Below are 69,644 nucleotides of genomic sequence, written 5' to 3'. Positions count from 1 at the left end.
ATAATTAACCCTGTGTAGGATCTCCTGGTGCCAAGAGGAGCAACTCAAAGCTTTTCCTCTTGCTTAGGTCTATGCAAGTAAAAATAAGTGGTGATTCTAAGCAATGCATTTATCAAACACAAGGTCAAGAATCCCAGTTTGTCCATGTCACTAAGGCCGCATCAAGAAGCTCCCCACATCCCAAACTGTCTCCCCTCTGACACTGACGGCAATTTCGACATTAGAGCCAGAGAACCCCGAGGAGAAGAAGCAATTTAGGAGCACAGCATCTTAGAGTAAATGCTCTATCCAGGTCAGCTGAGGGAGGGGTGAGTCACAGCAGGGAATGGGAGGGAAACCCACAGGCAAATTTTTGGATGCTGCCATGGTAGCTGACACTTCTGCAGCTGCTAAAGGCTGTGTGCTCACACGCTCATGCTCGTGTATGCACGCGCACACACACACACACACACACACACACGCACAGCGGTAATCGCTTTACCCCAGCTGTAGGGGCTTAAGCCTCTATCTAGGCTAGCCCCACCCCCGCCCCCAGCTGCACCAGCCCCCTCTGTCCCAAGGCAGGATCCCCAGAGGCTCAGCAAGGGATCCCTGCAGGGCTGGAAGCCGAAAGCTAGCAGGTACCAATGGTGACACACAACTCACACACACACACACACACACACGTCCACACACTCATGAGCTCACAGGCACAGACAACACGCTAGACACAGGCACACACTGAAGTGTCCTCCCAAAGGCGTGACAAACCCAGAGAGACATACACAGAATTGTCCTGGAGAAAGCCACAGAAACCCAGGAGATGCACGCTGCAGCGCTCACACGCAGACTCCAGTCCCCTTGATCTCTCTGCCTGGCTCCCCCATTCCTGCCCCCAGCTGGGCGTCTGCCCCAGAAGCTCCAGCTCCCCTCCTCCACAGGAACCCCAGGTCTTCTCCCCAGGGAGCCAAGCCCGGTGAGCGTTCCCGCTCCTCCCCTACTCCCTTCCCAGGTCCTCAGGCGCCCCGGAATGTTTTCACCCTTCCATACTCCCTCCATCCGCCCCATCCTAGCCGGAACGGTGAGAACACAGGCACAAGGGCAGTCTGCCATTTTCAGCGCCCTCCCCAGCCCCCCCCAGGGGCGGCAAACCTCCCCACCCCCCGCCTTGGCTTACTCCCGCCTCTCCCCCTCCCCAGAAGCTGGCGCCTCTTCTCATTTCCCAGCGAGTGCGTGAAAACACAGATTAGCGCAATTAGGGAAAAGTAATCGGAGGGCAAGGCAGAGCCACCACCGCACCTAATCACCAGCCCCAGCAAGGCCGGGCAGAGGCCACACTCGCTGATTACGATTCCCACAGACGCCAGAGCAGGGTGGGGGCAGCAGCAGGGGCAGCCAACTTCATTCTAGATTCCCTTGTGTTGTTTGCTCTCTGCCGTGTGCAGCTCACTTTCCACCCCTGCTCCCCAGAGAGGCAGGTGGGGTGGAAATGGTTTCAGTCCCACTTTACAGAAGGGGAAAATGGGGCCAGGGGACAGTTGCAGAAGGCCCAGCCCACCCAGACCTGTCTTCCCTGCTGGAGGTGGGGATCAAGTGGCCCATTCCCCAGGAGAGGCCCCTGTGGGCCTGTGACCCTGCTCTCTGCCCCTCTCCTCTCACGGGACAGAGCTGGCAGAGTTGGGTTAGAGGGCAGGGGCAGGGGCAGGGTCCGGTCACGGGCGCACTGTCTGGTGCTTCCAGCAGGCGTGGCATTTGCAAGTGGGGTAGACTTGCCCTTCACCAAGTGGCAGGATTATTTAATTGATGGCTGCTGTCCCCAGCTCATGTGTGTAGAGTGCGGTAAAGAGGCATGCTGTGTGCTTTTCTTCTGTGTGGGATTTCCTGAGAATCTGAGTGCAAGTGGCCCACTCTCCTGCCCCTTTATCCCCTAAGGCCCCTCCCAAGCCTGGCCTGGTCCCCCCAACAGCACCCCAGGTGTCCTAACCTTGCAGTGAGGCCCACCAGGCCCTGGCCCTGGCCTGGGTGAGAAGCCAGCGGTGAGGCATGAGTGCCCCCTGCTGGTGATGTCCCACACTGCCCACCTGGACTTCAGCCCCAGGCCAGGTAGCAGCACCCCCCCACACACACACCTCCAGGACGGCCTGGCTGGGTGAGGGGAAGGGTGGGCACCTGTGGAAGGAGCGCAGAGCCCTGAGAAGGAGCTTCAAGGGGGCCTGAGGAAGTTGGGGCGAGCTCCATTCTTGTTTTAGCAGCAGGGAGTGTGGCTGTGGGTGGCAGGTGGACACCGGGCATGATCAAGTAAGAGGGCAGGGGCGGCGCCCAGCATTGTGTGAAAGCCACCAGAGGGGCTCAGGAAGTGCGGGATGGATGACGAGAGGAATGCATGAAGGAAGCAGTGAAGGAATTCATTATACCCTAAAAGGTCGTGTGAATAACACTAGTAATAGCAGGGTGATTTTTAGATGATAGTGATGAACTTGTTTATTTTAAGAGTTGTGGGGCCAGGCACAGTGGCTCACACCTGTAATCCTAGCACTCTGGGAGGCCAAGGTGGGAGAGTCACTTGAGCTCAGGAGTTCGAGACCAGGCTGAGCAAGAGCAAGATCCCATCTCTACTAAAAACAGAAAAAATTAACAGGGCACAGTGGTGCACCTGTAGTCTCAGCTACCCAGGAGGCTGAGGCAGGAGGATCCCTTGAGCCCAGGAGTTTGAGGCTGCAGTGAGCTATGATGATGCCACTGCACTCTCCTTGGGGCAACAGAGCGAGACTCTATCTCAAAAAAAAAAGAGTTATGTATTTATTTTGTGAATCAGAGATAATGTATCTGTATCCCATCACATCTAAGGTCTAAAACAAATGTCTTTAGGTCCAAAAAGGTCAGTGCAAAGGAAAACATTAGGTAAATAGTGTGTGTGTCCTCAGCACCTGGCATAGGTATTCATTAAATGCTAGTAGCGAATGAGTGAATAAACACAGCAGTGAAGAGGCGACAAGGCAGATTATGATGATCTCCACAGAGCAGTGTGTCCCACACCTGGCTGCACACGGCAATCACCTGGTGAGCGTTAAAAACTACCTGTGGGTGACTCATGTCTCTCAGGGGGCTGAGGAGGAAGCGGCCACGTCCTGGACGGCCCTCAGAGGAGGGGGAGACCACCTGCACCCAATTTGGGCACCAAATAAGGAGCAGCTCGGCCTCACTCCTCTTGAGATAGTGAAACTGCCGTTGTTGGAAGAGGCAAGCTGTGTTTAGACAATCTGGGATTCCTCTGCTGGCTGAGAGGTCGGACTAGGTGAGCTCTAAGTTTCACGCAAGGAGAAGGGAGTGAGCTGACATTTGTGTAAACCAGCTCCCAGACTGACAGCGAGCGGAAAGCTAACATGTATTTACTAAGGCTTCACTATCTACTGCTTACGTATGTCTCATTTGCTCACCCACACAGCATGTTTTATTTGGCATCTGTCTTTGTTATTAGTCAATATAAATATTACATTAGTTGCTGTGCAGAGCATATAGAATTTGCTGTCCTGACTTTTAGTTACAAGTCAGTTGTTCATTTATGAGACTTTTCTCCCCTTAAAAAAATCCCCCTTCTTGAAAACTATAACTGGTTAATTATGAACATATATTAATATAATGTTGTTAATGTGGTTATAATCTGTTTATCTCTTAATTGGGTCCTGATTTGCTCATCACAATTTTCAGTTATTTTCTTGATTAAAGTTGGAGGAGTGTGTGGTTCGGTGCGGGCTTTGGAAAGGGCTGCTGTTGGCGTCCTAACCCCACATGTAGTATACCACGTGCAGGTTGAGTTAATGTTTGATGGGTGAGCTGTTCCCTTATCTTGTTAGATACTCTTGATAAGAGAAAAGAATTTCCAGTCGTGAATTTCCATGGCTGTACCTCTGGGAAGGAACTGAGAAAAATAAATTTTGTACTATTTGGAAAGATGGACAGACACATTGCAATTGAGTCTGATTTTTGATATCAATTTAATGGTATTCAAATGGCAGCTTTTTTTTTAGCTTTGAGGGGATTTTTAAAACATAAAGCATAAATAGATTTGTCATAGTACAGGGTCAAAATTCGTTCTGGTGATGACAAGTTATTCGATATTAATTCTGTTTTATGAACAAATGCAAATAAGTTGCAAATCCCTTGACAGAGGGCAATGTTAGGCCAATGTTTTAACAGGTATTAGAAAATGTTGGATTAGCAACCCCCCAAGGAAGACAAAATCTTTGGCACAATGCTGAAAACATATGTGTTAGTTTTAAAGCTGTGCCTTGCTTTCTTACATGGCTGTTGGGAATAAACCTTGGTATATCCACTCTCAGGGGCAATTGGACAGTATCTACCTAAATGCTAAACACACCATCTCTTTAATTCACCACTCTGCTAGGAATGTATCTTCCAATAGACTCACATGTGCACGTAATAACATGTGTACAGGACAATGCCATGTAGCATTGTCTGAACAGCACATCGTTGGAAACAGCCTGAATAGCCATCAACAGAAGCCTGGGTAATTGACAACCGTGTAAGTCTTATTTGGAATACTACACGGCTGCAAAAATGAATGAAGACTTAACAACAACTAAACAACCTGATTAAAAACCGGACAAAGGATTTGGATAGACATTTCTCCAAAGAAGAAATACAAATGCCCAATAGTACGTGAAAGGCTGCTCAACATCACTAATCGTGAGGGAAATGCAAATCAAAGGCACAATGAGATACCACCTCGCACCCATTACAATGGCTACTATATAAAAAAAGAAAACAAAACAGAAAATAAGTGTTAGCAAGGATGTGGAGAAATTAGAACCGGGGTGCAGCTGCTGTGGAAAACAGTGTAGCATCTCCTCAAAATAATTCAACATAGAATTACAATGTGACCCGGCAACTCCGCTTCTGGATGTATAACCCCGAAAAGGAAAGCAGGAACTCACACAGATGCTCGTACTCCCGTGTTCATAGCAGCAGATTCATAATAGCCAAAAGGTGGAGGCATCCACATGCCCATCGACAGAGGATGGACAGACAAAATGCGACATATACATGCGACAGAATAGTATTGTCTTACCAATGAATGGGGTTCTGATATGTGCTACAACATGGACAACCCTTGAAAACATTGTGCCTAAACATCATGGAAAAGGTGTGGTAATAGTTGCACAACATTGGGAATGAGATTAATGCCACCGAATTGTACACTTAAAAATGGTTAAAATGTCTGTCTCATTGTGACACTGAAAGAAAAAAATGGTTAAAATGGCAAATGTTATGTCATATATTAGTTTAACACAATTTTTTTAAATTAATGTTTTAATTTTTAAAGCAGAGGAAGTCTAAATCCTCTCCCTTTGAACACAGGCCGGCTTCGGTTGCTGGCTTCCAGGGGTGTGATACCACCTGACTTCCTAGACCAGCTCACGAGAGGCGATCCAGCTTCCACCCGGTTCTCTTAGCTGGGACCCGGAGCAACACACAAGGTGCCAGCCACCCTGCAACCTGGCACTGGGGCCCTCACAGGGATAGGGCACGATGCCCTCCTGAGAGGACCCACTGCTCCAGCCCCAGCTATGGAAGTCTTCCCCACCCACGCATCAGGCAGGGAGAACCTCTAGACAACCTGGGAGCCATGCCTGCGGCCCCCCCAGCCAACACCGAGTGCAGCCGAGGTGAGCTGTCCAGTGAGCCTGCCAAACTGCAGCTGCATGAGCAAAGTAAGTGTTGGTGCTGCTTTAAGCCACTAAGTTTTGGGGTAGTTTGTTATGCAGCAATAGATAAATGGAACGGTAAACACATTACTTATGTATTAGAATTTATTTCAATTTAATTTAAAAATAATCAGATTTAAATAAAACGGATTTAGACTACATAAATGTCTCTTGCAAACTAATTGGTAAATTCGGTGGTTTTCACACTCACGATCTGTATCCTGCCTCTGCAAAGGCATTAGAGGGGCGAAGATGCATTCACCTGAACGCTGAACGAAGCTGGGGGAGTCCGGGGCTGGAGAGACGGGGGCTGTCGTTCTATCTGGAGGGCTCTGCACCCAGCAGGCAAGGCTCTGGGTGGGAGAGGAAGGTGGCTGGGGCTACGCGGCATGAAGGGGCAGGTTTCCAACCCAGGGAATTAAAGACAAACCTGGTCAGGAGGTCCTTGAAATATTATCCCCAATGGGAGGACTTGAGTAATCTCACATGAGACGGGATCTCAAGAGGCCTGAGAAGGACATTATGTGGCCAAAGCGAGCGAACTTCGGACCAGGACCACTGAGGGGCTGTAAGTTCATTAGTTAAGCTTAGAAGAACTTAAATCCAGAGTGTGTCTTCTCCAGAGACCCTCTACTGTCCTCTTCCTGTCTACCTCTTTCATCACTCCATTGCTCCCTGGCACTCCTGCTTGTCTACCTGTTTGCTTTGTGTTGGTCAGGTAGGCCGGGTGCTGCAGCAACAGACACCTAACAACCCAGGGGCTCGCGCCGGGTGCGGTGGCTCACACCTGTAATCCTGGCACTCTGGGAGGCCGAGGCAGGAGGATCACTTGAGCTCTGGAGTTCAAGACCAGCCTGAGCAAGAGCAAGACCCCGTCTCTACTAAAAATAGAAAAAAAATTAGCTGGACAACTAAAACTAGAAAAAAATTAGCCAGGTATGGTGGCGCATCCCTATAGTACCAGCTACTCGGGAGGCTGAGGCAGGAGGATCACCTGAGCCCAGGAGTTTGAGGTTGCTGTGAGCTAGGCTGACACCATGGCACTCTAGCCCAAGCAACAGAGCAAGACTCTGTCTCAAAAAAACAAAACAAACCAGGGGCTCCATTCAACACAAGTGTGTCACTGGTGCTTGTAACAGTTCAGCACCGCTGTTTGGTGGACAAACTTCTGGGTGCTCATTTTAGGACAGGGGCCTCTCCCATCTCCAGGCACCACCTTCCTCTCACCCAGAGTCCTCTCCATCCAGCCAGGGATGAGGACGGGCGAGTTCATCTCACGGGGGAGTGTTTTATGGGCCAGGCATGCAAGTGGGGCACATCCATCAGGCAGAATTGTCACATGGCCGCCCTCACTGCAAGGGAGGCTGGAAACGTAGTCTGGCTAGGGGCACAGGAAGAAGAGAGGAAGAACCATGCCTGCCTCACTCCCAGGCAGTATCTGACCAGTATCAGATCCCAGGGTGCCAGCTCTTGTCCACCTTATTCTCCAGACCCGGTACCAGGCCCAGCATGTAGTGGACCCTCAGGAAATATGGAGTCTGTGAGTGAATGGACAGTGCTCTGGCTGGGTCCTGGGCACCAGGCTGGGTGGGCACTTTCCTCCCACATGCCCTGGGGGGTGGGGGGTGACAGAAGGAGGGATGTCGTCACTCCCATTTCTCAGATTAGGAAACCGAGGCTCTGAGAGCTAAACAGCTGCACAAGGCCACAGCTTGTCAGTGCTGGTTCTCAAAGTCAAGAAGCCTCTGCCCTGGGATGCCTGTTCTCTCCACTCCCCTGGCCACCTCTCTGCCAGGCTCACTGGGTGGCTCGGGGTCTGGTTATCTTCAAGGCTGCTCTCCTTTCGAACAATCAATGAACCATGTTTGACAAGCTGTGGGTTGCTTGGGGCAGCAGCAATATCTCTCTCATCCCACATGGCCCTAGGCTACCACCACAGCCCTTGAACACAGTAGGTGCTCAAACCATGTTTGGGGGATTAATTTGTTCACACAGGCTCAGCCTTCATGCTTTGCTGCTTGCACAGTATGAGGGTCGCTTACAACTTATAAAAGAAATCGAGGGGATATTTATTATACAACTCCTCCCTGCACAGCGTCAGAGCTCTCTGCAGCAGGACTAGTGCCCTCCTGAAACTTGCTTCTGAAGCATGGACGAGGGCTAAGTCACATGGGGGTCAAGACCACAGATGTCACCTGGCCCCCAACAGGGCTGGACTATGGACCCTTACCACGTACACACATGGACTGACCTTGCCCTCAGCTAGTCCCAGGACGGAGAATAGATGGAGGCAGCTCCATGGCTCTGTCCGTGGTGCTGAATTCATCTGCCTCGCTTCCCATCTCCTCCAACCCAGCAGCAATTTAGAACCTCCTGGGGAGCCAGATAAAAATACAGATTCCCTGGCCCCTTCTTTGTCAGTTTGGGTTCTGAGGGTCTAATATAGAGGCCTGGAATCTGTCATTACCAAATACCCAATCACCTGTGCTTCTATCCAGCCAGCTTGGTACTGGCCTGAGTTTGAACACTGACCTCAATAACCAGTTGTTCTTCGTGGAGTGCCTGCTATGTGCCCCGCACTGCGCTGGATCCTGTGAGGCACAGAACCACACTGAGCAGGGTCTCTGCTCTGCGGGTAATTTATGAAGTCATTCAGGAGATGTAGAGAGAGAAGGAGGGAGAATACATACCCCTTCTGTTGCGTGTGAACACAGTGCCAAGTGCACACCTTTGCCTTTATCCTGCAAGATAAGTATGCATGTGAAAATCGTCGTAATCAAAACCACAACTAATATTTGTGTCTCTTCTTGGGGTCTCCACTGCCCTATCTGCAAGGCAGGGCGTGATGCCTTCTGCCCCTTCAGATCTCCTCCTGGCCTAAGACCCAGGTCCAATGCATCAGGGGTTCCTGACTCCTGCTGCCCTACACACCTCCAGAATGTGGTCCTCCCTCCCTGTGCCCTACAGTTGCATTTTATTATTGTGTACGTGATATGCCTATTTCCAGTAATGTCCCAGCTGGGATTTGAGCTCCCTATTGAGGGCAGGGCTTGCACCTGGTTGCCCTGTTTAGCATCCAACACAGGGACGCCCCGCCCCAGGAGGTGAGCAGTAAATTCTTACTGGAGGACAAGCGGGGACAGTGGGGAGGAGGGAGGAGGAATGTGCCCAGGGAAAGTGCTACTGGGTTACAAAGCAGCTGGGACCAAGTGCTCAGAACCAAAAGAAATCAGGGTGGGCCTCAGGGAAACCAGGCAACAGGCCAAATGCAAACCAGGCAGGGCAGCATCCAGTCAAGGTCTGCCTCTCCTTTCTCCGGGTGTTTGGGGACAACAGGAAGTGGAGCCAGGACAGCTGTGCCCGATGAAAACAGATGTTCTCTGGGCCTAAATGTGGGGCATGGAGGACGGGACAGGGGAGGGAAGGGGAGGGCCACAGCCAGTGAAGTGGAATAGCACAGACCCTCTTTTATTTATTTAATCTCACTTTTTATTATGGGAAGTTTCAAATGCCCACGGTAGTAGAGGGAAGAGCAGTAGGGACCCCCTTGCGCCATCACCCAGCCTCGACAACCACCCGCACCTGGCCCTTCTCACATCACTCCTCCCCGCAAGCTCCTTTTTAACAAAAATGCCAGACATCAGATCATTTTGCCCATAAATATTTCAGAATGTATCACTCACATATTAGAACATTTCTAAAAATAAGCTCAATATTATTATCACACCTAATAAAATGAACAACTCTTTAATATCATGTAACATGCAGTCCATGTTGAAATTTCCTCATTTTCCTCAAAAATGTCTTGCTAGGGTTCGTGTATTTGAATCAGGATCTAAACAAGGCCCACGCACTGCACTGTGGTGCTGTCTCTATCAGTCCGTTCTCCCTTCCCTTTTTATGCCATTTTACTTGTTGGAGAAACCAGCTCCTTGGTGCTGTAGAGTGTTCCTCATTGTTGACCGCCTCATATGGCGGATTGAGCCCTCATGATGTCATTTAACAGGTCGCACTGTCCTCCTGTTTCCAGGAAACTGGTCTTTAGGTCCGAGGGTTGATCTGATGTAGGGCCAGTGATTTTTGGCAAACAGGCTTCCTGGGCGATGCTGTGTCCTTCCTACTGCATCGTATCCAGAGCACCTAAGGTCAGGGTTTCCCTTTTTGAGTGATACTAAGAATGATCCATGGGTTCTGGTGCCACCAGCCTGATCCCTCCATTATAAAGCCCTATCCCCAGGCCCCCAGTGGTTTTAGCACCTTTCATAGCCTCTTAAAATGCTGCCAGAGCTGGAAGAGCTCTGAGAAATCCATTCACTCATTTTTCTATTCATCCCTCAAAATCTTTACTGAGCACCTACTATGCCAGGTCACGAGCTGCAGTGAACAAAAGCAACAGCATCCCAGGATCATGGAGCCAATAGCCAGGTGGGGACAGCAACAAGACGTACCTGAGAGACGTGTCTGCGAGGGTGAGGGTCGTACAGAGATTTCCTGCAAGGAGCGGTGATTGACGGCCACCAGGTGACTGCTGTGTGGTATGGGGTGAGGGAGCTCCATAAGAGGGGACATTGGAGCTTGACTAGAACAAGCCAGCCGTGCAGGGATGGGGGGATGCACTCCAGGGAGAGGGAAGAGCTGGTGCCGGTGGAGAATCTGGCACCTGGCAAGGGAAGGAAGGAGGCCATTGTGCCCGAGCCAGAGAGCAGGGGTGGGGGGCTGCTGTGATACCAGATCTGAGGGGGCAGTGGAGGGGATGGCCAGCCCAGCACTCCTGCTGCCCCCTCTTCAGCCGAGAACTGGAGCTCAGAGAGGGCAGGGAGATGGTATTTATCGAACAACTACCCCACCTCAGGAGCTTTCTGTGTAGCATTTCAAAGCCTCACACCATGCTACATAGGAGTCATTGTGCCCATTTTACAGATGAGGCCAGTAAACAGTGAAGTCACCTGCTTAAGGGCACAGTGGGCAGAAGGGTGGAGCCCAGGCCTGGTGAAGCTCTCTGACACTTCAAGGTCATCCCACAGTGAGGTGACCACTGCAGAGCCAGGCAGCCTCAAACCTGGCTCTGGCACCTAGAAGGCCTGTGACATGGACGAGGGGCTTTCTCCCTCTCTGTGCCTCAGTTTCCTAATCTGTAATATGGGAATAATAATAGTACCGACTTCAGCTAGGTGAGGATGAAATAAGCTAATTATGTAAAGCACTTAGAACAGTGCCCGACTCCCAGCGTGTACTTGATGTACATTTATGTTTGTATTAATATTTCTCTTGACATACATACCTACAGCAGGGCAAAGCTGGGATGATAGGTCACCAGCCTCGCAGCGTGGAGTCCCTCCTGCCCATTGCCTGCACGAGGCCTGGCTCACAGAAGATGCAGGCGCGTCAGTTCAGTGTTGCTGGGAGGAGAGGAGGTTCACCTTGGGCCCCTGTCCACTCCTTGTTGGGGGGGGGGGGCCGGTTGGAGGAGACACCCCTGTAGAACATCTCCAGGCTCCTTCTAAGGCCTGCCCCAGGGCAGGGCTCCCACTCTGCAGTCACTCTTTGTCCCCTTTATCATGGGGGCCCACCCTCAGTTGTCCAGCCCAAGGGTCAATGGCCAACCATAGCCCTCAACTTATCCACAAGCACCCTAAGCTCGGCGGCCAGGGCTCACCAGCCCCAGGCTAAAGGTGAGGAGGCTGAGGGGCAGCTCCATGCTCAGGGGCACAGCAAGGCCAAGACAAGGTGGTCCAGCCTTGCCCCCGTCCCACTCCCAGCCCCTGCCTCTGGGGCCCAGATGGGTCGCCTCTGCACAAGGCACAGGGAGCTCCAAAACCTCCCGAATAGACACACAAACAGTTAAACCCAGACTCCCTCCTTCCTCCATCCCAATTCTGATCCTTGCTGACTCTGCTCCCCCTCCCTTACCCCCAGCTATTCTGGGACAATGGAGGCAGCAGATGGCCCGAGTCCTGTTCCCTCCGCCCGACCCTCAGGATCTGGGAACAACCCGAAAATCTGCTGCTGCTTCTAAAAGCAGGGCTACCAGCAGCCTTCCTGGGGCGGGTGGGGCAGACAGCGGCTGCGATGGCCCCATTCCATCCCCACCGGGCTGCGGGGCAGGGGCCACCCTCACTCGGCTCGCAGCCCACAACCCCGGCATTAGGTCAGCCCAGAGAGAAAAAAGGCCTGGAAGAGCCCGAGCAGCTGGGCTTGCGCACCTGACTCACCGTGTGACCATGGGCACACGCAGTCCCTCTCTGGACCTCTCCTCCGAAAACAGGGGCCGGGGTTCAGGTGCTCAGCAGACAGCCCAGACACAGATGTGGCCGGAACAAGGTTTCTGGTCTGTCCAGGGTGGAGGACGTGCTCCAAAGGGCCCCTGACCGTGGCTGCCCGGGTCAAGGACCCTCTGGCCCTCGGGATCTCTCCTCCTTGGCCAGCCCAGAGCCCCACCTTGACCCCATCTCCCAGCATCACTGCACACAATATACAGTGGAGAGAAGAGACCCCCTCATCCCTAACCCCCACCTATGTGCCACCATGCCCGAAATTTCACCACGTTCACTTTCATTCATTCCTCCAACCTCCTTAGGATCCAAAATTCTGAGGGCACTTGCATTTATTCAGTGCCCGCCTTGGCTGTCAACTTGCCCCTAGGCACCTTGATCTGACACCTGAGGCTGAATCCCTCAGCCCTAAGTCTCCATTCTGCCTTCCCTGACTCTCTGACCATCCCCACCCCAGGCCCTGAGGGCACAAGGAGAAACCATTCCCAGCACCAGCACCTCACGGCACACACACGTTTACATGTATACATCATGCACACATATGTGCAACACAGCCACAAATACATGCATGCACCACACATATATCCTCATGCACAGGCATGTGTAGAAGGATACATGCTCACACACACACACACATACACCCACGCACACCCTCACACACCACAACACACTAATAGCAGTCACCATTCACTGAGCCCTTCCTTTCTCTGTGCCAGGCTCCATGCTGTGCCCTTTACAAACATTACATCATGCCACCAAAAGAGACCACCATCACCACTGTGAGAGAGATCAAAAGCCTTACCCCAACCAGGAACACTTTGGCTATAACAGAAAACTGGACCAAGAGAGACTTAAACAAATAAAGGTTTAATTTTCTTACAGAACCAGATGCCGGAGGGGATAGCTATAGATGATTGTCTTGGCTTTTCTTCACAGCAGCAAGGTGGCTGCCCCAGATCCAGCCATCACACCCACATTCACAGCAGGAAGATGGGGTATAGAGCTGTAAAACCCTCCCACAAACTGCTCTATGGGCTTTGCTTAGTTCCTTCTGGCCATCCCTGGCCCACCTGGTCCCAGGGGCCTGGGATGCCTTCAGTGCCAGCTACCACCCAGATCCTGGGCTCGCCACCCAGAGGCCCTGCGGGGTCTGCCTACCACAGGGCACTTTCCAGGGGCCCTCAGTGCTGCCTGAGGAGGTGGGTGACAGTCAGAAGCCTCGGCCCAACATTGGCCTAGCAGTTCAGGGTTCATCGGGCCGCCAGCTGTGGACACCAGGGTGTGTCTGGGTAGAGAACACAATGGAGGGAGCGAAACCTGCAGAGAGACCAGAAGCAGACAGGACAGTCACCCCCACTCCCTGCTGCCCCCACAGGCTCCTGGGGGTGCATGTCACAGAGATGGTTTGGAGCAGGGTTTCTGCACCTCAGCACTACCAACATTTAGGGCCAGATAATCCTTCGTCATGGGGCTGCCCTTGTAGGACACTTAGCATCCCTAAGCTCTACCCACCAGATGCCAGAAGCAGCCCCCTGAATCGTAATAATCGAAAATGTCTCCAGACATTGCCAAATGTCTCCTAGGGGACAAATTGCCCCCATGTGAGAACCACTGGTCTAGAGAAAGTTCAAAACCAGAGAAGCCATGAAGAGACCTCGGCCGAGGCCGGACCAGCCAACCACACGCATCTGCGTCTCTCGTTGGGTCCACCTCCCTTGGGCAGCAGCCTATGAATTCTAGAATCCTCAGCTTCAGAGGAAATTTAACATCAATTCTTAAACCTCTTTGCAATTTCGCTACAGCTTACACACTTCCACTGATGGGGAGCTCATCCCATTAGAAGACAGCTTCTTTCATCCTGGAATTTTTTTATTATTTTTTCCTACATTGAGCCAAACTCTGTCTCTTTGTAATGTCCAACTCATTCAACACAGCCTTGGCCTCTCAGGTCCCTCTGCCTCAGGACAGGCAGCTCTGCAGAGCCTCAGGGCCAGGAGCCCTGGCTCCCCCAAGGGTCATACAACTCAGATAAACCCCAAGTCCAGACAGAGCCTACAAAGGCTCCAGGGAGGTCCCCTGCCACCTCCTCACCTGAATTTGACACCACTCTCTCCTCTCCTCCACATTCTGGCTACACGGTTTCCCTTCCTTCCTGAGCAGATCAAGACCTCTCCTGCCACCAGCCTTTGCACATGCTGTTCCCTGTGCCTGGAACACTCTGCCATCTGTTCTTCTAGTTAACTCCTGCTAACCCTTCAGGTCCTACGTGTTGTCCTAATGTCACCTCCTCAGGGAGGTGTGTAGCCCCCACACCCCAGGCAACATCAGGGCTCTCCTTACACTCTCCCATAACAGCCTACACGCCCACACTCCCCTTCTTCCCCTACACACCCCGTGCCCCAGACCCCTCATTCCCCAGGACTCTCTCTGGACAAGTCTCTGTCACTCAGGTGGGCCCAGAGCTCACCCTGTCCCCTTCCCTACTTGTTGCATCCCTGAGTCCCTGCTCACTCCCCCGACGACGGTAGGATCAGGGCTCCTCTCCCAGTTCCCAGCTCTCCGCATGTCACTAACCAGGAGCAGCAATGGGAGTAGAGGATGGTGGGGGCGGACTGACTTCCCAGAGATGGAACAGATTGCCACAGGAGGGAGGAGCTCCCCGTGGCTGGGGGCATGCAAGCAGAAGCCAGCCCACCAGTTGGCAGAGAAGCTGGGAGGGGATCAAGCATCAGTTCTGAGGTTGGACCATTGGGCCAGGAGTCCACGTGCCTGGCCCACTCCTCCCCACACCCACCCCGCCAGCCACAGCCAGAAGCACAGGCCACAGCTGGCCAGCGGGGGTGTGTGGAAAGGAAGCCGCGTGTCACCAGCTGTGCTCTACACCAATCAGGGGCTGAGTTGAGTGGCGCCAGTCTCCCTGTGGCCTGTTCTGGGCAGAACTAGAAGGTGCCATTCCAACCCCCCACCCACCTTTAAGAGTGTCAAAGAAACCAAGAGCCTAAAAAAACGACATTCCCCACCAGTGCCAGGAGAGCATCTCCTTCGCTCAGTGAAGGCATTTCGGTCCCCCAGGGGCGCCTGGAAAATCCCGGGCGGTCAGGGCTGAGAGAACCCTGCAGATCCACCATGTCCAGATGGAGTCCCAGAGAGGACAAGACACTTGTCCACGGTCACATCACAAGGCAGTGGCAGAACAGGGACTGAAATCCACTGCCTCCACTCCCAGCTCTGTGCTGTCAGCCACCGGGGCCTGTCCCCCTCCTCTGCCTCCCAACCCCCCATCTCTGGACACCTGGACTTGGCCCCCACTCCTCCCATTCCACAGCTTCTGCCCCCAGACCCACCTGGAGGGGTCCTCCTCGGGGGAGAAGGGGCCCTGGAGCTTAATGACATTGAGTTTCCCCTCAAAGACACCGTAGCTGAGGGTGACCTGGGCAGAGAGAAACAGAGAAGAGGGTTGGGGGGTGTCCCGCTGGGGGTCCCCGCAAGGGAGCAGCATCCTGGCAGGAGAGAGGAGGCACGCACCTCTGCACCTGAGATTCCGTGGCTGCCAGCGGAGCCTCCCCAGGGAACCCACCCCGCGTCCCAGAGGTACGCTCATGCCCATGGTCCCATTCGCTCCCTCCGCAGCTCAGCTTACCTGGGAGGCTAGGACGACACCCTCGCCCTACAGATTGGGCAACAGAGGCCCGAAAGAGAAAGGCATCTTTCCAATAACTTGTGTGTCTAGACGAGGACTGAGGTTTTCTGAGGCTCACTGCAGGGCCCTGGCAAATCCTGAGCCCCTCGTCCCCCGTGCAATGCGGACGTGGGGACATGATTTCAGCTCAGAGACGGTAGAACACGGCAGGCTTAGGGGCCACCCAGCTAGAGTTCCACTCCCCCCTGCCCGCGCTAGCTGTGTGCCTCGGTCCCCCGTCTGTAGAATGGGATGATGTCAGTACTGCCCCCATGTAAGTGTCCTGAGGAACCAGAGAGTTAAAGAAGGTAGGAGACAGGTCCTGTGACCAAGCCCGGACATCAGCCAGCCCTGGGATCTGCGCAAGGAGGAGTCCCTCCCAGCGGTGAGGTGGAAACCTGGGGCTGGCGTCTGGCCAGCACGGGGGTGAGGCTGCCCGAGGATGAAGCCAGCGTGGGGCAGAGCAGGTGAGGGAGGAGAGAGGCCGGGATGTCGTCTGAACACCCAGCGCCTCCCACACCTGGCAAGCCCGGCCCTCGCCTTCTCAGTTACGTGAGCCAACCGATGCATTTTTTTTTCACCTCACCAGTCCCAGTTGAGCTTCGGTCACTTGCACCCAAAAGGGTCTGACTCAGGCTGCTAGGCAGAAGACCCCAGGGGCCCTCCCAGCCAGAACCGTCTGCAGAGTTGGAGGGCAGCACCTGCGAGGCGGAGCTGGTTTGACCTTTGAGCATAACCAGCACCTGCCGGGTGGCGGGACGAGGCCCGCTCGGCCCCCAGCCTAACATTGTGCCTGAGTGTCCCCCTTGCAGGCCTGTTCCTTCCCAGTAACCGGGGGGTTGGAAGGCAAAGCGTGGAGCGGAGGGCAGACACGTTGCGGTGAAGGAGGGGTCCTGGTGGACAACGTCCGAAGGGGCAGCCTGGCTCCTTAGCGGGGACGCGGGGAGCCGGGAAGGCTGGCGAATGGCGAGAAGGGCGGAGGCGGGGGTGGGGAGGCAGGGGCGTGGGAACCTGAAGACAAGCTTCATCTCCTCTGCGCAGGTCCTTCCGGCCAGCGTTTGGGGACTAGATCAAAGAATTTCAGGCACACCAATGCTAACCCTTGAGGGTTAGAAGTGGAGAAGGCTGAGTCACTGTGTGCCCTTAGAGGGTCCTTTGCCACTTGCGCCTCAGTTTCCCCAGCAATAGGGGATAGCCAAGCCCCTAATCTGGAGTTCCAGGTTGCTTTCAAATACCAGGAGGGAGGTGCAGGCCTCCCTGCATGTTCTTTGGGGGCCCCTCCTGCATTGCCACCTGCCCCGAGGCCAGCTCACCTGCTCTGGGAGCTGGGCGGCCCTCAGCAGCTGCAGAGTCTCCAGGTGGGAGTGGAAGAGGGGGCTGGGCTGCAGGTGGCCGCCCAGCTTGCACTCGACGATGTAGCCCACGGTGCAGTCATCGGGGAGCCGGATGAGAGCAGATGTGTCCACAAAATGGGAGCCACTGAGGGACAGAGCTGGACTGTAGCCACCGGCCTAGGCCCTCCACACCTAGAGGTCCAGCCGAAGGCCTTCGGCCAGGGCCAGCTGGCAGAGCGGAGTGCTGCCTCCTGTGTGTTGTACGGCCTCGAGCAAGCCGGGAACCTCGGGGAGCCTCAGTTTCCTCGTCTGTGAAATGGGGACAACAGTGGCCCTGCCTGCACGGGCTGCTGTGAGGATTGGTGGAGGAAGGGTGGGCAAGGCCCTTTATAAATGTATCTTTCCTTCTCTCCCTCTCTTCCCACTCATTCATTCCCTCATTTATTCACTGCTGAGCCTGAGAGCCTACCCAGTGCCAGACACCAGGCTAGGGCTGAGCATAGAGAGACGAGAAAGGATCCCTCCCGGCCCTCGACAGCAGCCCCCACGCTGGGGACAGACAGGTGAGCAGGTCACTCAGAGTAAGACTGGTGCTAAGTCAAAGGGGACACACGCAGCCTGGGAGCATGGAGACACCGAGGCGGGCTTCCCAGAGGAGATGGCAGTTTTGAATGGAGCCTCACAGGACGAGCTGGAGTCAGGCAGAGCTGAGGGAGGGGCCGAGCAGGTTCCAGGAAGGGCATCACCTGACTGCACCTCATGACTGCCCCTTCCCAGGACGCCTGGCCTTTCCCTCCTGCCCCCAGCCAGAGGCCCTTCTCTCATCTCAGACAGCCGCTGTGCTTGGCCTTCACTGCCCTGTGGCGCCGACCCGTCAGAAGAGGACTGCAAACAGGGCCTAATGTTCCCCCGTTTCCCCGCCAGGTGCCGGCCCCGACATTTGCTCATTGAACCCTCACGCCACCACTGGCCTTGAGCACCAGGTCCATCTACAGATGGGAGGCCTGAGGCTCTCAAAGATTGCAGGACTCCGTGCGTGGCAGCCCTGGGGGCAGGGTGGCAGGCGGTTTGCTGTCACTAACTGCGCCGCCCTGCAGCACAGATGAACGAGGCGCAGTTTCTCCTGCGCTCACTCTCAAGCCCGTCCTTCTGCAAAGGCCCCTCACGTAAACCGGCAACCGCCCCCTCCCCGCCCTCCTGCCCACCCCTGGGTCTCTGCTTACCTGGCCCACGGGGACATCTTCAAAGCCAGTTTGCGGTTGATGCAGAAGCCGGCGCCCCCGGTGGCGAACCAGAACTGTACCAGCCTCTGGGGGGAGAGAACGGCCAAAGTGCACGGTGAGTGGGGGTTGGGGGTTGGGGTGGTGAGGGGGGCCAGCCAGGCCACACTTCACCCCAACCAACACGGCTCAAGAGCTATTTTGCATCTCACTGGGGTCTTGCTACAGCCTGGCATCACTATGCCCATTTTACAGGTAAGGAAGCCGAGGCCCAAAGTCACATAGCTAACTGTGCGCGGTAAGGTCGCTAATCAGACCCAAATCCAGCTGGATTCTGGTTAAAGGGATGTGTGTTATTTACCACCCAGCACATCTTACCGTTTACCCTGAGAAATGTCCCTACGTCACTTTATGAGGTTTGGAAGGGGCTGCCAAGCACAACACCTGCTGCCCCGGGCCACTAGGCCTGGGCTGACAGGGCCTGGGTGCGCCCAGTCGGGCACTGAACACGCACAGGAAAGACGTGGCTCGGAAACGAAGGTGACTGAGTCCCACACCGATCACCAGCACTTTCTAGTGCCTACGTGTGCCAAGTCCCATTCCAAGGGCTGGGACAGATGACCTCACCTAATTCTTTCTCCTATGCCCACAACCACCCTGTGCGCAGGGGTTGTTATCACACATTTCGCAGATGAGGAAACTGAGGCACAGAGAGGTAGGGTGACTTCAGTCAAGGTCACAAAGCAGGAGGTGGCAGGGCTGGTGTGCAAACCCAGGCAGTCGGGCTCCAGACTGAATCTCTCCACCCCACAGGCAAACCACTTGAGCGGAGGTGAGTGGCGGGGCTGAAGTGGTGTGGGAGCGGATGCCCGCTCACCTGGACTCGCTCCCGCACACAGCCCCGGGGCCCCGAGGATTTAATTAGGGCTCAGAGGCTGGTAAGTGCTGATAATTAAGGCTTTGTGTTTCCTACTCTTGGTTTCCTAGTGCAGCAGATGGCGAGCTGGGGGGAACGAGAGCCCCGCAGAGCGCCCGCTCCTGCACCAGGCGCTGTCTCTACACGGGGGCCCTAATCTGCCTTCCTCCCGGGGCCGGGGCAGCCCCGGGCCTGGGCCACCGCAGCACCTGCAGCCTGGTGGGTCCTGGGGACTGGGAGGAACCATGCAATGTAGGGGACATACTTACACTAAAAAATTCTTCATTGTTTATCTGAATGTCACACTAAATTCGGTATCCCGGTTATTTGTTTCTTTCCTTTCTAAATCTAGCAACCCTAATCAGTGTCAGTCCAGGTCTGGGATTGAAGCTGGTACCGGGGCCCTGTTGAGCCGGGTGTCAATCCTTCAGTCCCTGGTTAGCGGAGTCTAGAGAGAGGGTGCCCAAGGGAGGGAGAGGAGTGTCGTGGGGCTCGAGCAGCAGCAGTTTATCACCTGGCCCAGCAGTGATCTAGCACTTAAACAACCTGTACAACTACAAGGTGACACCAGGTGGCTAGGAGCCCTGCCGTGGAGACGAAGCCTCAGCGCACCTGCGTGCTCACTGTGTGACCAGGAAAAGCCACTACTCCTGGCAACTGAGGCCTTACCATGTGCCCATCTCTGGGCCTTACTTGCATTATCTCAAGCTCCCTATTTCGCAGAGTAGGAAACTGAGGCCCAGAGGGGAAGCCACCAGCCCAAAGCCACAGAGAAGGGACCAAATTTGAAACCCAGAACCCGCCTCCCCTCTCCACCACATGCCTGCCCCCCAGGCGGGGCGGCCAATGGGCGAAGGAGGAGGGGAGGGACAGACCGTGCGGTTGTGGGGCTGGGGCTCCACCGCGTGGATGGGCCGGTTCAGGCTGGGCCGGCCCACATAGACGTCGCTGGCTGGTGGGAAGGCTTTCAGCAGCTGCAGCAGCGCCCTCGGGTTCACATAGTTGTCATCGTCCACGTGGCAAAACCACCTGTGGGAAGGAAGGGCGATGGTAAACTTTGCGGGGCACGGTCCAAGCTAGCCCAGGGCTGCCTGCTAACCAGCCAGGCTCCCCTGCACCCCCACATCAGCCGACAGTTATGGGTGGGGGTGGCTGACATTTACAGCATCTGTTTTGTGCCAAGCAGCATGTTGTATAAGCGCATGAGGAAGATGTGCTCACTTAACAGATGAGGACCAGACTCTGAGAGGTTAAGACACTTGCCCAAAGTCACACAGCAAGTGAATGGCAGGATTGGAACCCAGCTGGTCTACTGAGCCCACTGCACACTGCCTGCTAGGTGGGTGGTGGCTGGAGGGGTTATGTTCACGGGGCCCAGACCACTTCACTAATTCAGGAGGTGGCCTGAGGCCAAGGCCGCACCTAGTCCGAGAGACCCAGGAACACTCACCTAAGCCCACTGGCCAAGAAGGTATCGAACTCCGCAGCCATCTTGCAGGACAGAGCTGAGTGGCTGTGCTCCGCGGAGCAGTTGGTGACCACAAGGTGGGACCCTGGAGAAGTGAGGAGGAGTCAGGGGACCTTGCCCTGTTCCACCTCTGAGAATGCAGAGCTAGGCCGGGCCTCAGAGGTCCAGGAGAAGCCCCTCACCCCCATTTTACACACAGAGAAACTGAGGCCCAAGGAAGGCAGACCTGCCCAGGGCCACAGAGCTAGGGCACAGCAGGCTGGCAGGGACCCAGGTGTCCCGGGTCTTATCTAGCACAGCCCCTGCCCACACCCACACCAGTTTCCAGGGAAGGAGCCTGCTCCCCGCCTGGGCAAAGGGGAATCCCCATGTTTCCTGCGACCCTCAGGCCAGGGCACAGCCACCCCACTTTCCCTGGCAACAGCCGACGGGCCCCCACCCAACCCAGGCCAGGCAGTTACCCAGTCTCTCCTGCAGGCCTTTGTCGGGGCTGTCGGTGAAGACAAACGTCTAGGAAGAAAGAGGGGACAGGACGCGGGTTGGCCAAGGGTAGTCCCAGATGGCCCTCCTGTCCAGGTGGACACACACAGCAGACTTCTGTCCCCTCCCAGTGACAGACACACACCCCTCTCACGGTCACACGTCCCTTTAGGACAACATACCACACATACACACACAGATACACACACACACACAACCCAGCGTTTGCAGACACACAACTTCAGGGTGTGCACCAGCCCACAGTCTCACGCACACTCATCCCCTTACAGAGCAGCACCCACAGGGACCCGGCCACAGCCACACACCCTGGGCACAATCTGTCCCTCTCCCATCACACATGCACACCAGTCACACCTGGCCTCGCCACAGTCACATATACACAACCCTAAACCCTCTGTCAGGAGACAGCTCTGTGTGAAAAGACCCACACGCCCACACCCGGGACACGGCACCACGCGGGGAGACAGTCATGCTTCCACACCACACAAACCCCCGTGCACGTGCAGGGGGCCTCGAGCGACCCGGAAATGTTGCATCATGGCCTCATCCAGCTCTCCCAGGTTGGACATGCGCCCCACCAAGAGCCTTTGCACGCCCGATCTCCGACGAGCCTTTCTCAACCCCATGAGCAGGTGTGGCGATCTGTCCCCTTGACAGATGACACAATGGAGGCTAAGTGACGGGCCAAGGTTGGCAAGTGCCAAGCTGGGATCCAAGGCCACAGGCAGGCGAAAGCTCCTCAACCCCTAAATCAACCAAACCCAACTCTGGATAAGAGGCAGGGGCAAGGCCTTCAGAGGCAGCACGGGAACAAACAAAGACTGGGGACTGGTCTCATAGCCACTCCATGCCCAGCCCAGCCTGTGCACAGCTTCTCGGCTGCCCTAGCGGGTCCTGTCATCCACTGAGCACCTCAAAGGCCTTCGAGGGCCCCCTCGGCCTTGGCCTGCCCTGCCCAGGACCTGAGACAATTCTGAACCCTTCCAAGTGTCCCACCTGTTTAAAGGCCCCAGACTCCCCCACCCCCAGCAGGTGCCACACCCACAGCCTAGCCCTGTCCTCCCTCCGAGGTCAGGGCCTCCAGCTGCAATGCCCCTCTCTGCTCACCCACAAACCTCTCCCTCCTTTCCAGGAATTAGCCCTGCAGATCAGAACAGTCCTGCCTTGAGCCTGACTTTACCCATCTGTAAAACGAGGGATAGGAGAGGCCGTGAGAGCAACACAAAATTGTGTATCAAAGAACAAGGAGAGTCGACAGTGAAGCCAGTCTCAGCTTCTTGTACCTCTGGGGAAACTGAGGCACGGGAGGCCAGGAGGTGGAAGTCAGGGTTGGCACAGGAAGGGGAAGAGGGCACCAGGCCTGTCTCCCAGGGCCCGCGGCCACAGCCCTGCTTCTGAGCCTCCATCATCCTTCAGCGGATTGTTGCAAGATTCTGCCTTGCTCCTCAGATACGTTTCCTGTCAAGACCAGAATCAGATAACACCCACACCCACCACCACCCTCTAGTACCCTCCATGGCTCCCTACTGCCCTTGGGATAGAGGCCAGCCTCCTCTAAATATGGTCAGTGAGGGGCCACTTGACCCCTGCTGCCTGATGCAGCCTTATCTCATTACTTCCTGCCACTGGGGTTCTCTTAGCCCAAATTTCTTTCAGTTCCCCAAATAAGCTGTGCACGCACACACACACACACACACACCCCTCTGAGCCTCTGCACATGCTGTGCCCTCTTTCCACCCGCTGACTCCCAGCTCAGGCATCACCTCCTCCAGGAAGCCTTCCCTGACACCCTTCCAGCTACTATCGGGGCCCCTCCTCAGCCCCCAGTCCTCCCTTTTGCTAACATCCCTGAGTTATGGAAATTTATCACTTGGTCTCTGCCACCAGACGACGGCATCCTGGAGGCTGCGGGCCTGGTCCAATGTGTCTCCCGTCCCACCTGGCACCGGGGTATCCTCAGGGAGGCCTGGGCAGCGTCCCCCTTTTGAGAGCCCCCTCTCTGGGGTCTGTGTCCCACTGTCCCTGGATTTCCACAGGAAACATGCTGGCCGCCCAAGCCGGGGCCCGGGTCCTCTTCTACCCGCGGCCCAGGCCCTCAGCAGCGCCTTCAGGCAGCCGAGACCCGCTGTCCGCCTCCCTGAGCCCCTCCCTGAGCCCCAAGCTCTCAGATCCCCTGGGGCTTGACTGAGGCCCTGTGCCTCCCCCAGACCTGTCCCACCTTCCCACTTGCTGGGACCCACCACCTCGGAGTCACCGTCGCAGTGCCACCCCTCCCTCCCGCACTCACATCCAGCCTGTCCCCTCACGGGAGCCAGGACTCGCTCTTCCCACCAACGCCCACCACGGCCTTGTCACCTCCTGCCTGCCTCGCTGCGGCCTCCCCTCCCCGGCCTCCCGCTCCGTTCTGCCCCCACCCAAGTCTGTCTTCAGCACAGCCCCGAGGGACCCTTGGAAAAGCAGCCGGGCCTTTCCTGCCTGCTCCCTGGCAAACTTCTGCCTCCCAACAGCCCTCAGAGAGTGGAGCTCTCTCGAGTTTGGAGCGAGGGCCAAGACGGAGGGGACGTCCGTCTGCTGATGACACTAGTGAGCCGCGCAAAGGGGGTGAGCGGAGGGAGGGAAAGGGAAGGGAGGTCCCGGTCCAGAGGGCAGGAGAGGACACGTGAGGCTGGCGCAGAGCAACGGGCAGTTTCCTCTGTGCTGTGGGCTGCATCGGATTTGTTTAAGGAAGGGACCCTGACAATGGTTAAAACTTCACAGGCTGCGGAAACAAAGGGACACGCAGCCTGCTGGGGCAGGGGAGGGGGTGGCTGGGGACCATCTGCTGCAGAGCGGGGGAGATGTGGGGCCGCTGCCACCTCCCTCCCGCCCACAGGGGGACTAGGGAAGAGAAAGGCTTCCTGAGAGCACAAAACCCGCCTCCCCAGCCCACCCTCCGCCCAGGACAAAGGCCGCACACGCGCCCCAGCCCCGCCACCAGGCCCACCTGCCACCCGACTGCCCTTAACCAGCTGGGCAGGCGCCCAGCACCGGAGTTAGCCTCCTCAGGCTCTGTTCGGACACCCCTGTCCTATGCAGATGGGGAAACTGAGGGCCAAAAGAGGGAGGGCCTTGGCCGAGGTCACAAAGAGAAACGATCCAAAGGGTGAGAGACAACAGGATGGCGAGAGTGGGCCTCCCTGCCCCCACCTCCTCCTCCCTCTGAGCATCCTTCCTCCTTGCAACTTAAAGGACATGATGGCTAGACTCTGCCCTGCTCTGGGGTCCAGCTGAGTGAACCCGTCTCCTACCTCTGCTTAACCTTGCTCAGTTTTCCACCGTAAAATGGGAGTATCAACGTCTCCCCTTGGGCTGTCGTGAGGGTTAAAGGGAGAGGGGCAGAGCAGCTGGCGGTCGCCCCCACCCCCACCCTGCTGCCTGATGAGCTTCTGGGATGCAGCCTGGGACGTAGAAGGGGCCCGGGACTGCCAGGCACAGCCACCCAGACCGAAGGCCCAGGGACACTCTCCCAGGCCTCGGCAGAGGAGAATGTCACCCAGCCAGGAGGCTGGGGCCAGGTCTCACTGGGCTCTGCCCCCTCAGGCTTTATGGGCGATGCTGCCAGCACTTCCTCCTCGCTGGCCTCAGTTTCCTCATCCGGGGCAAAGGCACCACCACGGTGGTCCAGACAAGACAGGAAAGGGCCTCGAACCATGTGAGGCCACACGCCTGGGTACACACAGACACATAAACAGGAAGGTCTGCTGGGAGGGCCAGCCTCTGCGGCTTCCGCAGGAGGAACCAGGCCCCCCCACCAAGAAGAGAAGTTGCGTAGAGCCCCAGGGAAGAGCTGGGGTGCTGAGCGCCCGGCTGGGAAGGCATTAACCCCTCGTGCAAAGGTGTTGGTGCCAGGAACTCGGGGCAGGGGTGCCCGCTCCCCAGGGGGCCCTGGCCTCTTCCAGGCATCACCTCCCCCCTCCTTGGCCTCAGAAGAGCCCTCCACCCCTTCAAAGGCTCAGTCACTTCCTCCCACTGAGCCAACCGCCAGAGTAGGGACGGGGCATGTGCGTGTGTGTGTGTGTGTGTGTGTGTGTGAATCCACCCTCCACTTCCCCCAGCGATGGTCCCCACACCCTAAATCACTGATTTGCTTGAGGTGAGAAGGGCTGCAGGGGGTTCAGCTTGTCGGAGCTGCCCCCTGAAAGGCAGAAGCTGTGCGCCATGTGTGCACCCACACGCCTCTGTCATAGCACGTCTAACACTCACACGTCGGCCCATGCATGTGAGCGCGCGCGCACGCAAACACAACCCCATTCGCCAGGCCCGCCTCCCCCGACCTCTGGCCCACCACGGTCTCAGCTACCACCCTCACGGCACACGCTCTCCTCCCCGACTTCAGAAGCAGCCCCACAGGAAGCCAGCATGGGACGGGAGACGCCGGCTCCCTGGGCACACCCTGGGCAGCAGAGGCGTGGGGGCAGGGGCTGCCAGGAAGCCTGAAAGGATGCCTCCCCAGAAGTGGCCCCACCTAGACGCCCCTGCCCCCACCCTCCACCCTCACAGGCCGGGCAGGACAGCACCTAGGGCCTGGAGCGGGTCAGCGTCAGGATCTCTTGGAGGCCCCCACCCCAGCTGCCCAACACCCACCACTGCCGATGCCAGGCTGGGCCAGGGAGGGCAGGAGTGAAGCCCACGCTGGAGCGGTCAGGGGATGGAAGGATGCCCAGGAGGGACCCAGGAGCCTGGGGCAGAGGCCCAGCCTGGCTCCTAAAAGAGGTACAAAAGTGGGCCTGAGGTGCTCCGGAGTCGGGGCCGGTGAGGGGCACAGGCCAGGCCTCAGGCAGCCCTGGAGGCCCAGGAGGAAGGAGTAGGAAGGTGAGCCGGGACGAGGCAGGTGGCGGGAAGCTTCTCCCTTGAGGCACCCAGGGGCCCCAGCCCAGCAGAAAGGGGCTCTGTGAGCCCCTCGAGCCAGGGGTCATTCCCAGGGCCCAAAGTCGCCCACTCGTCACCTGTTCCCTGGTCCTGGAGACCCACGTGTCAAGCAGCAGCTCCAGGCGCGAGCGGTGGAAGGCCCGGGTCGTCTTGACGGCAATGAAAACATCCTGCAGCTGCAGCTCCTGGGACCCAGAGCTCGGCTGGCTCAGCTCTGGGGTCTCCGGCACCCTCTGGGGGGACAGGCTTGCATGGTACCGTAGGGACAGGAGCCCCATGCACAGCAGGGTGAGCAGGGCTCCAGCCAGGCCCCGCAGGAGCCGGCACTGCATTGGCCCTGGGACCCCAGACAGCTCAGCCCCCAAATCCCAACCGGACAGGGAGGAAAGGCTGGTCAGGCGGGAGCCCCGGTGGAGGCAAAAGTCTGGCGGGCATCGGGGGCTGGCCAGGAGGGCAAAGGTGGGAGCTGGGGCTCTGGCCCCAGAGGCTGAGCCATGGCAGCCCGCCGCCAGCCCTCCACCTGCTCGCAGCGCTGCCCGCGCGATCAGGCTGCCCGGCCCCGCCCCTGCTCAGCCCGAGGGGCGGGGCCTGGCGAGGGGAGCCCCAGAGGTGGCTGGAAAGGAGGCCCCAGCTGGAGGGGCAGCCGGGCCTGTGCCAGCTGCTGCGGTGGGGGCGGAGGCAACAGCAAATCTCCATGCCTGATGGACGAGACCTGTCAGCTGGGCTCATCCAACACGCAGTACCGAACAGTGTCCGGTCCAGGCCATCCAGCCTCCCAGCTTCTGCTCAGTTTCTCCTCCCAGACACTCTCCCATCCCCTGCCGTCCTCATCTGCGTTCTCTCTGCCAGTCTGAATTCTATTGGGATGGTAAGGCTGAGCTCAAAGTTTCCCTCCTCCAGGAAGGCTTCCCTGATGTCCCCTCCCAACCTCTGGGGCTCCCACAGAAGTTTGCTCAGTTCCTTGGTCTTACCAACGGCACTGAGACTGTCATTCCCAGTTTATAGCTGTGGACATAAGGCACAGAGGCACAGAAAGATCCAAGATGATCCAGCAACTCAGCTACAGAGCCAGGTGGAATCTAGTCTCTCCGGCCCAGCCCGTGGCCCACCTCACTCGGCAGTTTCTACAGCTGCCTCTCTCCCAGCCAGGCCAGGGGACAGACGGCCTTCTCCAGCCACCACCTCCATCTTGTTTTGCACAAGGTCACTCACATCTCTCCCTTCTCTGCTCCGACCCTGCACTGGCTCCCGCCTCCTTCAGAACAACGGGCAGAAAGCACACAGCAGCCCCCAGGCCTGCATGCACTGCCCCCACACGCCCCACCCGTCTCCTACTCCCCCTGGCTCCCTCCACTCCGGACCCACTGGGCTCCAGCAGGTCCAGGCACACGGCCACCTCAGGACGTTTGTACCTACAATTCTCGCCTGGCACTCTCCCTAGAGATCTGCACATCTCACTCCTTCACTTCCTTCTGGTCTTTACACAAACGTCAGCTTCTCCACGAGGCCCTCCCTGACCACTTTATTTCAATTGCACCCCTCCCCTCCTTCCCAGGCCCCCTTCTCTGCTGTTCTTTCCATAGCACTTTTCATCTCTCAACATCCTGTATATTTTACTTATTTATTGTCTGTCTTCCTCATGAGAATATCAGGGCAGGACTTCTTTTTAAATCACGGAGTCCCCACTCCCCAGTGCCTCGAACAGCACCTGGCACATAATAGGCCATAATAGCCAGTCGGCACCACCACGGCCCACCCCCACCGTCCACAACACGGGTCACCCAGCTGGCCAAGACTTTGGCTCCCAACCAAACCACACTGCCCCTGCATCCTGCACTCCATCTGGGGAAAGATGCCTCTCCCGGCTCCTGGGACAGCCTGGGCCCACCCTCCACCCTGGCAGCTCCCCCCCAACCACCTTTATCCCACGTGGCCTAGCTTCAAGGGCCCTCCCCCACCTCCTCCCCCTTGTCTCCTCTTCCCAACAGAGATGGAGCTCTGGCCCCCATCCACGCCCCTCATCCCCTCTCAACATCCCCATGCCCTCTCCAACCACACCCCAGACCCCCAGCCCAGGCCCCTTTCTCTTAAGCTTGCCAAACACGGAGACCCAGACCCACCTCAGAGGCCACAGAACACTTCCTCTCCTGTCTACTCCATGGCCCTGTCCCTGGTGCCCCTACTCTGGCCTGGACACTCTGCCTGTCTCAGCCACTCTGAGGCAACCCCGCACCCGAGCTCCCACAGCCCTGCTCCAGCACCCCAGAGCCTCCCTCAGCCTACAGGACACAGCCCAAGCTCAACATGGCATTCTGCACCCCCAGCACTACCCTTGGACTTGGACTTCCCAAGCTCATTTCCCACCGCTCCCTGGGTGGCCAAACGCAACCCATCTCCTACCTTTGAGCTTTTGCTATTGAGGTTCCCTCCACCTAGTGGACATGTACCCTTCCCCCCAAACCCCCAGGAGCCTGCCCAAGTTCCTCACTGTGACCAAGGACAGTCACCTGCACAGAGGCACATAGGTCCCATGAATGCTTCCTGAAGAAAGGAATCCCAGCCCTCAAGCTCAAGTGGCACCTCCTCCAGTAAGGCTGCCTGGATTGCTCCCATTGGAGCCACCGTCCTCTCTCTGGTGGAACTGTCTCAGGGACCTGATAGCACACCCAGAGTTTGTTCTTGATCTCCTGGACTCAGCAGCCAAGTCCCTTCAGCCTGAGACCACACCCTGCTGGCTCTGGTGCCCCACTCCAGGGGACACTCCTTTGATGATCAACCGTGGGCAGGGCTGAGTGCTGGGGTGGCCCATCGCTGGGGCCTGCCTTCGGTCACGCGGGGCAGGTAAGGCGACGCCAGCACAGATGGCGGGCGGCTCTGGGAAGAGACAGGCAGGAAATCTGAGCCTCCCGACGGGTGGGTGAGCGGGGACCTGAGAGGTGGTATCAGCCCGAGCTGGGGGTGGGGGCAGAGGGGAGGGTGGAGAGGGGCTCCAGGCCAGGGACATGAGCAAGCAGAAGGCCACCAGCATCTATGACAAAACGGCATTTAATGTTCCATAGTGTGAGTATCTGAGTGCAAAAGGCCCATTAATAATCCACGAGCCACATGTTCTGGTGACAGCAGCCGGCTCCTCCCCACCCACGAGATGGAGCCCCGGTCCTGGGCATGCTTGCCGGGAGCACACACGTGTTAGTGCCCATGGTGGGGTGTGACATTTACACAGGAGAGAACCACTGACACAGGTGAGAGGAGAAACGAGGTGACCGTGGACCAGGGACGCCACAGTTTTCACATGCAGCCAACACACGAGAAACGTGAGCTGGATGGTGGGAGTCACAGTGACGGGCTCTGTGCTCCTGGGAGCAGAACAAGCTCAGGACCTCAGAGACCCCGTGCACCCAGGTAGAGGGACAGACCTGAGCCTGCCCGTGAGAACTTGGGTGTGCAAACCTTTGCACAGGTGTGAGAACACAGACTCCAGGGTGAGTTAAGGAGAGGACACGGACGCACACGTGAGCCCCACGAGTGGGAATATGGAGACATGGGGACGGGCAGGACGGCCCAGAGCAGCAAGTTCAGGAGGGAGGAGCCCTGCCCCTGGGCTCCCGCAGGCTCGGCAGGGCCAGTGACAGCCTCCAATGCAGGAGCCCAGAGCCAAGGGTCCCACGTCTAGGAGTCCAAGGGTCTGGAAGGCTCAGGGTGGGAGGGCCCAGCTCCACAGAGACCGGGTCCCGCTGGCTTCCCAGCTCCACACGGGGACACCGGGTCCCGCTGGCTTCCGAAGTGCGGGAGGAAGTGCAGGTGTCAGATGGGTGTCAGGCCTCGCTGCTGCCCCCACAGCCTCTGACCCCGCTGTGCTCCACCCAGGCGAGGCGGGCCTGCTCCTGCAGGATGCGGCAGCGTACCACCTTGGCCAGCTCCTCCGAGTGGCCCCACTCGTGGGCGGGGACCTGCACCCAGGAGCAGGGCAGCCCCCAGAGCGAATGCTCCGAGCCGCGGCACTGACGTAGCAGCTCCGAGTCCCGCCAGCCTGGCCGGCCCAGCAGACCCCTGCCAGGAGAGGAGCGGGCAGAGGTCAGAGTGGGCAATCAACACGAACAGAGGGACAGAGGGAGAGGCACAAGGATGGAAGAGTCAGAGACAGAAGATGGACAGAGACAAAAAAAGAGAGCGCAAACAGAAGGAGAGAGAGGGAGAGACAGAGACAAAGAAGAGAGGGGAAGGGGGAGGAGGAGGGGGAGGGTAGGGGGAGAGAGGAAGAAGAAAAAGAAGAAGGGGGGGGGAGCTCACAGGTCTGTGTACCCTGCCCCACCCCTCACCTGACTTCCCGGACGTTCTTCTCAGTCACCTCCACGTGGATGACGATGGGGTAGATCTCGTTCTGGACCAGCTCCCGCACGCCCCGCGCACCCAGTTCCAACAGGCAGTGCTTCTTCTCGGAGGATTGAGGCTACATTGCACCCCCGGCCCAGAGACACCCACCCCCACGCTTACCACAGCCTCCCGTAGGTGCACATCCTGTCTCCCCACCCAGAGGGACCCTGGCAGTAAGGAACGAACCCGGAAGGGGAGACAGTGGGCTCACTGAGTGCCCTGGAGAAATGTCCCCCTCTGGACCTCGGCTTCCCCATCTGGAGAATGGAGCTAACCCCAGCCCACCCACCACCCTACGGCCCCCTGCCAGCTCCCAGGACAGAGGCGAGTTCGGGGACAAGGATGTGCAGGTGAGCCGTATCAGCTGAACACCTCAAGGGTGACCCACATAAGATCAACTGCCCCAACCCACCCAGGTCACAGGGGAGGAAAGTGAGGACCCCAGGAGGGAAAGGACTTGGCCAGGGTCACCCTGCAAGCAGGCAGCAGAACACGACCCACACTGAGACTGGTTCTCAGGCCCAGAATGGCAGCACCCCTTCCAGGCCAGCCCCAGCACCTACCTTCCCAACAGACTCCTGGATGGCACGGATCCTGCTGCCCAGCCCAGGGGTGGCAGGCCGGGCCTTGGGGGCTCCAGGCGCTGAGGACGCGCACAGTTCCTCCCCAGAGAGGCTTTCTGCAGAGGGGGGAGGGGGAGGGAGAGGCCAGGATGAAGGGCCAGTGGGCCCAGCTGCCCAGAGTGTCACCCAGCCCTTCCCTCCGGGGACACACAGGCTCACCTGCTGGGCACACTTGGAAGTCCAGCCGGGAGCTGGGCAGGTCTAGCAGGTTGCGGATGAGCCGGGGTGCCAGGCACTCGGGCAACAGCACCACGGGCCGCAGGGCGGACACCAGCAGTGGCCGCACCAGGCTGTACGGTTTGAGGCTACACTCGAGCTCTGCGGCAGGGGAGGGGTGTGGGAGAGATGAGGGTGCAGGCATGTCCCGCTCCTCACACACACACACACACCCCCTCACTGGGACTGTAGCAGAAGGCTCTTCCCGTCCCCTGCCTCACCTCTGCCCCCTGCAGGTCATTCTCCACCCAGCTGGAAAGGCTTTAAAACTAAAGTCAGACCATGTAACTCCCCTGCTTTCAACACACCTGTGACCGCCCAGATCCTCAGGAAAAAGGCCACATCCTCCACGTGGGGGACGCAGCCCTGCCCGGGAGCCTGGGGAGGTTGGCAGCCACAGACTCCACTGCCTGCAACCGCGGGGCCTCTGCGTGCCCCGGGGCCGCCCAATGCCCCAGCCTGTGCCGCTCAGCCCAGTCAGAGCCCAGGTCACAACTGTCCGTGGCCCCAGACGGGCAGGGCCCCCACATGTGCTCCAGGGCACCCAGTCCTTGTCCACTACGCACCTCACACTGTCTAATTTAGTGTTCCAGGTGTCACTACCTGATCATCTGCCTCCCCGGCTAGACGGTGAACCCGCAGGGCAGGGACCGTCCTGTCCCCAGTGCCTGACAGAGCTAGTGCCCCGTACTCACTCGCTGTCCTCATCCTCACACACACCACACACTCCCACTGCCCAGCTCACATTTCTCGTGTGTTGGCCACATGTGAACACTGTGACGTCCCTGGTCCACGGGCACCTCGTTTCTCCTCTCACCTGTGTCAGTGGTTCTCTCCTGTGTAAATGTCACCCCCCCCCCCGTGAACACTGGCACTAACACGTGTGTGTTCAGGCAAGCACACCCAGGACCGTGGCTCACAGGGGCTCCATCTCTCGGGTGGGGGAAGAGCCAGCTGCTGTCACCAGAACGTGTGGCTCGTGGGTTATTAGCAGGCCTTTTGCACTCAGAAGCTCACACTATGGAACAAAGGCACGTTGGGTGCCTCCGGGCCTTTGCACGGGCTATGCCTTCCGCCTGGAACAAGCTCCTCTTCACCCTTGAAAGCCCCAGCTCAAACAACCTCTCTTCCCTAACCTCCCTCTCCCCCTGGCCCCCTACATGAGCTCCCCCGGCCCCTTCTCCCTGATCTTCTCCCTGATCCAGCCTAAGGCCTCACCCTCTGCCTCCAGGAGCCCCCTCTGGGTCCCCGTGGCCCCCGCCACCACGCGTGTGAGAAGCACAGCTACACATGCTCTGCCAGACAAGCACAGGCCCGTGCGCGGCCCAAACTCACACGGACCCACGGTCACCGTCGCGTACACACGCACCTCCCCGCAGGGTCTCCCTCAATCATGACAGCCCATCCTCCCACCAGGGGGAGCCCTGCCCCCACTGGGGCCATCACGCAGGCCCTGCAGGCCAAGGGACACGCAGAGGCACACGCTCCCGGGCACCATCCGCAGCACAGGACACGCCCGCACACCCGCGCTCACCTGAGCAGGGCTCCAGCAGCGGCTGCTCTGGGGCGTCCCCCGCAGCACCCCCCACCGGCTTGGGCCTCACCAGCCGCAGTTGGTCCAGGGCTCTCTTCTTCAGCTGGGGAGGGGGTCGGGGGAGAAGGACACCTGAAAGCTCGGCTCCACCCCCACCCAGGGAGACAGGAGAGTAAACAGGACCCAAAGCAGAGCGGGCCCCACTGCCACCATTGTCCAAGCTTGCCAGAAGAGCCTGGTCAGTACAGGACGCCCTCCCCGCGGGACTCTCTCCTGCCCCTGCCAGGCCCAGCACAGCCCCGAAGGCAGGCGAGGGCAGCCGTGCCTGTGGCCCCAGGGAAGCAAGCCCATCAGAGCCTGCTGGAGGAGGGCAGACTGAGGCCCGGAGACCAAGAGGAACAGAATGTCACACAAGAGACAAACTTCAGGGTTTCTTCCAATGAATTAGCAACGTGACCTTGGGTAGGAAGATTAATGAAACCAATAATGACAGCACTAATGATGCCAATAGCTGACAGGTGTCAAATCCCTGCAACATGATGACACTAAGCCCCTGATGGGCATTAACTCACCAAAGCCACATACGCCTACAAAGCAGGTAGCATAACTTCGCCACTTTACAGATAAGGAAACATAGCTGCAAAGAAGTTCAGGTGTTTGTCCAAAGTCACATAGCTAAGAAGTGGCAGAGCTGGGATTCAATTATGGGCCACCTGGCTCCAGAGCTCACACTCTTCATTGACCTAACATCTCTGGGCTGCACTGTGCCCATGTGCACAGTGTGCTGGCCACCCAGCCCAGCCTCGTCCAGGTGTCGGAAAAGGGAATATGACTGCTGTCTTGTGGGAGGCTTCCCATGTGCCAGGCGTGCTCCTGAGCACTGGGCACACTCTTTCTGAGTTAATCCCTAAACTACCCTGGGTGGTGAGCGCCACTGTCCTTCTGTTTGCTGGTCACATAGTAGATGATCAACTAAGTCCCAGGGAAGGAGCAGGTGGGGAATGGCCCTCTTCTCCTCCCCCAGGCCTGCCAGAGAACAGAGCCTGCTCTCTCCCTTTCTGGACCCCACCCTTGGCATCCCCCACCCTTGGTGTCCCTGTCCCTGCCTGCCCAGCCCTGCTTACATTACTGCGGGGGCCTCGGTGCCGGCTGGAGGGCAGGCATTTTTCCTGAACTTCTAGGAACTCCTGGGCTCTGTAGGAGAGAGTCATGTCACACGTTTGCAGGAAGGAGAGCCCCCTCCTGTCCTCTCCTCAAACCCCCTACTCTGTCCCAGAGGATGGTGAGGGACTGCAGGAGGAGGCAGTGCCCCATCCCCAGGCCCCTGGCCCTGCATCACCTCTGGTAATTGGGCACAGTGCCCCGGTCCAGGTCCCGCAGCGTGAGGGGGTCGACCCGCGTGCAGAACCATTCCTGCCGCCGCTTGTACGCGGGGTCCACCAGCCGAAGGATCTCTTGGGCTTTCACACAAAGGGCGTGGGGATCTGCCCGCTCGGGCAGGGTGAGGTTGGCTCGAATGTAGAAGGGCTCGGCACACAGCCCCTTCACCCAGGCTTCGAGGGCCTCATGGAAGGACTGGCAGGCTGGGCATGGACGGGGCAGGGGGCGGCAGAGAGGACAAGAAGAGGAAGGTGTGGTCAGAGATCAGATATGGCTCTCTGGAGGCCAGAGCTGCCTTCCCCCACCTTCCCCTTCCTGAAGTGAGAAACTTAGGTCTGGAGGGGGCCGGGTACTTGCCTAAGGCCACCCAGCCCACTAGGGACAGAACCAAGATTCAAACCCGGGTCTCTGGACTCCTAATGTGAGCTGCTTACAGAGCAAGGGACAGAGAAGGGCACAAGGACAGACACAGGGAGGCAGCTGCACTGCCAGGAGTCAGGAGACGGAGCGACTGGGGCAGGACTGGGGCAGGACTGGGGCTCCTTCTCAGACCCTTGGCTTTCCTGCCTGCGCCACGAGCTGGACAAGCCTCTCTCGGGCCAGCAGCTCCGACCCTCTGGGACCCGTAAGTTCCCGGGTCCTGCCCGGGCCAGACTTACCCTTCGAGTCCATCAGGAAGCGGAGTGTGGGCCCCTGGTTCCAGGACAAGGTTCTCTGCTGGGCCTCGGCTTCCAGGCATGCCCCCTCCAGGCCTGCAGCTTCCGCCCTTGACTGGGAGAAAACGCAGGCAGCAGGAAAACAGGTGAGCTTCCCAGGACAGAGCGACCCTTGGGCTGGGGGCAGGCCGGGCGTGGGGGTGACCGAGCCTCATAATTCAGAAAGCCCACCTCCCCGGGGACTGCCACGCCCAGCCCAGTCGGACCCCCCTCCCATCCACAGGACTCCCCACCCAGCCTAGCTCATCCTGGTCTTTCCCCAGATTTAAGGGCAGGGATCTGTCAAGTGCTGTCAGTCTGTCCCACCTCCCAGCCCCTGCCCAGTCAGACTTCCTTTAATGCTGGTTGAGCCCCAGAAGCTCCGCCCAGTGATCTTGATCCACCAACTGCAGAGTGTCCAGCCCTGGCTAAAGCACTGACCCCGCCCCCCAGCCCAGCGGGCAGGGCTTCACCTCTCTCGGTTCCATCCTGGCAGACCCAGGCCCAGACAGCACCCTCCGCACCGCCCCCGACCATCTGTCCCCAAGGAGTGGCAGGCTGTCTGGGCCCTTGTCCTGGGGCTCTGGACCCCCTGGGGGGCTCCGGCCAGACACTCGGATGGCCAGAGACCTGAAAAGGGAGAAGAGAGAAGAGGGATGGGAATTACAGTCCAATCAATACTCTGATTCAGTTCAACATTCTCGGAGAGCCACAGTGATGCCATTCCCCAAGTATGCCATGACCCTCAGGCCACTGATCTGCTGTGCCCTCAGCCCGGAATGCCCTTCCCTCCCTTCTCCGCCTGGCAAATGCTGCTCATCCTCCAAGCTCCAGTCAAAAGCAGCCTCTGCCCCAAGGCCCCTGGGCAAACGGCGGGTGGAGCTCGCTGCAGGAGCGCCAACGGCACCTTGCCTTGGCTTTGCATTTTCCCTTTTGTTTCCTGAATTAGAACGAACACCTTCAGAACCAGACTTCTACAGTGTTCAGCTCTGTATCCTGGCACCAAACCCAGTGTCTGGCACATAACAGATGACTAATAAATCTTGTTATGCTCACAGTCTGGGGAAGGAGGTCGCCACTAGCACACAGCACAGATCTGAGGATGGTTACAGCCGGCAGCGGGAGCACGGAGGGGAGAGGTTCCTGGGGAAGAAGTGCCTGGCTACACCGTGGTGAAGAACAGAAGGAAACGGTGTCCCAGGCTGAAGGAATGGCGTGAGCAAAGGTGTGGAAGACAGAATACAAGATGTGCAGAAGAAATTAATAACAACAACGACAGTAACAGTAGCAGCAAACGCTCGCTGGCTGCTTCCGCTTGCCGGACACCGTGCCGCGCTCCTTGTCCTAATTACTAATTTCACATCTTGGGAAACAGCTCCCAGAAAAGGCAAGCTGGAGCCAGCCTGCGGACAGCATGGGACAAAGGCATCTGGCTTTGCTCCACGGGCAGTGGGAGCCGCTGACAGTTAAGACAAAGCGTCACCAAAATCCCCATCGTGCAGGGTTGTGCCTGTCCCTGGATGAGAGTTGGCGAGGCCCTGTGGCCAGGCTCAGAGAGAAACTGAACCCAAGACCCCTCCAAGCCCCCCAGCCATGGGGCAGGGGCAAGATCTGGGTCAGTGGGTGGCCCCAGCCAGAGAGGCAGCTCGGCAAAGCCTCCCACCCACCACGGCTGCAGCCCAGATAAAGCCACACTGCCCCCTGCTGCCAGCTGGGGGTGGGCAAGGCCGCAAGGACCTTAACCCAGTCAGCACCCTGGGGAGCAGGAAGGTTTGGCCCCAGGGAAGCCGACCCCTGCCCACTCCGGCCAAACAGGCCTGAGGGGCTGGGGCAGACCCAGGCGCGGGAGGCATCGCTCAGCACCCCGGTCCTGGTGGCATGGAAGTGGCATGGGAAGGTCTGGGCAGAGGTGGGAAGCCTGAGACCCGGCCTGGCTATACCGGCTAGTCGGTGGTTATGTGGCTGGAGCACACAGTCTGGCTCCAAACGCCAGGGTGAAGTGTCCCCAGACTGGGCAAACGGGCACATGTGTGGTCTCAGTTACCACATCCACAAAACGAGGATGCCAACAGCAGCATCCCTGCCCACTGTGCGTGAGGAAGGTCAAATAAATATAAAAATAACACAGGGAGAGGTGGAAACCAGAGGGTTCCAGGCCTTCAAACTGTAGGACTGTCCCTTGGTGGGCTGTGACATTTACTCGGTCATGACCAGCACAGTTTTTTAATGGAATGGAACCAAAAACCTAAGCCTGCCTCCTCCCAAGGGAGTCCGACCACTGTCTCGCAACTCTTCTGTTTCAGGCTTGGGTCCTGGGTCCCTCTCACCCTGGGTTGTGGCCATGAAGTCTGAAGAAAGTGGCAGGAGGGCACCAGCAGGAGCCCTGGGGCCGGCGGCCGGCCTGCTCAGCCCGCAGTGCTCGGCAGCCCCCTTCCTCACTGCACAACTCTAAGTGCTCTGAACAGTGCCCAGCAGGCACTAATGCTCGACAGAAACTAGACGTCTACTGGGGTCAGGTGTGATTCAGGACAAGTCACCTCTCTCTGGCCTCAGTTTCCCCACCTATTTCAAACCCACAGACAACTGCTATCGTGGCCTTCCCAAACAAGAGCCCAGCGAGCAGCTGGCCCCACCCCTGCCCACTTCCCCCTGCAACTGGAGCATCGAGGCTGACGTCGGCCACCCCAGGTTTTCAGGCTCTTCTCACCAACTCCTGCTGCTCCCTGAAGACCCGGCTCAGGCACTGCCTCCTCCAGGACGCCCTTGCTGACCACCCCGAAGGACCAATGACCTCTCAGAGCCTCCAAGACCAGGAATGCCTCTCTGAGCACCTCTCGGGGTCCACAGAGTCCGCGTGGGGGCTTGCCGGGAGCAGGGTCCAAATCAGGTCCCTCTTGGCCCCCAACCTCAGACAAGCAGGAGGCGAGAGAAAGAACACATTGGGGTAGGGGGCTGCCCCGACCCTGCCTGTGGGTCCCCTGCCACTAGGTGAGGGCTCCCAGCCCCTCCCCCAGTCAGGTCGGGTCGGATCACAGGCAGAGTCTGCTGGCTCTGCCAGCTCCGGGCAGTGATGGGCCAAGCTGCCTCAGAGAGTGTCCCCCACCCTAGGGCACTGTGGCAAGATCTCTAGGTGCTCTGCATGCCTGCAGAGGGACCTAGATGCTGACACTTAAGCACGTCATACCGATTACCTCACTTAACCCTCCCCACAATCCTATGGAGGCATCTGTTAGAGAAGAGGGAGACTGAGGCACAGGGAAGTTATAACTTGCCAAGTGTCGCACAGCTGGTGGGTGGAGTCAGACAATGACCTATCAGAACCCCCTCTGTTCCAGGACAGAAGGTGCCAGAGACCCTCTGGGACCACATGAGTGAGCTGGGGGACAGAGGCGGGGCTTGGTGGGGAGACAGCACCCTGCCCCTCACCTGGCACCCCACTTCACTCTTGGGCTCTTTCTTGCTATCCCCCCACCCGCCATCCGTCCGCCCGTCCTCCAGCGTGTCCCAGCACCCTACCAGGAACGGGCAGGGCAGAGAGGCTGAAGGGACGAGATGGGCAGGAAATGGGAAAGAGGAAAGAAAGTTCCGGCACACAGTGGGCGCCAACATGAGCCAGAGACCGACTGGCGCTCAGACAACGGGAAAGCACACTGGCATCCCCACGCCAGCACCACGCGGCCTGTGGCGCGACAAGTCTCTGACTCTGAGCCTTGGTGCCCTCGTCTACATAACAGGGCTGAAAATGCCAGCCTGGCAAAGCTGCTCTGGGGGTCAAACAACAACGACAGCAACAGCCGTAACAGCTAAGACCTGGCATGTACTCACCATGCACCGAGAACATTCTAAGCACTGCAGAAGGAACACTGGAACCCCCACAGTGACCCTAAGGGACAGGCACTATTTGACCCCATTTTACAGAGAAGGAAACTGAGGCACTGGGAATTAAGTGACTTGCCCAAGGCCCCACAGTAGCAAGTGACAAAGCTGGGACTTGAGCCCAGGCAGCTGGCTCCAAAGCCTGCCCTCCCCACCTCACCCTAACACGGCCCCAGGAGAGGTAGGACTTGCCCCACCTGAGCACCGTGCCGGCCCCTCCTCCCTCCTCCTGCCCACCTCTCTCTCTGTCCCCCACCCCATGCCCACCCCCTCTGTGCTCTTCCCCCAACTCCCTCCTCCCCTGGAACAGCATGGACAGAAGAGGTGGCCCCACGTGACCACAGGGCGCAGGCAGGGATGGGCCAGAGGCCCCTGCTCCCTCTGCTGCATCCTGGCGCCACTGGACAGTGGCCAGGACCCCTGCTGGAGGAGGGGAGGAAGGGCTGAGGCCAGCAGGAAGGGAGGCACCTCCACCCCTTCCCCCAGAAGCACGTCCTGCACAGGCAGAAACAATGTCACGCTGGGCCCGCTGCCGGCGAGGGTGGGGGCAGGGGCCAGGACACCGGCCTGGCCAAGCCGCTTCCAGGAGGCAGGAGGCCCAGTCCTGCTCTGTTGTGTGACCTGTCCCTGTGTACCCAGCACTCCCACACTCCAGCGCTGACCGTCGATGCTTCCTGTGCCCTTTCCAAAACCCAAGTCTGATCAGGTCACTGTGGACCTGGCCCTGGTACTTCCCAACTGTGTGACCTTGGGCAAGTTGCTTAACCTCTCTGAGCCACAGTTATCTCCTCTGCAAAACAAGGATAATCATAATAACGCCTACATCCAGGACAGAGAGAATGCCGTCCAGCAGCCGGCAACTGGCCTTGCATTTAATAATAGCTAAACCCCCCAGGCTTCCCAGAGCACACAAGCCAAAGTCCACACTCTCCCAGCCGGACTCACAAAGCCACCGCGGACCGGCCCAGCCTTGACTTTATCCTTTCCCCGCCAGGCCTCTCCGCCTAGCTCCCCCTGCCTGCTCTCTCCACTGCTGAGTTCCAAGGCCACGACCTCAACGTGGCCCCTCCATTCCCCACCTGCAGATCCACTGGCAGGTGTGAACAGGGCCACTCGTCACCAACATTAACAGCACATTGGCTGCCGCTCACTCTGCACTCCTGTGTCTTGTGACTCTTGCTGTGCGCTTGTGGCCAGCTCAGCCACAGGGGCTCCCAGGGTGGCCCCAGCCCCACCCCCACCCGGGTGCTCAGAGCCAGGGGCACTGGCACGCAGGATGCTGGGACAAGGGCAGCCTGTATGTGCCTGGCAGAGCTGGATGCTTTAGTTACATGAACATAAACCTCAAAACACCTCCATGTAGAAGAAATCACCATCCCCCTTTAGCTGCTAAGGAAACTGAGGCCCAGAGAAATGAAGTGACCAGCCCAAGTCACAGGGACAATAAATGGCGGAGACAGGACTTGAATCCAGCAGTTGCATATGTACTCTCTCCTGCCTCACCCCTGTTGACCCCCTCAAGCAACGAAGACCCAGCCCCTCAGGTCCCCCCACCCAGACAGCGGCAGGGCAGTACCTGTTGAGGAAGTCCAGGCCACAGCCCCGGGCCAGGACGCCGTCTGGCTTTCCCAAAGGCCACACGCTGTCGGAGGACGAGGCTGAGGAGAGGCCAGGGGACCAGGGCTTCAGTGTCACACTCCCTGGAGAGAAAGAGTGAGGTTCAGGGGTCCAGGACTGGGAAACAGGGATGGCTGGGTTCCACAGGAGGGACTGAGCACCCCCAAGCCCAGGGATGGCCCAGGGCCAAAGGAGCCTGGGCAGGTTTGAGGCCCCAGAAGCACATCACGCCCACTGGGCCCAGAGGTGGCCGGGCCCCACGAGCGGGGGCCGGAGGGGAGGAGGCAGGGACAGCACAGCCAGGAACAGGGGTGAAGGACAGGGCAGGCAGCACTGCCATTCCTCCAGATGGGCCCTCCCGCCGGGCTCCCAAGAGCTGTTACCTGTGATGTCCGACATGCTGCTGAAGGACCTGGGTAGAGAGTGGGCAGGAGGTGAGGCACTCTGTCCCACTCCCTCCTCCTGCCCCAGGCCACTAAAACATCCCACAGCCCCCAAGCACATGCAGACTAGACTGAAAGCAGGGTCCTAGGCACATGGCATCCACGAGACCCAGCTCCCCGAAACTCAGGCCTTTGCTGCAAGTCATTCCACCTAGAATGCCCTGGCCTGCCTTTCAAAGCCAGCTCCTTCAATGCCGCCGCCTCCTGGAAGCCTGCCCTGATCTCTCACCCCTCATCTCACCCTCACTTGCTACCTTTGCGGCTCGTGGCTCCCAGGCATGCCACCCGAATTAGAACTGACACCCTCACCAGACGCCCCATCAGGGCAGATTCACTGAGTTCAAGCCCACATTGGTCACAGCCCCCAGCACCCGGCCCCTCATCGGTAAAGGAATAAACCAAGGGCCACCTACAGGGGGAGCCGCGATGGGGCTGCACCTCAGGAGGCAGCGTCTCTCCTGCCCTGGGTCTTGCCACTGGCAGGTACAGCTTGGTTTTCCAGCTCCTTTGCTGCTGATGCCCGAACCTGGGGCCCAGCTTTCTTGCCTGAGGCCCCCGACCCCTCAGAACATTCTCCACGCCCTCTACTCCTGACCATCCGGCTTCCCCTTGGGCTTAAGATCTTCAAGGCTTGACCTGCAGTGACTCTCCTGCCAGGGTGCCCGGCTGGGCTCAGTGCACTCTGCCTTCTGGCCGCATCTTAACCCCCGCCCTCGGTCACTCCTACGACCCGTGGGGCCTGGGTTTCCAGAGCTCCAGCCCTTTGGGGGCAGTAAGGGGAAGCGACTGCATGGGGCCTGACTCTGACACTGGGGGTTCCAGGAGGTGGCTGTCCAGGGAACAGCAGCCCCTCCCTCCTGGCCTCGACTGCTGGCTGCAGCCATCTCACCTCTTGGGGGGAGCAGGGTCCTCCTCACGCTGCCGGCGGAGGATGGAGCCGGCGCTGGGGGGAAAGGGCAGGATGGAGAGCCGATTGATCTCCTTCTCGCTGTCTGTGGCCTCCTCCTGCAACGCCACGACAGGGCCCGGTCACCCCTCTGCCCAGCAGCAGCCCAGTCCTCAATGCACCTGGTGTGTGCCCATTCCACAGGTGAAAAGTAGGGCCCAGAGCAGAGGAGGGGGTGTGTGAGTGGCTCCCCAGGTCCCCTGGCACCTCGGCCCAGCACCACACTGGCTCTGGGTGAGCTAAAATAAGGTACTGGGCTTCCCTGGGCCTCAGTGTCCTCACCTGTAAAATGGAACCTTCGGCAAACAGGAAAGTATTCAGTGGTAATTATACGCATGCTATCAGCATCCCCCGATACTGGGGTGGGGTAGTGTCTCACCGAGGTGTGGGTCTCAGATCCCCCCAGGACAGGCGCCTCCCCAGCTGCTTCCGGGCCTCCCAGCGGCGAGGGGAACTCGCTCAGGCTCCAGGTGCTGCTGAGGTTGGAGCACAGGGAGTGGGAGGAGGCGCAGGCCTGGAAGAGCAAGAGGGGAAGTGAGCAGTGGTGCTAGGCCCAGGCCAGCCACAGTCTTTTACTGAGTACCTGCCACGTGCCAGGCACAGGGACACAGCCACAACACAAGGGGCCAGACCCCTGTCCTCATGCAGCTCACAGCCTAGAAGGGGAGACAAATAAGCCAGCAGATAGATGAACAAAATGACCCCAAGCTGAGACGACAGCAGACGGGTGCCCAGGGCATGGAAAGGCTTCAAAGGCCCTACGCAGCCTGCGGGCATCAGAGTGCTTTCCAGAAAAAGTGTGGTTTGAACTGAGAACTGAGTTGGGGAGGATGGTCCAGGCAGATGGACTGGCATGTGCAAAGGCCCTGAGGCAGGACACATTCTAGAAATTAAAAGGCTGAAACCCAAAGAACCAGCTAGAGAAAGAGAGGGGCCCAATCCGCAGGGCCTCTTGGCCATGAGAGGTGGCTCTGTCTTTAAGTAAGAGCAAAACAGCCATGGAGGGTTTTAACAACGAAGAAGTCACAGATTCATGACCTTCTATTCCGCCAGGCCCCACTGCATCAAACGCCAGGCTTGCTGAGCTGTCTTCAAACAACCCAAGATGGGAAAAGGCAGTGCTCCTGGCAGTGGCCTGAGGACCAGTGTCTGATTTACACAGGGCCTGGAGGCCCAGCTCCAGTGCTGGGCTGTGTGGCCTTGGGTAAGCTCCTGGCCCTCTCTGGGCCCTGTGCAATGAGGGGACTAGACCAGCTGGTCTCTGGCAGGTTTTTAGGCCCACGTTAGACTGTAAGAGCTGGACTCTGAGGCCCAGGTTTTGAATTCCAACATACTCACAGGGCCTAGGGCAGCCAGGCTTCCCCAAGTATATGTGAAGATAAGCTTCAAACTATTCTTAGTGTCCCAAGAGCAGCCCCAGAAACTCAGAGACTAACGTGCCCCTGGCCTCTCACCAAGCCACACCCACCCCAGCCTGGGTCCAAGTGCTCCCACCCACAGCCGAGGGCTCTTTGCAGGTCCCCATGTCCCCTCCCCCTGGCTGAGGTCTCCCACCAGGTGCTGCATGTTCCCAACCTCGGCCAAAAGCTCCCGCCAGGACCCCACCCTTCCCACCAGGACCCTGCAATCCTGACCCCGCTCACCTTGAGGCAGGCGCCACCCTGGGCCCGCTGCAGCTGCACCTCCAGCAGGGCCTTGGTGCCCTCCAGGCTGGTGAGTGTGGTCAGCAGCTCGTCCCGCTCGGCTTCCAGGCCCCGCACCTGCTTGCGGTACTGGTCCTTCTCAATGAGGCTCTGGGAATACTGCAGCTGGATCCGGTCCCGGCTCTGTATGGCCTGGGGGGCAGGGGGCAGGCAGCAGCTGAAGGAGCCACAGTGGCTCAGCTGTCCTGGCCTCTGACTTGCAGAATGGGTTTGGGAACGAGAACTGCAGTGATCACTTATTGAGCACGTCCTGTGTGCCAGGCCCTGTGCTATATGTAAATATCAGTTCATTTACTTGTCACACTAACTGGCTCAGTTAAATACTATCATTATTCTCATTTTGCAGGTGGGGAGACCAAGCCCGCAGGGAGAGGGTTGAGTCCAGTTGCAGAGACCAGGCTCTTCCCACTTCACCAAGACCAACTTAAAACTCTTCCGTGAGACCCACTGTGCCAAGGGCTTTATTCACAGACCCCGGTCAGAGGACGAGGCAGGAGGCAAACCCAGCCCGTCACATCCAAAGCGCTTTTCCCCACAGTGAAGACCACAGTCCCTGAGAGCAGGGCCTGTGGCCCAGACCCGTCACCCGCTGCCTCGGAGGGAGCTGGGGCCAGGGACTGGGGGGCAGCCTGGTAAAAGACAGATTCCTAATTGGGCAAGGTGGTTCACGCCTGTAACCCCAGCACTCTGGGAAGCCAAGCCTGGAGGATCACTTGAGGAAAGGAGTTCAAGACCAGCCCGAGCAACAGCAAGACCCCGTCTCTACTAAAAGAAGAAAAATTAGCTGGGCATGGTGGCACGTGACTGTAGTCTCAGCTACTCAGGAGGCTGAGGCAGGCGGATCACTTGAGCCCAGGAGTCCGAGGTTGCTGTGAGCTAGGCTGACATCACTGCACTCTACCCAGGGCAACAGAGCGAGACTCTGTCTCAAAAAAAAAAATGCAGATTCCTTGGCCTCACCCCCAACCACCTGCATCAGAATGTCGGGAGGATGAAGCCCCAAATCTGCACTCTCAAGCTCACCGGGTATTGGTGAGGACAATCTGAGTGCAATCCTAATGTGTAAAGCTTCAATTTCTCTAGGGGTATGCAAACTTAGTCAATGACAACAACCTCCTGCCCTCCCCTGCCGTGTGGGGAGCTTCACACAGGGAGGGCTGGGGGCCTGGTGGAACTGGCCTAAGGTCCTCAGCCCAAAGCACAGCCTCAGCAGGACACAAGGGCCATAGCGCCCAGGAACTGGAAGCTAAAACTTTTCAGACTTTCTCCATCAGCAAATATTGGCAGCCTTGTCCTCGAGATGGAGAGGACAGGGATTCAGAAAGACAGACAGACGCCAGGACTGACTTCCGTAAGTGTCGTGGGAGCTCAAGGGGAGGCAGGTGGGTCCAGGGTAAGGTTGGTATCTTGAGTGCTTGAGGTCCCCTGTCTGTTTCCCCCTGGTCTACTCGTCCCATCCTAAACTGATTGGTACACTGTAAAGTCTCTTTCTGTAATTCTCGTCCCCTCCACTCCCCCTTTTTTTCCCCTGTGTAAGAACCAGCACCCGGACCAGGGCCTCGCACACAGCAGGGGCTCACCTGGTCCCGCTCCTTTTCGATCTCCTCCAGCTGGGCCAGGACGGTGGCCATGCGGTGCTTGTACAGGTCACAGTCCTTCTGCAGCGTCCGGTGCTTCAGCCGCAGGTCTTCCATCTCCTGCAGGTACTGAGGGCAGGACGGGACAGGGTCAGACCACAGTGCCGGGGACCAGGGGAAGCTCCCAGCAGGTGCCCAGCAGCTCCAGTGAGAGAGGTCTGAGCCCCAATAACAAGTGCCCCCTCCTCAGTGGGGTGGTCTGGGCCACTGACTTCACCTCACTGGGTCTCAGCTGCCTAATCTGTAAAATGGGGATGATGACAATGCCACCCACCCAGCCACCCTTGGCCTCCCCACTGAATCAGCAACCTGCCCCTTCTGCGGCTCTGTGTCTTCCACGGCACTCGTGGCCTGTGCTACGTGAAGTAACTGACTGAGGACCACGTGTCTGGCGTACTGTTTGTCCCCCCTGCTGGATTCACCTTCGCAGGAACAGGTATTTTTTTTGTTCACTGCTGTATCTCAAGCGCCTAGAAGGTGCCTCCATCAATATTTGCAAAGGAATGAATGCAGAGTCCTCAGCACAGGGCTGCACACAGCAGGTGCCCAGGGACGGCTGGCTGGAGCAAACTGGCCATGCCTGACACCCTCCCGCCCAGGTGCCAGGTGCTGCCAGGGGAGGCTGGTGGGGCCCACCTTGTCCCGCAGCTCCTCGGCCCACTGCAGCTCCCCCTGCACGGTGTGCAGCTTCTGGCACAGCTCCTGCCTGCTGTCCTGCGCCTCTCGCCAGTCGTGCTCCAGGATGTCCAGCAGGATGCGCTCTGAGCCCGGGGCCCCCGGCCGGCTCGCCTCCTGGGAAGCAGAGTTGGGGCCGCCTCAGCATCTGGCCCAGGGCCCACCCTGGGTGGGGGGAGGAAGGGGACACGCAGCCCTCAGCCCTCGGAACCCCCTGACTAGCCCTGCGGTCTGGGCCAGGATCTGGGAGAGCAGGCGTGGCCCCACCAGCCCTGCCCACCCTCCGGGGAGCATCTGGAGCACCAGTGAGGTAAGCGGTGAGGGCGGGCGAGCTGTGGCAAGCCAGCCAGGACCTCGTTCCCAAACAAGCGCCACACCCGCCCGCGCTCTTGCTCTGGCCGCCTGGGGCAGCAGCTTGGAAACAGGGGGGCTGTTTCCAAGCCTATTCCCACTCCTCTGATGAGGGGTATTCAGGGGGCTGGGCCTGGCCCAGGCTGGTGGACCCTGGGCCCAAGAGCCAGCCCCCAGACCCACACCCCAGCCAAGCACCCCAACCCCATGAAAGGCGCTGGCTCCCAGCCCCCACTTCCTGTGTGGAACAATGGCCAGGAGGCTGCCACTGACCGGCCTGGGACACCAAGCACGCAAGGGGCTCAGCCTTGCAAGGCCACGACTCCTCCAAAAATCTCAGGAAAGCTGGGGAACCCTTTCCCCAGAAAAATTCCCCCATACAAAATCGGACACAAAGTTTTTGGGGGTTCAGAGACCTCCTGAGGCCCCTCAGACGCCAGACCAAGGGCCCAGGAGGAGCCCCGTGCTCAGGGCCCTCGGCTCAGAGGTTCAGACAGGCTGGCCGGGGTTCCAGCCAGATCCCAGCCCCCTGGCTCTGAAATCCTCAGCTTTCCAGGCTCCAGGAGGATGAGTAAGCAGCAGGAGGGTCTGCGTCCCCGTCTGACCCCCCACACCCACCAGCCCAGCCCATACCTGCTGCAGGCCCTCCTGCAGCTCCTGCAGCGATGCCATCAGCCGCTGGTTCTCGGCGCGCAGCTCTGAGACGAGGTCCACGCTGTCCGGCTCCTTCTCCTTCTCCTTCTCCTTCTCCTCAGCCACAGGAAGTGGCCCCCTGGCCCTCCGCAGCAGTGCGCACTCTTCCTCCAGCCGGCTCACCTTGAGCTTGAGCTGATCCACCTGGGGTCCAGGACATGGGTCAGCCCAGGGAGGGACATGCCAGGGGCCACCACAAGGTCACAGGACATGGTGGGGGGCTGTTCCCTCCCCCCTGGGGCCCTCCCAGATTCCCAGAAGGGCCCGAGCAGGAGTCCTGTCTGTGAAGAAGGGACAGGCTAGGCACAGATGGGACAAACAGGGATGAAGAGGGAGGGGGCAGCAAGGCCAAGACCACCCTCCCAGGGGAATACGCCTCAAGGACCCGAGATGGATGAGCTGCAGCACAACACACTGTCCCACAATGCCGACACTGAGTACAGTCAGTGTGGCCCAGTGTCCTCCTGATGGAGGGGGAGGGGGAAGCAGGAGGGAGGAGGAAGGGGAGCAGGAGGGAGGAAGAAGGAGAGCAGGAGGGAGGAGGAAGGGGAGCAGGAGGGAGGAAGAAGGAGAGCAGGAGGGAGGAGGAAGGGGAGCAGGAGGGAGGAAGAAGGAGAGCAGGAGGGAGGAGGAAGGGGAGCAGGAGAGAGGAAGAAGGAGAGCAGGAGGGAGGAGGAAGGGGAGCAGGAGGGAGGAAGAAGGAGAGCAGGAGGGAGGAGGAAGGGGAGCAGGAGGGAGGAGGGCCGCATTAAGAGCAGGAGAACCAGAGTTGGGCCCCAGCTCTGCCTCCAGCTCGGTGCAGCCCGGGGCAGTCACAGCCCCTCTCTGTGTCTCAGTTGCCTCATCTGAACCTGCGGTGGGGGAGGGTGGGTTTGAGAGCTGAGGCTCTTATCCAGCCCAGGAGCCAGGATGTCCCCCTCCAACCCAAAGTCCCAGCTCAACACACACTCATGGGACAGATTTGGGTCTGGTGCTCCCTTAAAGAAATTCCTAACAAAGCCCCTACTGCAAAATATTAGACTATTGGTTCATCCCCAACATGAGCTCCAGGTTTGGGGCTTAGGTTCCAGTTTTACTGCTTTTAGGCTCTGTCATCCTGAGAAAGTGGCTTACAGCCTCTGAGCCTCAGGTTCCCCATCAGAAGAATGGGCCCAGTCACTCCCCCCCCGCCTCCCGACTTGTAAGATTCAAACAAGATAGGGAGTAAACAGAGGCCTTTAAACTGTAAACAGCAGGATTCGGAGCTGCCACAGGTATCACCACGACGGTTTCACAGCTCTGAATAAAATCCCAGAACCCTAATAGGTCAGCAGTGTGGTGTGCAGCCAGAGGCTGGCCAGCTGTGCGGTGGCCGCCGGGCTGAGAGCCATATACACAGCCTGCTTGCTGGGTTGTGAGGGCATTCAGCCACGGTTATTTTCTGAATGCATGTGGGGTCTGAGATGGCCAGACGGTGACAAGAGTAGCAGCAGGTGGCAGGCCATAAAATGAAGTCATTGTTGGGAAAAGGTCGCCACGACCTCTCATGCTATGTTCAGGCATGCGATGTCTGGTGCCCTAGGAGTGCTCCGGCCTCCCTTGGAAAATGACTTGCTAGTCCCCCAGCTCTCAGAGCCGAGAATGGCCACACACACACACACACACACACACACACGGGTCTGGAGGCTGGGTCAGGCAGTTCCACAAATGAACAGTCCACTCCTCCTCCGCAAAAGACTCAAAGAAATTCATGACTCCCGCATTCCTTTCCACTCACAAAACATGCTTTGTGAACCGCCGGAGAAAGACAGCGTGTTACGAGGGCAAATGTGGCCACACCCTCTCCAGCAAACCGCAGCCACACACCATGGCCTCCTGCCTGACCCGAGGCCAGCTGGCTTCCCCGATGAGCTCAGAGGACAGGGCACCTGGGAGTCTCTGCCGAGCACCAGGAAAGACGGATGCGTGTAATCCTGGTGTACAAACTCACTTAGCACAAAATTATAGCGTTCGCTCCTTAAGTTTATGTTGCTTAGAAATAACACCTCATTAAATCTGCACCTTATAAAACACGGTATTAAATCGCAGCCACCACACACCTGTCCATGGGAGGAGGGGATACAAGCTGCCAAGCCAGGCACAATTGGCTGTTCTGTTAAGATCGGCAAAGCCTTCGTTAATTTTGTGCCAGAAAAGCTCCAAAAAGTTAACATATATTTACGGTGGCTAAGTTTAAAGAAAATCTTATCTCTTAATTTAATTTCACCCTTTAGCCTCTGGCCCCTAAACTGGGAAAAAGCAGCCACTATCTGCCCCGTGGCAGATTCCCTTTACCTCTGGGTCAACCTGCAGACACACAAACACCTCCAACCACCTCTTCTCTGTCCCCCTCCCCTGTCCCAGCTGCCCCCAGATGGCCGTACACACACAGGACATCCCCCTGCCACGAGCACACCCCTGCCACCTTGGGAAACCCACCTGCAGTCACACCCAACTCAAAGGTCAAATGAGCCGTGCCAGCCGCAGCCTCTCCCAACGCCCCCCACCCCAGCCCTCCTGCCAACCTCTCTGGACAGAGATTCTTTCTTCTGAGAAAACCTCACAGCAAGACCCACGTCTGTTTCAGAGAAAGAGGAACCTCTCTGGGTAAAAAGAGGGGGCCCCACCCTCCCTCCTGACACCCCAGCACCCCTCAGCAGTGCTGAGAGCAAAGTCAGAAATCCTTCAATCCTGGGATGCTGGGGAAATGCTCTAACCAACCTCTCTCTGCCTCAGTTTCCCCTCTGGAACTGGGGAAGACAGCAGTGCCCACAGGGTTGCTGGAAAATTAAGAGTCTGTGCACGGCAAGCACTTGAGACTGTGCTTGGTGTTCAGGGGTGCTTTATATAATAATTCTTACAGGCCAGGCATGGTGGCTCACGCCTGTAATCCTAGCACTCTGGGAGGCAGAGGCAGGCGGATCGTTTGAGCTCAGGAGTTTGAGATCAACCTGAGCAAGAGCAAGAGCCCATCTCTACTAAAATATAGAAAGAAATTAGCTGGACAACTAAAAATATACATAGAAAAAATCAGCTGGGCATGGTGGCACATGCCTGTAGTCCCAGCTACTCGGGAGGCTGAGGCAGGAGGATCGCTTGAGCCCAGGAGTTTGAGGTTGCTGTGAGCCAGGCTGACACCACGGCACTCTAGCCCAGGCAACAGAGCGAGACTCTGTCTCAAAAAAAAAAAATTGTTATAAAATCCTCATCTGTGACCTCTCGCTTTGAGCACGAGGAAACAGGCACAGAGAGGGAAGTCTTGCCCATGCCACACGGTTCAGCAGCAGCAGAGCAAGCCTGGGACCTACGCCCCTGGGACTGCCTGCCACCCCTCAGAAAGCTTCCACCTGATACCAGACACCAAGCAGGGCGGAGGGCGGCCTCACAGCCACCTCACCATCTCGAACCAGCCACCTGCAGCCTGGACTCTTCAACTAGTGGCCTGAACACCCCTGATCAGGGGTCGCCTCCCCAAGACATGGACCCACCTGGCGTGCACAAACCCAGGCGCCGGCACACCAGTGCTCCCACACCTACGGCCCTACATGCCAACTATCGTGCAAGGGCACCTGCCACCACCTGCAAGACTGCAGCTGCAGCCCGAGGCGCACGGGATAGGGCGGGTTCAAACCCCACAGTCAGAATCCCACTGTGGAACCTCGCACAGGACCCCTGGGAAGAGCCTCCTGTGTGCCGCCGGCAACTGTGAAGCCCTTGAAACGGATCAGCTCATTAAATCCTCGGGATGACTCCCTACAGCGGTCAAGTCTCAGTATTATCCCCACACGAAGCCCTAATCAGAAACCAAGAACATAAGGCTCGGTTTCCTAGCCGGCAAGAGGCACGGCCTCGTCTGCTGCTGGAGGGGATCAGGGGAGACTTCACTGGACAGCAGCAGGTGGAACAGCAGCACGGGACGGAGGCCAGCCCTGGACCAGGCAGCCCAGTTCAAATCCCGCCTATGCCACTTCCTGGCTGTGTGACCTTGAGCGAGTCTCTTCACCGATGTGAGCCTCAGTGTCTGTATTTGCAAACAAGCACCTGGTACGCAGCGCTTTGGTGAGGATTAGAAGATGTGATGCATGTAAGCGGCACGGCACACCACCAACACTCGAGACTAGCATCAACAATGATGGCTACTGATGACACAAGTTTCTAGCACTGACGCCGTGCCAGGCACATGTCTAAAACTCTCTTAACTCACTGAATCCTCAGGGTTTCTCAGCCTCAGCACTATCGACATTTTGGGCTACATACTTTTGCTGTGTGGGCTGTCCTGTTCACCATGGGATGTTTAGCAGCATCCCTGGCCTCCACCCACTAGATGCCAGTAACACCCTCCCTAGTTGTGATAACCAAATATGTCCCCAGACATGGCCAAATGTTTCTAGGGGGGCAAAATTGCCCCCAGTTAAGAATCACAGTCATTCCCAATGAAGTGGGTACACAGGGAAGTGCAAAGACTAGTTTACAGTCAAAGAGCCAGCAGATGATTGCTCCAGGGCAGGAGTTGGCTACCACATTACCATCATTTTTTTACAAAAGTTGCCCCTTCCCCACACTACCCCGCCCACCTCCCCAGCACCTACCGCCAGCTGCAGGTCACGGCTGCGTAGCACAGCCGAGTTCTTTTCCTCACTGAGTTGTGCCAGGCGCATGGCGATCATGTAGTTCTCATCCTTGAGCCGTAGCAGCTCCAGGCTGCCTGCCTCCCAGTCCTCCCGCAGCCGTTGGCAGCGCTCCTGCGCCTGCTGCTGGTCCCGCAGCCGCTGCTCCAGCCCAGCCCGCTCCTCCTCAAGCACCCGGCCCCGGGCCTGCAGTTGCTGCTCCCGCTGCAGCTGGCTCTTGCGAGCTTCCCGCAGCCGCCGCACTTCTGTCATCAGGAACTGGGTCAGACCCTCAGGCCCCTCCTCATCTGCCAGGACAGAGGAGAGAATAGTCAGCTCAGGCAGATAAAATCCAGGGGGGATAGCAGACTGTACAGAAAAACTCCAACCATAAAAACATAGAGGAAAATTATGAGATATATTTTTATAATTTTGGGGACAAGAAGGCCTTCCTAAAGGTACAGAATCTAAGAGTTATAAAAGAAATGATGGATAAATCCATATAAAAATGTTTAAACCTCTGAAAATTGAAAGATGCAACAAAGTTAAACAACAAGTAACACAGAAGAAAATATAACAAACATAACAAATAACTCTGAGCCATAATATATAAAGAGCTCCTACAAATCAATAACAAACGATAAACAAATATAGAGGCAAAAACTATCAACAGACAAATCTGAAAATAAAAATGTCTAATAAACACAGGAAAATATGCTCCAACCCACCAACAATGACAGTAGCCGCTAACATTTGTTGACTTCATTCTTTGTACTAGACACATATTAACTTAATCTTCATGACAACACTAAAAGATAGATACTATTATTGTACCCACTTTAAAGACACAAAAACTGAGGCACAAAAAGGCCAAGTCATCTTCTCAAGATTTATTAAGTTGTGAATTATATCATTAGATGAAATATAAATTTAAAACAGTAACATTTTTTATATATCAGAATGGCAAAAGTGTTCAAAATGATTCCCAGGATTCATGAGGGTACAGTAAAATGGACACTCATACACTACTGGCAGGTGTGTTGATTTAACAGTTAAAATACACACAGGCTCTGAGAAATTCTTCTCAGAACCTCTCCCCCGAGACACACATTTCCACAAAGATGCACTTACAAGGATGTTCCCAGCATCGCCATAATGTTGCAAAACTGGAAACAACCTAGATATCCATCAACAGGGATGAATTAAATGAATTATGTCACAACTTCACTAATAAACATTATCCAGTCACTTAAAACAAGTGTAACAGAGGTGGAAGAATCCGTAAAATCAGTCATTGTGAGAAAAAGCAAAATACACATGTAGGCGAATCCTGTGTGTACATAAACCAAAGGAAAAAGAGGCTCGCCAAATTGCTACCCACATAGCAGAGCTAAAGGAAAAAGCGTCTTCTCTTTTTAGTCTAAAGTCATCTGGAGCCTTTGAATTTTTTGTATAAAAACTGTAAATCCATGTATGTCGGGCATATCATGTCTAAAAACAATATTAGAGAGAAAGAGCCCCCTTACGCACATGGCCTCTGACTGTAGACTGGCTAGAGTCCAGCCCCACCCTCTGCCTACTGTGGGTCCTGGCAAACCCCTCGGTCTCTTTGCCTCAGTTTCCCTAACCCCTCAACAGGGATAATGGGAGTGCCTCCCAGGGACAGCACCATTGTGGACCCACTCACCGAGGATCATAGAGCAGCGCTGGGAGGGCTCCTGGCCCGTGAGCAGCGTGAAGTGTTCAGGGTAGTAGAATTCCAGGGCTTCCAGGAAGGCCTCGTAGCCCCTCTTGCCTCGACAGCGCAAGATGTCCATCAGGCGCCCTGGGGAGGGGGGGTCGCCCAGGGGTCAGGGGAGGGCCTCCCCCAGCGCCTGGTTGCTTTTTCCCCCACCATGCCCCAGGCCCACGTTCCCCAGATTTTTGAGCTGGTGACACACACAGGGGCCTGTCCCAACACATCACGGAGGAGAGCCCGTCTGCCACAGCTAAGAGAGCCAGACCCCCCCTTATGGCCCCGGGTCTGCGGCAGCTGCCCAACACCCCACCCAGATGCAGGGCCCGCAAATGCAGCCTGTCTGTTCAGTGGCCCAGGGCAGCCCCCCCATCCCCAAAAGCAACATAAAACACTTCTCCCATCAGCCAATGCCTGAAACGCCACCGTTAGACCCTCATTCCTTCCCCAGCTCTAGTTCAAAGACACACCCTGTGGGAGAGGGGACCCTCCTAAAGCTGAGATGGGTCTTGAACACTTGAGGAGAATTCACTGTCCAGGGAGTGTGTGGCACAGAGGAGGCAGCAGCGAGAACCGAGGAGATCAAAGCCGTGCCAAGTCCACGGCTGTGACCCGGAGGTCGCAGGCCTAGCCTGGCAACCACATCCGACCCCCTGCGCTACCGTGGGCCCAGGAAGCGGGAGGGAACCCCCGACAGACACCCCGACGCCGGTGTGGGCATTGCGGCCGCCTGAGTGCAACGGGGGTTCAGGCGGCGGCGGAGTATGCCCGCCCGCCCTACCCATGCCGACGGAGACGGGGGGCAGCAGAGCCACCCTCGCGCTCCCGGGCTCTGTGCGCAGCGCTCGAGGACACGGTCGCCCGGGACGCGTCCCACTCAGGCCCCCGCGGCTCACCGGTGCGGTTGACGCGGCACGGGAAGCGGTAGGTGCTCAGCACCTCCTCCTCGTCCTGCTCGTCGATGACCCGGCACTGGCGCAGATACGGCGTGAGCTTGGCCGGGTTCAGGGCGCGCGTCAGCCGATGCCGGACGCCCTCGATCCGCTCCCATAGCGCGTCCTCCTCCGCCTCGGACCCAGAGCCGGCCCCGGTCTCCTCCTCGGCCTCCCCCGCCTCGGCCCGGCCGGGCATAGCCGCGTCCTCGGGGTCTGCGGGCGAGAGGCGCGCGGGGGTCGGCAGGACGCCCCGGGCGGGGTGCGCGGGTCGATCCCACTCCGGGGCGTCGCCCACAAGACCCGCCGCCGGTCGCCGCCCCCACCCGGTGCCCCGCGCTCCCTGGGACTAACCCCGCACGCCGCAGCCGCCTCGGGCTCCCGGGTCCGCGCTCGGGCGGCGGCTCCGCCGGCGCAGGGGGGCGGTGTCCGCGGCGCCCCCGGCTCCGCCCCCGGCCCCGCAGCCGCCCGGGCTGCCCGGGCCTCCCCACATCGCCGTCCCGACCCGGGCCGAGTGTCCGGCGGCCAGGAACCCCGCACGTCCGCCCGCACGCCCTCCCTCCGGCCGGCCGGCCGCGCGCCTCCCCCCGCTTCCTGTTTCCCGCCGGCTCTCCCGGCCCGGGCTCCGCGGGGTCCCGGCGGCCCGCCCACACCTGCCGGGACTCGGGGCGGGGCGGGGCGGGGGCGGGCCACGCACGCTCGCACCCTCCCGCGCGCCACCGCCCGCCTGCGCCGGGCCACGCGCGTCGGCGGCCCACGCCCACGGCGCGCCCGCCGGGCGGGGTCACTGCTCACGCCGGGCGCAGCCCGCAGGCACACAACCTAGACGAGTGCTTGCCCTTCCAGGGCCTCGGTGTCCCCAAATAGACCGCCCGCTCTGGACCTTCCCTCAAGCTCATCGGGACAGCCCCTGGGTGGACAGTAAAGGGCAGAGGTCATGGGCACCTTCTCCAAGACAGGAGTCTGAGCCTGCAGGGCACCACTAACTGCCCTCCTACATAAAGTCTCCAGGCACTTGGGGACCAGAGACCCCTCCTTTCTCAAAGTGTGTTTCTCCAGATGCTGGTCCCAGAGAAGCCAGGGGCGGGTCTGTGGTTAAGGTCAGGTACATTTGAGAAACGCGCATCCATACTCCCCCTCCCCGCTTAGAAACTGGTAGTCAAACGGCACCTGCTGCTGCGGGTGATCCCATCTCTCTGTGCATTAGAAACTGGGATCTGCAGTGATATCTGCACAGCGTGAGGAGCAGAGGAGGCACAGCCCATACGAGAAAGAGGTGTAAGCCCGCAAACCCCTTGCACACCTTCTTTATTGGATGCCATGGCGCTTTGAGTGTCATCTGTTTACACATGGAAAGGACTAAATTCTAGTGTAAATTCCTCAACTAACAGAGAAGGAAGCAGAGGCCCAGAGAGGGCAAGGAACATGCCCAAATTCACAAGGTGAGGCAGAGTGGAACTAGGCCGGAGCCCGGCCCCTGCCCCTCTTCTCCCCAAAGCTCAGGGGCCAGACACACACCAGGCCTCCCTCCCAACACACCCTTCCTCCCTCTCCTGGTCCCACTGCCCTCCCACACAAAGCAGCTCCTCCCACCAGCAGCCCTGCTCATTGTGAATATTTTTAACTTGGCCAGGAAAGTGGGATGGAAGCCTCGGAAAACGAGTCTGTGGTTAATTATTTCCTCATCAAGAAGCCTAAGCAGGGCCCAGAGATAAGGCACAGAAAGCAAGAGGTCTGCAGGTAAGTGGACAGAGAAGTGAGGGCACACTGGATCTGAGCAGGACAGGTAGCCGGGTGCCCCCGGTGTCAGGCATTCCCAGGGAAGCTGCAGAGCTCTTGTGGGCACCACACTCACACATTCACATGCACTGTCACACAGACACACGCGTGCACAGTCACACATGCCCGCTATGGGCATCGAGCCAGACAAGAGGCAGATAGAAGTGTAAGCACCTCCCACAAACAGCACAGCCTCCTCATCCTCCTCCTGTCTCTGGGCATCCCTTAGCACCAAGAGTGGAAGCATGTGATTAAGCACCTCCTCCATTATTGTCCTCTTGTGGGTTCTGCTACCTTTGTCTTCTCTCTGTAACCGTGCCAGGAAGGCAGGCAGGGGCTGCAGCAGGGAGACAGAGAATCTAGAGTCTAGATTCTAGACCTTACAGCAGGGGCCCTGGATCCTATCCCAGGCTCACCCCCATGAGCGTTGTTCTTCTCTGAGAGTCCATTTCCCCAACTGCAAAAGGCAGATGGTTAATAATACCAGCCACATCTAGAGAGAAGGATGGTCTAGGAGCAGAGAAAGTGCCTAGAAACCTACATTTGGCCTTAGCTGTGTCTCGGTGGGCAAATTCCTTCCCCTGTCAATCTCTACATCTGTAAAACAGCTCAATAGTCCCCCCTGTGCAGGGAATGCCTCTGAGCTGCAGTTCCTCCATCTGTGAAATGGGTACAGGAATGTCAGTCCACTTCCCAACTCATTAAAAGGCATGTCCCATGTCTCAAACCAGTCCACATCCCACCACCTCTGGTTCTGCCAGTCCAAGCCGTGCACCCCCACAAACCCCCAACCACGGGGCTCTAGGCTACAGAGTATTCTCCATTCTGCAGCCAGAGAGATGGTTTTAAACACTGAAGAGGTTTTTTTATTATTATTATTTTTTAAACTTTTCTTTTTTAGAGAAAGAGTCTTGCTATCTTGCCCAGGCTGGCCTCAAACTCTAGCTCAAGCAATCCTCCTACCTCAGCCTCCCAAGTAGCTGGGACTGCAGGCACGCACCACCATACCTGACAGAACAGGTTTCTTGCTGACCTAAAACCTCCCAGTGGTTTCCCACCAAACTGAAATAAAATGCAAACTGCCCCCAGACCCTGCCAGCTGGCCCACCCCCTCCCCCCACTGCCTACTCATTCACTGGCCCCATTCTCTTCCTGGAACGGGTCAACTTTTTCCACCTCAAGGCCCTTGTGCAGCCTGTTCCCTCTGCTTGGACTGCTTTTCCCTCAGCTCCTGGCATGGAGGGTTCCCATAGCTATTCAGGTAACAAATCAAATGTCACCTCTCTTGGGACAGGAGCCTCCAGGCAGGGAGTTCCATGCACCCCCTCAAAGCCACTCTGTGCTACATAGGAACCAAAGGAAAGCTTCCCCTTCAACCTTTAAAAGTTTGCTGAAAATGGACTGACATAGATGGGTCAATAAGAGAAAACAAGCACACAAAAGCTATTTAACATGCATGGCACAGCGGACTCGTGGGAGAATGATTACCCAATAACCCAGCGAGGTTTACACACTTCCAGGGGAAGTGGGGGGGGCAGGAATAAATGACTCTTAGGAGAGACGAATGGACCCAGGAGCCAGACATTATCTTGTAAATGGTTTTCTTTGGAAACTGAATGGGACCAGAGAACAAATAATAATTTGAGACAAAGTTTGTTCATCTGGGCTCTAGGTGTGGTGTTTAAGTTTCAGTCTCTTCCTTTGTGATATGAATTTTAATCTTCTCTCGATAATGAAATTTTGGAGAAGGGATCAAAAGCAATTGTGTTCCTCTTTGGGGGTCCAGTTTCTAGGTGGATAAGGGAACTTTAGAGAACAGCCTCCTCCTGTACTTGGGGAAAGGCAGAGGGGCAGTCAGAGAGACCTTGAGGCCATTTCTTTAGTTCAGTGTGTCAAAGTGTCATATTTTGGGGCATGGTTTTCTGAGCCCCAACAGCTATTTCCTCTCTACCCGACATGGTCCCAGTGCTTGCTCTGCTTACCTGTTTGCTGCCTGGTTCCCCCCCACACCCCCCGAGAGCAAAAACGTCCTTGGCTAGCAGAATTGGGCTGGAATGTTCCAAGAACAGTGATGATGAGGGGTAGAGTAGGAGAGGAGAAGAGGTTGGAGAAGTATGGGGTAGGCGGGAGTGCAGAGCAGAAGGCCTTGAAGGTCATTATCAGGACTCTGGCCTTCATTTCTATCAGTAGTAACACTTTATTATTATTGTCATCCCCCAACCAGCTGCAAAGTCCACAGAAGCAGGGATCCACTTTTTGTTCATTCCTTCAAGGGTGCCCCGGCCCCAGTGCCTTCTCTGTTCCTCTTTGGCAGCCTCTGATTGCATCCCAGCAATGTGGGTCTGGATTCTTCTAGTCTGTAAATGTAGGTACATGGTGAACCTGGGCTCCCCCACCCTAGCCTCAGACTGATCTCACCTCATCTGGCCACCTCTTCACAAGAGCGGGGCCTGGGTGGTACGGATCGCAGCATAGGACATGGCACACGGTAGGTGTTCAATGGGAGATTAGTGAATGGACCCAGAATTGGGGAGAATTCCTTTTGGTGGGCTGCACTACACCAGAGCCAGAACACCCAGGGTTCAAATCCCGGTACAACGCATGCTTCTGATCTTGGGCAAGTTCCTAAACCATTGTCTGCTCCTCATATGCGGGGTCTAGCAAGTCTGAGCAAGGTAGATGCTAGATGCACATCCTCAGTTGAAGTCACCCGGTGGTGTCTCTTCCTCCCACTGCCAGTGTCCCCCTTGGCACTGGGGAGGCTACTGTGCCCAATCACAGAAATCTAGGCTGAAAGTGTCTTTAAGACTACCATTTTACAGATATTGGGAAACTGAGGCTGCGGTGGCCCAGATGAGCCCTGGGCTCCCCAAGGCAGTGACAGCAGGACACCGGGAAGCAGAGATAGGAGCAGTAATGGGAGCCACCCTCCAGCATCAGGTGATTGCATCTCTGGAGAGCTGGGGACTCCTGCAGGGGAGGGCGCGGCGGGAGAGCCTGTCCCCACTTTCCCTTTCCCCCATGGCCACCCTCAGCAGCCGTGACAGCAGGGAGTAGAAATGCTGACTCACCCTCACCCCAGCCCCAATTCAGAACAATTACAGAGACTCATGTCTGCCTGCCCTTGGGCTGGGCGTGGGGCTAGAAGCTGGGCTGGGCCGGGCTGGGCTGGGGATCCGGGATGGGGCAGGGGGCTGGGCCCAGCTGGGAAAATATAGAAAATTAAAGCTGGGCTCACTGATGCCACACCACCTGGCCGTGTCACTGATCCTGTCTGTGCCTCAGTTTGCCCCTCTGCACCACAAGGTAGTTGGAGGGAAATTCCCAGCCCAGCAAGTCCCCTCCACCTGAGCTCCCAAGGGGGACGCAGGACATAGGTGAGGGGCACCATGGGAGCTCGAGCCACCCTCCAGCATGTCCAAAGAGGGTGTCCTGGAGGAGATGGCTACCGTGGAACACTGCCTGGGGCCTTGAATTCCAGAGAAAGGCCCCAGGAATCATCCGGGCTGAGTCAGCAGGAAAGGGCGGGCCGGGGGACGGGCTCTGAGTCACTGGCACAGCCCTGAGAACTGGCCGGCTTTCCTCTGCTGCCGGCCCAGCTGCAGCCTCATCCAGACCTGAGTTCAAATCCCAGCCGTGCCTCTTCAGTGAGAGGTTGTGACCCTGGGCAGGACTGAAGTGGAGACAATTATGGTTGTGTCTGATTAAATGAATGACTTTACGTAAAGCGCTTGGCACAACATGGGCATTCAAGGACAACAACAGCAAACAGTTTTAACCACTTATTATGCACCCAACATACTATGTGCAAGAATTTTCCAGGGTTAGCTCCTTAAATCTTATTAATAAACCCATGAGGTAAGTCCTTCTCTCATCCCCATTTTTCAGACGACAGAGCAGGTTGGGTGAGCTTCCACAGCTACGATTGCGCTACTGTTGGTGTTGTGTTAGGTACGGGGTGAGGGTTGGCCTGCCCAGCCCCTGCCCCTGCAGTGTGGGCTGAGCCCCTGCCCAGTCTCTGTGCCCAGCCCTGTGTGGTGCCCCAGCGACCCAAATAAATCAATCCAGGCACTGCCCTGAGCAAGCAGCCAACACCCACCACTTCAGGTTAAGTTGCTTGCAGCAACCGGAGGAGGAAACTCAACTCTGTCCAGGGGCATCAAAAACTAAAGCAGAAGAGGCCAAAGAGGGAAGGGCGGTCCAGGTGGAAAGAACAGCCAGCGCAAAGGCCCAGAGCCTGGAAACCTCCTGCTATGTTCCCAGAGAATCCCGCTCCTCGCCTGCTTTAACTTGCACGTTCCAAGCCAGCAGTCCGGCAGTCCCGCTCACCTTCGTCTGTGACTCAGATGCCGCCTGGGAGGAGCTGAGGTAAGTGGGCAGTCTCTGCCTGGAAGGCTGGTGAATAATTGTCCCGCCAGTGTTCACACTGCAACCTGACCCCTGACCCGTGCCAGGTGCAGAACTCATTCTACTGCACGCAACCCCAGGGGGCCAGGGGCGGGGCCTGCCACTACCCCAGGTACTCCTGAAGAAGCTGAGGCTCAGGTGAGGCCACCGGCAGAGCTGCACTAACCCAACCAGGTCAGGCAAGGAAACCCGGCTGCAAATCCCCACTCTGCCCCTCATTTGCTACTGGACTTTGGGGAGCTGACACTTCCTTTCTTGGCGGCATGGCTGCAGCATGGCATGGGGTCAGGAGCTCAGGCCCTGGAGCCAGACTGCCTGCATGTAAACCCTCTCTGGGCCTCAGTCTCCTTATCTGTAGAATGGGGAGGATAATGGCACTGTCGAAGGTCAAATGACAATGAATTTAGTTTAAAGACCTAACTGGCTTTTACTTGTGACCCTAGAATCGGGAACACCTCAGTCCATAAAACAGAATGAGGGTTCCTATGAGCTGAGCAGAGGAATTCGGCTTTAAAAGCAGAGAGGAGCTGCAGAAAGCAGAAGCGGAGAACAAAAAGTGGATTGGTTGTTTCAGTTACTTTCTTTGTAAAAGTTAGAGCAGAGAGGACTTCCTTATCACACTGACTCAGGTTAACTGGAATTTCAATTTCTAGGAAAACTGGCCCATTTCAAAGTTCAGCTTAAGGCCGGACGCGGAGGCTCATGCCTGTAATCCTAGCTCTCTGGGAGACCAAAGTGGGAGGATCACTTGAAAGCAGGAGTTTGAGACCAGTCTGAGCAAGAGCAGACCCCGTCTCTACTAAAAATAGAAAAGTTAGCCGGGTGTGGTGCTGCGCATCTGTGGTCCCAGCTACTCGGGAGGCTGAGGCACGAGGATCACTTGAGCCCAGGAGCTTCAGTCTGCAGTGAGCTATGATGACGCCACTGCATTTTAGCCTGGGTGACAGAGTGAGACCTTGTCTCAAAAAAAAAAAAAAAAAAAAAAAAACAGGCTGGCACATCTCCCTTCTCTTTCTTTGGGATGCCACATCCCCCTGCTCTCTTCCCCGCCCTCCCCCATCTTTCACTCTCATTTTCTCTATCCTTCTGAGAGGATAAAATAAGCTTTCTACTTTTATTTAAAAAAAAAAAGAAAGAAAGAAAGAAAAGAAATGAGCTATCAAGCCATGAAAAGACAAGTAAAAACCTTAAATGCATGTTACTAAGTGAAAGAAACCAGTCTGAATAGGCCATATACTGTGCGATTCCAACTATATGATGTTCTGGAAAAGGCAAAACTATGGAGACGGCAAAAGGATCAGCATTTGCCAGGGGTCTTGGGGACGAAGGGATGGACAGGTGGTGCACGGAGCAATTTTAGGGCAGTGAAACTATTCTGTATGATACTCTAATGGTAGATACGTGTCATTACACGCTTGTCAAATCTCACAGAATGTACATCCAGAGTGAACCCTAATGTAAACTGTGGACTTGAATGATAATAGTATTGATATATCTATGTAGATACATTGACTATGACAAATGTACCACTCTGGTTTGGGATGTTGATGGGGACTTCTGAGTTGGGGGGAGGGCTATACAGGAAATCTCTGCACTTTCAGCTCAATTTTACTACAAACCTAAAATTGCTCTAAAAATACTCTATTTAAAAAATGAGGCTGGTCCGAGTGCAGTGGTGTTTACAACTAATTGATCACAACCAGTTATAGATTCCTTTGTTCCTTCTCCTCTCCCACTGCTTCACTTGACCAGCCTTTAAAATAATAATCGTGATAATAATAATAATGATGATGAAAGTATTTATAGAAGCATCGAAAACACCAACTTCCTAGGAATAAATCAAACAAAAGATGTGCAAGATCTCTACACTACAAACTACAAAACATTTTTATATATTAGTCACTAGGAAAATACAAATAAAACCACAATGCGATACCACTTCATACCCACTAGGATGGCTGTAATCAAAAAGGCAAACAAAACAAGTGTTGGTCAGGATGTGGAGAAATTAGAACCCTCGCATATCGCTGGTGGGAATGTATTAGGTTGATGCAAAAGTAATTGTGGTTTGAGCATTGTTGAAATTTGCCCTTTGATATTGGAATACATTCTTAAATAAATGTGGTTATGTTATACATCATCTTAATTTCTCGCTTTTTGGTTTTTGCTAATGACTTATTACTTGCTGTTTATTTTATATTTATTTTAGACTATGGAAATGATGTTAGACAAAAAGCAAATTAGAGCGATTTTCTTATTCAAGTTCAAATGGGTCGTCAAGCAGTAGAGACAACTCGCAACATCAACAACACATTTGGCCCAGGAACTGCTAACAAACATACAGTGCAGTGGTGGTTCAAGAAGTTTTGCAAAGAAGACGAGAGCCTTGAAGATGAGGAGCGCAGTACCGGGCCATTGGAAGTTGACAACGACCAATTGAGAGCCATCATTGAAGCTGATCCTCTTACAACTACACAAGAAGTCAGGCCAGGTGCGATGGCTCATGCCTATAATCTGAGCATTCTGGGAGGCTGAGGCGGGAGGATCCCTTGAGCTCAGGAGTTTGAGACCAGCCTGAGCAACGGTGAGACCCCATCTTTAAAAAAAAAAAAAAAAAAAAAAACTATACGAGAAGTTGCCAAAGAACCCAGCATCAACCATGTGAAGAACTGAATGTTGACCATGCTTCAGCATTTGAAGCAAATTGGAAAGGTGAAAAAACTCTATCAGTGGGTGCCTCATGAGCTGTCCAAAAATCAAAAAAAATCGTCATTTTGAAGTGTCGTCTTCTCTTACTGTACACAAGAAGGAACCATTTCTCGATCGGATTGTGACGTGTGTCAAAATCTGGATTTTATATGACAACCAGCGATGACCAGCTCAGTGGTTGGAGAAGAAGCTCCAAAGCACTTCCCAAAACCAAACTTGCACCAAAAAAAGGGTCCTGGTCACTGTTTGGTGGCCTGCTGCCGGTCTGATCCTCTACAGCTTTCTGAATCCCAGCAAAACCATTACATCTGAGAAGGACGCTCAGCAAATCGATGAGATGCACCAAAAACTGCAACGCCTGCAGCTGGCATTGACCAACACAAGGGGCCCAATTCTTCTCCATGACAACACCCGACTGCATGTCGCACAACCAACGCTTCAAAAGTTGAATGAGGCCATGCGCGGTGGCTCATGCCTATAATCCTAGCACTCTGGGAGGCCAAGGCTGGCGGATCGTTTGAGCTCAGGAGTTCCAGACCAGCCTGAGCAAGACCGAGACCCCGTCTCTACCAAAAAAATAGAAAGAAATTATCCGGACAACTAAAAATATATACAGAAAAAATTAGCCGGGCATGGTGGCACATGCCTGTAGTCCCAGCTGCTCGGGAGGCTGAGGCAGAAGGATCGCTTGAGCCCAGGAGTTTGAGGTTGCTGTGAGCTAGGCTGACGCCATGGCACTCTAGCCCTGGCAACAGAGTGAGACTCTGTCTCAAAAAAAAAAAAAAGTTGAATGAATTGATCTACGAAGTTTTGCCTCATCCGCCATGTTCACCTGACCTCTCCCCCACCGACTCCCACTTCTTCAACCATCTCGACAACGTTTTGCAGGGAAGACGCTTCCACACCCAACAGGATTCAGAAAATGCTTTCCAGGAGTTCGTAGAATCCTGGAGCACAGATTTTTACGCTACAGGAATAAACAAACTTATTTCTCGTTGGCAAAAATGTGTTGGTTGTAATGGTTCCTATTTTGATTAATGAAGACGTGTTTGAGCCTAGTTATAATGATTTAAAATTCACGGTCCAAAACCACAATTCCTTTTGCACCAACCTAATACAATGGTGCAGCCCTTTTAGGAAACAGTTTAGCAATTCCTCAAAGTTAAATATAGAGTTACCATATGACTCAACAAATTCACTCCTAGGTATAAAATACCCAAAAGAATTGAAAATATATGCCCACACAAAAACTTAAACATGATGCTCATAGCAGCATTATTGATAATAGCCAAAAAGTATAAACAACCCAAATGTCCATAAGCTGATGAGTGAACATCCTATTCGGCCATAAAAGGGAATAGCGTGATGCATGCTACAACATGGACGAACCTTGAAAACATGCTAAGTGAAAAAAGGCAGACACAAAAGGCCACATAGTGTATGATTCCATTCACATGAAAAGCCCAGAATAGGCAAATCCATACAGACAGACAGTAATTAATGGTTGCCAGGAACTACGAGAAGAGGGGACTGCAGAGTGAGTGCTACTGTATGGGGTTTCTTTTGGGGGTGAAAAAAATATTCTAAAATTAGATAATGGTAATAATTACACAACTTTGTAAATATACCAAAAATCCACTAAATTGTGCATTTTAAACAGGCGAATTTTATGACAGGTGAATTATATCTCAAGTTTTAAAGTTTCTAAAATAGCATCATTATGTAAAATTAAATAAGATCTAAATAATTGAGGGATATATCATGTCCATGGACTAGAAGACTGAATATTGTAAACATATCAACTCTTCTCAAATTGCTCTACAGAGTCAATGCAATTCCAGTCAAAATCCCAGCAGTTTTTTCCCCTGAAATTAATAAGCTGATTCTAAAATTTGGACAGAAATGCAAAGGAAAAGCCATTTATGTAAACTACAAAAGCAAAAAACAGAACCAGAGAACTTACTATACCAGATATCAAGAACTCTAGTGAGTATAGTCGTTTAGACACTGTGGTATCAGGACAAGAATAGACAAATAACCTCATGCGACATAATAGAGTCCAGAAACAAATGCACACAGACGACCGTGGCTGCAGTGGAGTAGGGGGAGGACGGTCTCTTTGGTAAGTAGTGCTGGGTCAGCTGGGTAGAATAGCAGCAGGAAAACATATCTTGACCCCTATTTTGGCTTCCTGGGCTGCTGTAAACTGTCATCCATTCACAGTTCTGGAGGCTGGAAGTCCACAGTCAGTGTCCCTGAGCTAAGCTACATATCAGCAGGGCCAAGATTCCCCTGGCGGCTCTCAGAGAGAATCCCTCCTATGCCGCGTCCAGCGTCTGGTGGCTGCTGGCATGGCTTGGTGAACGGCCACATCAATCCAATCTTCAAGACCAGCATCTTCAAACTCTCTATGCTCTATCTTCATAGAAACTTCTCGTGTGTGTGTGTGTGTGTGTGTGTGTGTGTGTCTGTGTCTGTGTGTCTGTGTGTGTGGGTGGGTGTAGATGTGTGAAATCTCCCTCTGCTTCCCTCTTACATATGCGATTGAATTTAGTGTTTATCTGGATAATCCAGAATAATCCCCCCACATCAAGGTCCTTAATCACACGTGCAAAGACCTTGCCGTTTAAGGTAACATTGAGAGGTTCCAGGAATTAGAGCATACATAGCCTTTGGGGGCCCATTTTTCAGTCTACCACGACCCCTACCTCACACTATAAGCAGAAATAAATACCAGATCTAAATGTGAATGATTAAAGCAATAAAGCTTTAGAAGAAAGAACAAGAGAACATCTTTGTGACCTTGGAATAGGTAAAGGTTTCTTAACCCAAAAATAAAAGCACTAACCCAAAAAAAAGAGAGAGATAAATTGGATTATACTAAAATTAAAACTTATGTTCAAGAAAAAATACATTTAATAGGGTAAAAAGACAACTCGGAGAGTGGGAGAGGATATTCACAGCACATACATACTTCAGAGAACTTCTACTCAAACTGTTTAAAGAACTCCTACAAATCAATATGAAAAGGCAACAACACAACAGAAAAATGGGCCAGACTTGAACAGACAAAAAAGGATACCCAAGTGGCCAGTAAACTAATGAAAAGGTGCTCAACTTCATCAGCCATTAGGGAAATGCAAATTAACCACAATGCAACCACTACGTACCCACCAGAATGCCAGAAATGAAAAAGGCAGAAAATACCAAGCATTGGCAAGGGTGTGGAACAATCAGAAGTGGTGAGACTGCGATTCGTGACAATCCCTTTGGAACACCTTTGGGCAGTTTCTGCTGAAACAGGACATATGCAGACCTTTGATCCAGCAATTCCACTTCTATTTATATGCCCAACAGAACTGTGTGCACATGTGGACCAAAAGACACATACCCCACTAGAATATTTATAGCAACACAATATAATAGCAACACCTGGAGACTACCCATATATTCACCAATAATAGAATGGATGGAATAAAACATGGTGTAGTCACACGGTGGAGCACTACAGAGCAATGCAAATGAACGTACTGCTAAAGGCAACATGGCGAATGAACCCCACAAGCATAATGTTGAATGAAAGAAGCCAGGCATGAAGGAGGACATGATTCCATTTGCACAGAGGACAAAAACAGGTCAGGATCTGAGGGTCAGGCCAGTGGTTGCCTACAGGAGCAACTGCTGGAAAGGGTCACGGGGAGGGGGGGTCGGTCACAAGGGCCAGTCGCATTCTGGTATCTTCATCTGGTTGCTGGCTACATGGTGTGCTCACGCTGGAACACTTGGTTTACATATTATACATAACATTCCAATCAAAATCGGACCCTCATTCCTCTCTGTTATGGGCTGAATTGTGTCCTTCAAAAGTCATATGTTGAAGTCCTAACCCCCAGTACTGCAGAATGTGGCTATATTTGGAGACAGGGTCTTCAAAGGGGTAAGTTAAAATGAAGTCTTTAGCATAGGCCCTAATCCAGTATGGTTGGTGTCCTTATAAGAAGAAACTTGGACACAGACATGTGTGGAGGAGATATGATGTGAGGAGCCAGGAGAAGACGGCCATCTACAAGCCAAGGAGACAGGCCTAAGAAGAAACCACCCTGGCACACCTTGACCTTGGATGTCCAGCCTCCAGAACTGTGAGGAGATAAATTTAGGTTGTTAAGCCCCCCAGTCAGCAGCCCAAGCAAACTAATACAACCCCCAAACATAAATTGTATGTAATCACGTGGAATAAATGCAGAAACTGTCGTTAGGTGACACAAGAAAGTGCAGAACTTTATATTGCATGCCACCATTTGTTTAAAGAAAGGGTATATGTGTGTGCATACATGTGTGTGCTGTGTACATACAATACATACATAAATACACACGCACAGATCATCCCTGGGAGAATACGGAGCAAACTGCCACCAGCCGTTGCCCTTCAGAGGGGAACTGGAGGCCTACATAAAGTTTGACCCAGTAAGTATATATTTTAAATGATTAAATAGTTCACACATATGAAAATGTTTAGAGAAAAACAATGAACACCCCAATTTTTTTAAAAGACCGAGTTTGGAACGTACTCAGAAGCAGGAAGACCCACAGGAAACGTCAGCCAAAGGCCTCTGGGGTCCTCAGGTTTCCCTCAGGGCCAGAGAACTGGAAGGGGCCACCTGGGGGTCCTCATCGCACCCTCGCCCCTTTACAGACGAGGAAACAGACACTGTGAGAAGTCACAGCCGCCCACGTGCACAGGTCTGCACCATGCGCAGGCAGGGTTTTCGCTGGTCCGCAGCGCGGCGGGGATGAGGCTTTGGAGTCCCCAGCAGCTGAAGGACCGTGCGACCTTAACAAGTCACAGTCTCTCTGAGCCTCAGTCTCCTCATCTGACAAATGGGGTGATGACTCCCTCTTTATACTGTTGCGACGAGGAGCAGGACCGCCGTGTGTGGAGCGGCAGGTGGGCAGTAGGTGCTCCGTAAGTGGGCGGGCTAGAGCCTCCGCCCGCATTGTCCCGAGACCGCCGCACGGTGGCGCCCTCGCCCCGCAGGTGGCTCCGAGACCCACGCACGGTGGCGCCTCGGCCTCCAGCCTCTGCCTGCGTCGATAACCCGCGGGGGTGAAGGAGGAGGAAGGGAGCAACGTGGTCACCCCTGCACACACGTGACGCACTCTGGGCCCCGGGGGTGGGAGGGCGAATGAGGCAGCACGGCTCCTGCTCAACTGGACTGGAGGGGCTGGGAGCCCCCAGGGGGAGGGGACTTGGGATTTTGTAGTGGGTTGAATGGCTCCTCACCCCCACCCCCACCCCCGCAAAAGATACGTCCTCCTGGAACCTGTGAATGTGACCTTATTTGGAGAAAGGGTCTTTGCAGATGCACTTAGGACAAGGATCTCAAGCTGAGGTCATCCTGGATTATCTAGGTGGGCCTAAATCCAATGACAAGTGTCCTTGTAAGAAGTGAAGACACTGACAGAGGACGTCATGCAGAAACAGTGGCAGAGGCTGGAGTGACGCTGCCACAAGCCAAGGAAGAGCCGGAACCACCAGAAGCTGGAAGAGGCCAGGAAGGATTCTCCCCTAGTGCCCCAGAGGCGCGCGGTCCCTCCGACACCTTGATTTCAGACGTCCGCGCTCCAGACTGGGAGAGAAGACGTTCCTGTTGTTTTACGTCACCAGGTTAAGTTTGTGGTCATTTGTTGCAGCTGCCACAGGAAACTGATACAGATGTTTCAATTCCCTTCCTGCCACTCAGCTCGCTGGCTCCCACCCCGAGGAGCCTGCAGGATGGCGCCCGGGCTCCCAGCGGCTGCCCCACCATTTCCTCCCCAAACTCAAATTCCACCAGACCCACAGCCCTCCAGACACACAGGCTCTTTCACTCTCCACGCTGTGGCTGTCTGTCTGCGCTGCCCTCCTCCCATTGGACCCCTGGCCAACGCCCAGACACCCCTCAAGGCCCCCTTAGACATCCTCCCCTGAGTGTATTAGTGTCTCCTGGACCCGTGGCTCCCAGGACACCTGCACTCCTCCACCTCCCTTGGCCCACCGTGTTTTCTCACTCCTTGCAGCGTCACTGTCAGCTCAGCTGTGTGTCCCCCTCACTAGTCTTCATCTCCTGGTCCCCATCTCTCGCCAGGACGCTTGTGCAACCTCCTCACTGGTCTCTCTGCCCCAGTCTGGCCCCTCCAGTCCGTCACCATGCGGTAGCCCTGACACGCTGCTCCACCTCTGCTCAAAAACCTTCCATGGCTCCATGCTGCACTGAGGAGAATGTCCAAAGGGAATGACAGTAGCTTCGAATGCCCCTTCCCACCTCGCACCCCACCAGTGTCCAACGCATCCGTGTGCTGTGCACCTCTGGGCCTTTGCATAGGCCGCGCCCTTCTCCCGGAGCGCCCGCTCTCTGTCCGGCAGGGATGCCCAGGCCTGTATCTCGCAGTACCCGCCGTTCAGCAATGACATCACAAAGCTGACCATACACCAGGTGCTGTTTTAAGCGCTTTACACATGTTAACCCTTTGAATTCTCATAGCAACCCCAGGAAAAAGGCACCATTATTATGGCCAGGTCACAGAGGGGGAAACCAGGGCCCAGATGGGAGGAAAAAACATTCGGAAGTAGCAGAAGGCGCTGAACCCAGCCCACACTGCCATTCCTCCCCATAAGAGCCTCAGAACTGCTGAACGGAACTGTCAAAACCTC

The 69,644-nt window shown here is 56.1% G+C and overlaps 2 protein-coding genes across 3 annotated transcripts; both read right to left on the bottom strand.

Annotated features, from left to right (window-relative positions):
* Positions 1-12,828: 12,828 nt before the first annotated feature.
* MFNG (MFNG O-fucosylpeptide 3-beta-N-acetylglucosaminyltransferase) lies at positions 12,829-26,564 on the bottom strand. The gene is made up of 8 exons (XM_045552930.1): positions 26,081-26,564; positions 21,056-21,104; positions 20,577-20,679; positions 20,002-20,155; positions 18,214-18,299; positions 16,970-17,135; positions 15,322-15,407; positions 12,829-13,294 (listed from the first exon to the last, which is right to left on the bottom strand). The coding sequence occupies exons 1-8, from the start codon at positions 26,333-26,335 to the stop codon at positions 13,228-13,230; spliced, it is 966 nt and encodes a 321-aa protein (XP_045408886.1). The 5' UTR covers positions 26,336-26,564; the 3' UTR covers positions 12,829-13,227.
* Positions 26,565-29,032: 2,468 nt separating this feature from the next.
* On the bottom strand, positions 29,033-54,565 carry CARD10 (caspase recruitment domain family member 10). 2 transcript variants are annotated; one of them, XM_045552928.1, is made up of 21 exons: positions 54,413-54,565; positions 54,023-54,274; positions 53,079-53,216; positions 51,374-51,699; positions 46,707-46,910; positions 45,684-45,839; positions 44,991-45,116; positions 43,351-43,542; positions 42,087-42,221; positions 41,651-41,766; positions 40,702-40,730; positions 40,278-40,401; positions 35,299-35,455; positions 34,790-34,901; positions 34,090-34,333; positions 33,875-33,944; positions 32,751-32,853; positions 31,160-31,318; positions 30,941-31,056; positions 30,323-30,453; positions 29,033-30,053 (listed from the first exon to the last, which is right to left on the bottom strand). In XM_045552928.1, exons 1-21 carry the CDS (start codon positions 54,549-54,551, stop codon positions 29,819-29,821), a joined length of 3,264 nt encoding a protein of 1,087 aa, XP_045408884.1. In that variant the 5' UTR covers positions 54,552-54,565; the 3' UTR covers positions 29,033-29,818. The 2 variants fall into 2 exon arrangements, with proteins under 2 accessions (XP_045408884.1, XP_045408885.1); XM_045552929.1 differs by having other exon boundaries at positions 30,323-30,435.
* Positions 54,566-69,644: the final 15,079 nt, after the last annotated feature.

Source organism: Lemur catta, chromosome 6 (assembly GCF_020740605.2).
Source record: "Lemur catta isolate mLemCat1 chromosome 6, mLemCat1.pri, whole genome shotgun sequence".
Classification (NCBI taxonomy): domain Eukaryota; kingdom Metazoa; phylum Chordata; class Mammalia; order Primates; family Lemuridae; genus Lemur; species Lemur catta.
The sequence above is the reverse complement of the archived record's forward strand: the minus strand, read 5'-3'. Positions and strand labels throughout refer to the sequence as shown.

Bases quoted from the DNA above. Each gene is read 5' to 3' on its own strand.
- MFNG (XM_045552930.1), bottom strand. From the start codon at position 26,335: ATGCAGTGCCGGCTCCTGCGGGGCCTGGCTGGAGCCCTGCTCACCCTG. The intron at 20,680-21,055 runs GTAACTGCCTGG...TCACTTCTCCAG, and splicing joins AGGCCTGCAGGAGAGACTGG to GGTCCCACCTTGTGGTCACC. The intron at 13,295-15,321 runs GTGGGTCTGGGG...GTCTCTCTGCAG, and splicing joins CCCGAGGAGGACCCCTCCAG to GTTTCGCTCCCTCCATTGTG.
- CARD10 (XM_045552928.1), bottom strand. From the start codon at position 54,551: ATGTGGGGAGGCCCGGGCAGCCCGGGCGGCTGCGGGGCCGGGGGCGGA. The intron at 45,840-46,706 runs GTATGGGCTGGG...TCTGCTTCCCAG, and splicing joins TGCAGGAGGGCCTGCAGCAG to GAGGCGAGCCGGCCGGGGGC. The intron at 41,767-42,086 runs GTGAGACACTAC...GTGGCGTTGCAG, and splicing joins GATCTGAGACCCACACCTCG to GAGGAGGCCACAGACAGCGA.